Source organism: Lolium perenne, chromosome 6 (assembly GCF_019359855.2).
Source record: "Lolium perenne isolate Kyuss_39 chromosome 6, Kyuss_2.0, whole genome shotgun sequence".
Taxonomy (NCBI): domain Eukaryota; kingdom Viridiplantae; phylum Streptophyta; class Magnoliopsida; order Poales; family Poaceae; genus Lolium; species Lolium perenne.
In genome coordinates, this window is record NC_067249.2 from 125,995,248 (window position 1) to 126,067,336 (window position 72,089).

At 43.1% G+C, this 72,089-nt stretch overlaps 3 protein-coding genes across 6 annotated transcripts; 2 read left to right on the top strand and 1 right to left on the bottom strand.

Moving 5' to 3' along the window:
- Positions 1–10,234: 10,234 nt before the first annotated feature.
- LOC127329092 (uncharacterized) lies at positions 10,235–10,687 on the top strand. Its single transcript, XM_051355637.1, has one exon. It carries the CDS (start codon positions 10,235–10,237, stop codon positions 10,685–10,687), a length of 453 nt encoding a protein of 150 aa, XP_051211597.1.
- Positions 10,688–12,860: 2,173 nt separating this feature from the next.
- Positions 12,861–21,559, top strand: LOC127334614 (glucan endo-1,3-beta-glucosidase 14). Its single transcript, XM_051361113.2, has 3 exons — positions 12,861–13,172; positions 19,283–20,316; positions 21,128–21,559. The coding sequence occupies exons 1-3, from the start codon at positions 13,100–13,102 to the stop codon at positions 21,182–21,184; spliced, it is 1,164 nt and encodes a 387-aa protein (XP_051217073.1). The 5' UTR covers positions 12,861–13,099; the 3' UTR covers positions 21,185–21,559.
- A 214-nt stretch (positions 21,560–21,773) lies between these two features.
- LOC127334612 (uncharacterized protein At5g03900, chloroplastic) lies at positions 21,774–26,743 on the bottom strand. 4 transcript variants are annotated; one of them, XM_051361110.2, is made up of 13 exons: positions 26,158–26,741; positions 25,965–26,072; positions 25,789–25,889; positions 25,327–25,401; positions 25,156–25,225; positions 24,990–25,055; positions 24,781–24,873; positions 24,216–24,281; positions 23,867–24,009; positions 23,475–23,561; positions 23,331–23,394; positions 22,945–23,088; positions 21,774–22,372 (listed from the first exon to the last, which is right to left on the bottom strand). In XM_051361110.2, the coding sequence occupies exons 1-13, from the start codon at positions 26,557–26,559 to the stop codon at positions 22,232–22,234; spliced, it is 1,560 nt and encodes a 519-aa protein (XP_051217070.1). In that variant the 5' UTR covers positions 26,560–26,741; the 3' UTR covers positions 21,774–22,231. The 4 variants fall into 4 exon arrangements, with proteins under 4 accessions (XP_051217070.1, XP_071678745.1, XP_051217071.1 ...); XM_071822644.1 differs by having other exon boundaries at positions 25,327–25,425; XM_051361111.2 differs by having other exon boundaries at positions 25,327–25,398; positions 26,158–26,740.
- Between the last annotated feature and the right edge of the window lie 45,346 nt (positions 26,744–72,089).

A 72,089-nucleotide genomic window follows, 5' to 3' on the forward strand; every position in this document is an offset into this window, starting at 1 on the left:
CCAGATTCAGGTATTGTGGGGGTACTTGTAAAATTGGAATGGTATCGCATCCGAACCCAACCATCAGTTTTTGTTAAATTCACCAAGTCATTCACCAGTCATATTCACCTTCAAAATCTCTCAATAGAATGACTCATCATTCCAAGGTTTTCAAAGTCATTTCAATTCACAAGTTCCCAACTAGAGTAGTCACCTTTAATATGGAGCACTAGCCACTAGTTATGAGGGGTGCTAAGTATCTTGGAGCTTGCTAGGCTAAGTATGATTCTCTTGTACTACTCTATAATTCAACCAAGTGAATCATAAACCAAAGAGTAACTTTGATAAATAAAATCAAGTAAAGCTTGTAAAGTAAAACTTGGGATAGGTTCATAAAGTAAAATGTAATGGTGCCTTGCTCTTGTAGAGCTTTGCACTTGGCAAGAATATAAACTTGCAACCAAAATAGTTTGCATTAGTCTAGCTTGCATTGGTAATAGCTTGCCTTGGTTGGTGATGTGATCAAAGTTTTCTTGCTCTTCCCCTTGGTAGAAGACCTCTTCTTCTTGATAGTCTCCGGTACTAGCGTCTATAAACGAATACGAGGATACAATCACCAAACAACACTTAAGTAGTCTTAATTAGCCTTATTGGCTCACACAATTGATCTAGTATCACTACTTAACATTTATTCTCAAATTATGCTAGGGTTTCTTTATTTAATCTTAGGAGAAATAATTTCCTCTCATTGAAGATTGGAATTAGGGTTTCTCTTTGGTTTGGAGGAATAATTTCCTCTCATTGAATTCTTCTTAAGATTTAATTTCTCTTATGCATAATATATGACCTAGGTTGACCAAAGTCAACCTCTTCATACTTATCATTTGAGAAAAATGATTTAAATGAGGTTCCATACCTCATGCAATTTAATACTCACATGGTAGTGATTTAATGCCACCAAATAACTCAATATGAGATTATATAGACCATGGTCACTACCTCATGTTGAATTACTTGAGAACAAGATTTAAATGAGAGGAATACCTCTCATATGATTTAACACATAGTTGTAACTAATTTAGTAAAAACTACTATTGAGGTGATTTAATATTCTCAAATAACCAGGGATGATCCCATGTTGACCAAGGTCAACACTTCACACTTAGTATTTGAGAGAAGTGATTTAAATGAGGTTCATCATCTCATGTGATTTAAATAACCTTTGCAATTTAAAAACTATTATGATTTAATTTCTACAAGTGAGCAAGTATGAGCCTAAGTAAATAAAGGTCAACACATTACTTCATATCACTTGAGAAAGGATTTAAATGAGGTGCTACACCTCATAGATTTAAATTCTAAAATTTGGATATAGTTTAAATGGACTAGTATTGACTACATAGCCAATATTTTGCTTCTAGCCCATGATCATGTACAGAACCCATATCATATTTTTACATAGTAAATTAGGGTTTGTTAAATGTGAATTATTGCAATTGGATTCACTTCAAAATTCAAATTGGTTGATTTTTAATATTTATTTGAATACTGGAAAGTCTCTGTTTTGTTAATTTTGCTATTCAAAAACTAGACCAGATATGAGTTTAAATCCAGTGGCATTAGTTAGAGCATTTCGTGGGGTTTCCAAAACATTTTGAATCACAAATTTTTGATTGGTAGATTTGAAAATATTTGAATTCTAGCAAAGCATCTGTGAGCAAAATTAATTGAAACGATTTAAATTGAATTCCAGCTTTGGGCCGAGGCGGGAAAACTAACGGGCCGAATTGATTTGAAAAAGGGAAACAACAGCCCAGTAACGGCGCGGGCCTGCTGACAAGCGGTCCCACGCGTCAGCGACTTAAACTAGCCGAAGCGGTACCTGGCAACGTCGACCGTCAGATTAGAACCAGATCGCACGGCTGTGGTTCGTCTTCTTCTCCGGCGAGAGGAGGGCGTGCTGGCGACGGAGGTTGGGGGTCGGGGAGCGTCCTGGGCCGCCGGCGGTCGAGGGCGAGGTGCGAGGCATCGTTGGCGAGGACGAGGAAGCGACTGGTACCGTCGGCGAGGCTCGGGGCGGCGTGAATCGGCGGCGGCGATCTGCGGGCTCCGGCGACCCTGAGCGTCAAATTGCGGCGGCTCCGGCATTAATTGGATGAGCTAGTGGTGTGGGAAGACTCAGTGGTGAGAGGGGAGCAAGGTGGTGTGAGAGATGGGGTCGAGGGAGTGCTCCTTTTATAGGAGGGCGAGGGTTCCGTGGGTGCTGCGAAGGGGCGGCCATGGCGCGGCCGTTCTGGCGTGCCAAAGGGCGAGGCGAGGACAGCTACGGGTAGGAGACATCACGGCGATGCTCAAGGTACAGCTAGCGTGTCCAGGGCGCGATAGGATTGCTCGGGCGCGTGCGTGTTCTGTCACGGCGTGCGCGGCCAAAAGCGGAGGAGGACGGCGATGATGGTGCATGCGCGGGCTAAGGAGCTTGTCTACGGGGTAGAGGCGAGGGAGGTGGTGCTCGACGCCGGCGTAGGGATGCAGGGATGGGCTGAGACGATGGCACAGCGAGCCGCTCTGGCGCGTCCAGTACGCGGTGATCATGTTGGCTGGCATGATCTGGGCGTGCTGGGCACGGCCTGGCTCGACCAATGCTGGCGTCGCGCGAGTTCCAGCTGGGCAGGGTGATGATCAACAATGTCTGGAGCATGTACTGGACAAGTTTTGAGTGAGAGAGAGGCCAGAGAAAGGGAGAGCAAAGGTAGCCGGCTTGGGTACGGCATGGCCAAAGTGCTGCCCTCTCCACACTTTAATCGACGGGAGCAAGTACATGCACTGATGCAGGGGATGCAGGAGGTCACAATGATCACAAACCAAAAGTGGTTTAGCCCAAAATCTGCTGGGTATTGAGGTGTAACACAATTCTGGAAAGTTGCCTGCAAGGTGTTCGGAGAAATGGCCGCATGAAATTAAAGTTTAAATTTCGAAATTCTTTTTGGTGCACTTCATTCTTATATTCAAAGTGATGGAATGGTGGTGGTGGTGTCCATTTTGATGAAGGTTTGCAACATTTCAAAAAGTGGATCATCTTCTCTTTGTTTCAAAGTCTTCTCTTATCAATCCTATTCTGGTCAACCTGGTCAACTTCAGCAGAGATGGTCAACATGAAAGTTGTTGACCTTGACATGGTCTTGGATGACATGGCAGTAGTTGACCAAGTTTGGTTGAAGAAAAGTCAAAGCCAGAGGGGTAAAGAGGGGATCATGTTAAAAATCACACAAATGACCATCATCACATGTGAGATGGTTTTGAGTTAAATTTCGAATTGATTCTGGTTTCTTTGATGCATTTGGGTTTGTTTGAGTTATATAAGTATTTTAGAAACCAAAGATGGAGCTATGGTGGCCTTTGGTGAAGATTTGCAATTTTAGCCTAAGTGTATGTGAGTGAAATTGGGATTTTCTCACTATTTGGTTTCTCTTCATTTGATTTGACTTTGGTTGACTCTAATGTGATTCTTATTAGTTTAGAAACATTCTAAGACCATTGAAACCAATTCAAATGGTCTTGTTCAAAGATTTGCAAAAATGGCCATAACACATAAGAGGTGATGTGTCAAATTTTATTATTCTTGTAAATTGTTCCCCTTGCTTTACTTGGGCATGGGTTAGGGTTAATTTAGTGTTACATTAGGTTTGGAGATGGTTTCACATCATTTGGTCAAGGTTTAAAGTCATAGGTCAAAGTTTGGGTGAAATGGGTATGTGTCACATATGCCTCTATGCATATGTTGCATTTGAGTTTTAATTTAACTTGGCTTGACCTAATTGGTGGTGTGGAGTGTTGAAATGGTATATAGGAGTGATCCCACCATTCACAACATGTACTAGGGTCAAGATTCTTAAATTCACAAATTTGCTATTTTGCTCTCATATGCCTCTATGGCATTTTTAGTTTCTTTTTATTTTCTTTTGAAACCACTTGGATTTGGTTTGATAAGCCTTAGGTAAGGTGTATGAAGGTTTTCCAAACCTCTAAGCAAAGTAGAAAATCTTAGGGTAAAGATTTATAAAAATAGCCATAGGCACATATGCCTTTTTCTTATTTATTTTCCTTTTATTTTATTTTTGCTAGGGTGGTGAAAAGAGGGGTGAGGTTTAGGGTTTAAGATCACTTCAAATACTAATAACAAGCAATCATGGCAATAGCACAAGAATTAAGCAAGGTCACTATGGATCATACTTAATTTAATAAAAGTTTTTGTTAGTTCCAAAATTTGGAACTAGTGAAATTCATTTGTTTTGTTTTGAAATTTTTTTTTTGGGATGTTACATCGAAGGAGCTGGTTCGATGGATTCAGGGTCGAACGACAGCAAGCTCTAGAGGTCACAACCCTGACAAACAACGAAGAGCAGCGTCAGTATGCAGCAAAAGGAAAAGGCAAGCCAAACAAAGGGAGTATACCTCTCCTAAGACCAGGGGAACAGCCGATGATGAAGCAATCGGTTCTTGAGTTTCTGCTTGGGGCTTGGCCAAGTTGGCAACCTTGTCAGCGACATCTTTAGAGGTTGCTACATCCAGGTCTGTGGAGGGCATCAGTACTTCCTCGACTTCCCCGCTAGAAGTGTCATCAGTCTGTAAAGGGACTGGTTAGCTGATGTGAACAGCAGTGGATTAGCATGAAAAACGAGCCAGGGAGAGTAATTACATTTGAAGCCTCTTGGTTTGATGAAGGGGGTTGCGGTTCCTTTCGAGCTCTCTTGATGCATCGGCTCTTTGTGCGTACTTTGGTTGGAGCTTGGGAGGCAGCAGGTTCAGGAACTGACCTTTTCTTGGAAGCCGATGGTGGCAAATCTGGCTGGCTCTGCATGGTGATTTTCACAGAGTTGCCCGAACTCGAATTTCCTCGACCGGATTGGGTTTCCTCGCTGGAGTTGTCTTCAGTGGAGGCCTATAAAAGGAGAGTTAGTAAGCCCCAGCATATTTACATAAGCCCATGAGGGTAGACAAAATCAGTCAAGGCATGGATAAGCTTACGTGCAAACTTTCTTGAGCTGGGGTAGGGTTTTGGCGCTTCAAGGTCTTCCTAGCAGCTACTTTCCTCACTACAGTTCTCGCCTTGATTGAGGCTCGAGGGGTAGCTGGCCTGGAAGATACTTTGCGCTTGAAAGCCGATTTTGGTGAGATCGGCTGGCTCTGCATCACAACCTTTTTCAAGGGTTGTGAATTTTTGCAGAAGAGGACCACCGGAGCTGGTGGGAGGAATTTGAAGGGGGAGCCGTCATCATGCACAGGTTCTGGACCATCTTGTTGCTGCAAGGAGACAGAGCAAGGTTGTAAAAATCATTGTCAGCCACTGCAAGAAAATTTGTGAGTGGTGGTACCTGTTCTGCAGGGATGTCATATTCAGCATCAAGTTGTTTCAGCAACGGTCCCAGAGCTCTCCTGAAGGCATGGGTCTTCCACATTGGCCACCAGCTCTCAAAACCATCAGTTGATGAAGTGAAAGAGAGGTTGTGAGGGACTGGGATGGCCAGAGCATCGAAGAAGGAGTAACATCTCTGACCGGTGAGGACATCGGGCAAATCAGCTCTGCTTTCTGTCAAGTGGTGGAGGAAGAAGTGTGGAGACACCTGCCCAAGACCAAACCGCCGGGCTGCTACGACTGGCTGATAACACTGATAACCAGGTTTGATGATCCTGTTTGAGGTGCTCATGCCAACTGGAAGGAAGCAAGGACGGATCATGATGGAATACAAGTGCCGGGTGCTGGGGTCATCGGCAAAGCTGTCTAGCCTGAAGGACACTGGATTTTCAAAATTTCCAGATTCAGTGTAAGGGAAGAACAGAGGATTGTCCAGGCCTTGGAAGAAAATTTTGAACCACTCTGATGCTTCCTTGGGGGTCAGTTTACTACCTGAAAGGGTATATAAAGCTTGGCCGTAGCTAGTGCATCGGATTTGCTTCCCATTGGTATCTGGAAAAGTGCAGGTGGCCAAAGGTGGGAAGTTTGGGATGTAGTTCTGGAAATACAGCTGAGCCCATAGCTGAATAAACCACCACGGACCTCCTGTTTTGACTGTCTTTTGGGAAAACAGATTGACAGACATCAGTTGGAGATATCGATAGACCTCTCCTAGGAACAGTTTGCCGATGCCAAGCTGGGTACCTCTGGCAAGTTCATAGGCTAAGGAAAGGTAATTCTTGGTTGGGGCAAGTGAAGGGCCACAGAATATGAAGTGTTCCAACCAGAGGAAGGCCGTGTGTTCTTTTTCTGTTACAGGGCCTTTGTTTTTCATGTGGCGTCTAAGGTAGGCACCCCAGTTTGTGCACTCTGTTTTGGAGGAGAGTTTGAAGGGGACCTTTGGCAGCATAAAAGCAGAAGGGTTGGGGGATGAAATGTCTAAACCAGTGATCATGGCCACATCCAGCAAAGTTGGTGTCATGGGGCCGTGGCCAAACATGAAACAGTTCAGAGCATCAGACCAAAAGTAGCCGATGGTTTTCAGAAGGTTTTCATGTTTCTCAAGGGGAGACAGTGATAAGGATAAAGCATCGGCTATTCCTGTGGTTTCCCATTTGGCTTGGTGGGTCTTGGATACTCTACTATACCATGACACCCAATCTTCAGGAGGGTTAAGCCAGGATCGTAAGCAGTCGGCCCAAGAAGTTGGATCTAAGTTTTGGTTCACGAAGGGAATCCTATTGGCCTCGCAAGAAATCAAATGAGCAGGACTCTCAACAGAACGGGGGCCAAGACAAAGAGAATTTGGAAGAGAAGGATACGGCAACAGAATGTCTGATACCTAAAATTAATAGTGAAATAAGGCATTAATTCAGGTGTTTGCTGTTAATTCTGATACTATGCTCGGATGGTGAGGAGCAGTTAAGGATTACCTTCAGGCCAGAGACCATAGCGTTGGCGCTGTATGATTCCACCATCAGATTCGCTGCGGAGTTGAATCTGCACGATTGGGATCTGGGATTCGCGTGGCTGTGGATTGGAATCTGTTCGATGGACGATTTGGGGATCTGAGTTTGCTCTTTCAGACAAGGGTCGCAGGGTACCGTTTGAATGGGCAACTGAGTTTAGCCTTACTCGCGTTTTATGGTAAAGGACCGATGCGTTGCCATCGGCTCTTTGAGCGTTGACCTAGTTTGACAATCGGCAAAATCAACTTGAAAACATTCTTCATTGATGGAGAGGGTTTTTTACAGAGAAGAGCCGATTGCTCACAAAAGGAAGAACAAAAGAAGGATCTACTACTTAATCTACTACAACTAGTCCTATTCTAGTAGATGCTAATCTAAGGGCCGTCGCTTCCCTCGTCGTCGCCGTCGTAGCTGCCGTCGGCGCTGCTGCCGGCGAAGTCCTCGTCGCTGCTGCCGTAGCCCTCGGCAGGAGCTTCTTCTTCCTCCTCGTCGTCGTCGTCGTCCTCCGACCCGGCGCGGAAGCGCTTCGCCGGCGGGTACTCGTTGGAGGAGGTGTCATCCTCCTCTTCCTCCTCCTCGTCGGAGGAGGTGAAGTCGCCCCAAGAGAAGAGGTCGTCGTCGCTCTCCAGTTCCAATTCCCCGTCGACGAGGAACCGAAGGTCGTCCTCCCCGTCGGTCAGGGGTTCATCGTCGTCTGACCCGATGGCGGTCAGGGGCGCGTCGTCTCTCCTGACGGTGAAGTCCCAATCCCTCGCGTCCCACCACTCGGGAGCGCGGGCCTCGTACGCCGCTATCGGGTCGTACTCCGGCATCGGCTCGCTGGAGGAAGAGGACTGGAAGGAAAGGCCCGAGGAGGCTGAGGAGGAGGAAGAGGCCATTGTTGCAGAGGAAGGGTTTTTTCGATTGCTAGTGCGGGGCGAGAGGATGAAGAAGCGAACTGCTCGATGCGGTTAAATAAAGGGGATATAGTGGAGATGATTCAATGCTGCGGCGGTTTCCGAGGATGTGTTGCCAAAACTCTCAAATCGTGCAGAGAAGTTGAGAAGGCAAGGCATCATGATGAAAGGATACTGTGGCGGTTCTGCTCTGCCACGACGTGACCCGACGAAGAAAAAACAGAGTGGTTTTGGAATTATTATTGCCAAAACCAGGGGGGCATGTGTTATCGCCAGATTTTAACCAAGTCAGGAGGTGGGCCGCGATTGAGATGGGCTTAGAGGATATGCACGTAAAATATTTCTGAATCGGCCTTTTACGAGAGTTTGGGCTAGATTGCCCGTGTATCTGTATATTATGGTAGATTTAGAATTAAGAGATAGAGTTTAGTTCGTACGGAGTTAGGTTTATTCCGAAAATAGAAAGTCCACGGACTATAAATATGTACCTAGGGTTATTGAGAAAGGAGGACGATCACGTTCACAACAAACCAATCTAGGCGCAACGCCACCCCTTGTTTCGAGGGTTTCTTCCGGGTAAGCGCCATGCTGCCCAGATCGCATCTAGCGATCTGAGCAGCATCTTATTTATTCGTTGTTCGTGTTGCTCGTACTGAAGCCTTGTTGATGGCGAGTAACACCATTATCATAGATGTGTTAGGGCTAGCATCGATACTTTTCTAGTATATTTGCTTAGTTACGCTACCCCTGGATATCTAACTGCCCTTGCACCTATCTTAGGCGTAGGGGCAGCATCTTGCTTAGTCTTTATTTAGTAAATTCGATCTGTTACGGTTGTTCCTTGTTCTTCAAGGATTAGTTTGATATCCATATGGTTAGGCCTTGCAAACGGGTTGGATGATCCAGTAGTGCGTAAGGTACGGTTTGCTGATCCTAGAAGAGATGTTCCGGGAATCAACTCTATGTTGGTTTTTAGGCCTTTGCTAGGGCTGGTTTTCTGTTATCTTTCGTACCTGCCAGGCTCAACTACGTGTAAGACGTTCCGGTTATGCGGTGAAAACCCTAAATTGTCGTAGATCGTTTTAACTTAGTATTGATCAAGCAGGACCACCATGTTATTGTAGATCCAATACGAGTCATGGGTGGATCGGCTCCTTGAGCCGATTCACAGGATAACCTGAGAGCCGATCGAGGCTCGAATTTAATGTTTACGTGTCTGCCATGCAGGAAATTAATCGAAGCAATCCATCACCTTCCTGACCAGGTATAGGTCAGGTGGCACGCCCTTGCACCAGCCAGGACGTGTGCCGGAGTTTTGCGGGCCGTCGCCCGAGGGACCAGGACCCATCAGCAGTTCTGGGAGCCTCCCGGCTCTTCGTGTTGCTCGTCGCTGCTCGCCGGTGGGTTTTGGCAGGCAACACTATTATGGTTTTGTCTTTTCTTTTGCTACCTCACTAGGGATAAATTTAATGCATGTGGTATGTTCGGTCACGTGACAAGAGTGATGATCTTGTTGTTCAAAGTAGCATATTTGATATTCAAACATCATGTCAAAGTACTTATGGCTATGCTCTGTTAATTCTTAGTACAAGATTGCATGAAGTTTTCCTTTTCTTATGGAGTATAAGAGAGATGTGTTGCATCATCTCTATGTTAGGACATGATGCCAATATGAATGTGTATCTTTCACATGTTATTATTTTGCATCCAAATATCTCATTGATGAATTTCTATGTGTCCACTACAACTTAAAATAGAGAATAGTCAAGTGAACCCATGAAACCCGGTCCACTTTTTATCATAAGAAACACCATTATCTTGTTTTCTATTTGCTGCACTATTTTAATCCGAAAATGCAAAAATATTTACTTTTCTTATTTGCATCCAAAACATCCAAAACAATCAACCCCTTAACATCTTTTACTTAGTTGCTATATTTTATCTAGTTTTACTCGCTTTATTTTTACTTATGTTTTATTTCTTACACGAAACCTTGTGTTTGAGAACCACACGGTGGAGTTGGGGACAAAAGGCTTTTATTTTACTTGCATGGCTAGAAGAAGAGAGAAAAGAATACACTTTGCTCAGTTCCTCGAGAGTTCGATTTAAACCCTCGAGTCACCCTTGTGGGGAAAATACTCTGCTGTCACAACACTCTGCACTTGGAGTCCCAACGTCATCACACTGCCACCACGCCGCCACCCACTCCACCTCGCAGTAGTAGACAAGCTCTGTACAGGACATCCATGCTCGGCGTCGGGGTAGGCGAGAGCCCTTGCCCGCATCGCTCACGTCCGTGTTGGCCGCCCATCTGCTCGGAGCCCGCACCGGCCTCAATGGACAGGACCTGTTCGGTCAATTGCGTGGTATGATACCGATGAACTATTTGGCCATTTGCCACCTATATTGGTCATTTATACATTGTTGTTTCCCCGTAGATGGACCTCAGACAGTCACTGGAAATGCTCCGCAGGGAAGTCATGGACACGTCGTCGGACGAGGAGTCCGATGAGACGTCGCAACTCTTGGTTTCCGTGGCCTCCCTCATCCACAAGCACAATGGCAGGCAGATGTTGGTGTATTGGGGCTCGATGAAGGGTCGCTTGGCCAACATCAAGCGTAACCGAGTGGGTGTCCACAACCAGCTCTATAAATACTACTTCGACCTCACCGATCCGGTCTACACGAAAGTCATGTTTCGGCGCCTCTATCGGATATCAATGGACCTGTTCTTGACAAATTTGCTGGGCATCAGAGACTATGACCCCTACTTCCAATGCAGGCATGATGCCACTGGTAAGCTAGATTTCACCTCTTACCAGAAGTGTTCCTCAACTATTAGTATGCTTTCCTATGGAGTGTCTGGTGATATCTTTGACGAGTACCTTTGAACGAGTGACAGCACCTGCATTGAATCTATGTACATTTCTTTCCAAGCCGTAATTGCGGTGTTTAGAAAATTATACTTGAGATAGCCAACTATTGAGGATACAACATGACTATTATCAATCAATGAGGCAAGAGGGTTCCCGGGGATGATAGGTAGCATAACTGCATGCATTGGGAGTGGAAGAACTGTCCATTTGCATGGCAGTGCCAGTACAACTGCCATGCCGAGGAATCCATTGTCATTCTTGAGGCAGTGGCATCGCATGATTTGTGGATTTTTCGCTCTTTCTTTGGGATGGCTGGTTCCCACAATGAAACTAATGTGTTTCACTGCTCTCTGGTATTCGAACAGCTTCTACAAGGCACTGCTCCTGTGGTGAACTATGAGATCAATGGAAATGCATATGGCAAGCCATTCTATATTGTTGATGGCGTCTCTCCTGACTAGACCACACTTGTGAAGACAGTCTGCATGCCTCAGACAGAGAAAACCAAGAGGTTTGCCCAGAGACAAGAGGCTTGCAGGAAAAATGTGGAGCGGGCATTTGTTGTGTGCTCCAAACTAGGTGGGTTATTGTTCGTCACCCAACTAGCACATGATCTTTGATGACCATGCTTGAAGTGATGACTTGTTGTGTGATCATGCACAACATAGTCGTTGACACGTATTGATGACCTCAATGACCACAAATGGGAATTAAGAGTGACTTGGTTAAGCCATAGCCTAAGGTAGGAACATGGAAAGAGTTTCTGCATATGAACGTTAAAGTCTCTTACAGCCACATTTCGAGACGCCTGCAAACGGATCGGATGGATCACATATGATCATTGGCATGTCATGAAGAGAATGAGTAGTAACCAATCTCATCTCGTTTAATTTCATCATTCTTTTTTCATGCATGGAAATGCTTGTATAACTTTGTTATTTATTTGAATGTAATAAGTTTGTTAAACATCACGTTAGAACAATTGTTTTATTAACATGTCCATGTGCCAATTTAGAGACCAAACGAACGCATCGTATTTGTTTTGCATCGGATCATTGGAGATGCCTTTAGTCTCAACTAGCTGAGGGCACCATAACCTCTAACCATTCAACCACTAGTCTCGGTTCATGGCTCATTTCGAGTGCATTGTAAGGGCATAAGGGCATGCCCAATGCATAGCCCTAGGGGTGTTGCCTCACACCTTTATCTAGGTTCGGGTGGTCCAAAGTAGGTTCGGATGAGGAGGTAGCCTCTTCATCAGGAGGCAACCTCTTCAGCCATAAAGTGAAAAATGTGAGAGAGAAAGAGAAAAACCAAATCAGCTTTTGAGAGAAAGACATATTAATGGGACCATAACATGGCATGCATATGTCAAAAGTTTTATCCAAGCCTAGTTGGACAGCTGCCTCCATTGCGCATGCCCTAAGCATATACCTTCACTTGTGGTGACGCACTGACGCGATGTGACAGTATCACACACCAGTGGCCGGCTCGTCCTACCTGTCGGCAGAATGACGAGCCGAAGAGGCATTGGGCAGCACAAGATCACGCGAAATGCGTGCAAGATAGAGAAGGATCTGGGATCGGGGAGCGGGGCCCATTTTAAGTGGGTCTCAAGAGGAAAGCCTGCAGTGTGCGCACGTGCCGCCGAATCGGACGGAGGGGTGACTCGGATCGGCGTCACGCCGCCCGCCTTCCTGCCCACCGACGCCCTCGCCTCTGCCCTGTGTGCTCTTCGATCGTGTTCAGTGAGTGTAGCAATATCTTGCAGTCTGACTATTCATTTGCAGCAGGTTGATCACAATGTAAGCGTTCGGACATGGGGATTTACGCAGATCCTTCGCTTAGAGATGCAGTTATACATACCGATGCTCACCGACTCACAACGTGAATACAGGCCGGCCGTAGGTTCGCAGTACGTACGTGTTACTTTCGTAGTAGAGTCCATGCTTGACCGAGACATGACTATGTCTTATGGGACCTCCCTTGCATAGGATCGCCAATAGACCTCCGATCGAAACATGAGCCTACAAGCCAAGCAGGCGGCAACGGCAAAGCAGGAACCTGAAAGAGACGCGGGACGATCAGAGATAGTAGAGTGGCAGCCAACGCGGATGGCCATATCACTCTGCTTCCTCCCCGCTTCCTACCGGCAAGCACAAATCAAGCCAGACCACCAGCTACCTCCTTGCCTGCTAAGACTGCACCAGCCTCTCTTGCTCTGCTTAAATAGGCCATTTTCGTCAACTCTACGCCAGTCCATTTCGCGCGCGCGATCCAAGAAAAACACTAGGCAAAGGCAACAGACGTACGTACGTACAGATACAGCAGACGAGAGCTGCGAGGCTCGACGGACGACGGTGCTAATTTTGCTCTCTAACTTCTCCACCGCTCGCTTGTACGTAGGGGCCGGGTACGCGCGGTTGGATGGCGGCAGGTACACAGCCGTCGTCCAGAGCAGCTTCCGGAGTTGTCCTCCTCCTCGCCGTCCTCCTCGCAGGTGAGTTCCGCCAATCTTGATGCAAAATTTTGTACTACGTACTAGTATAACTTGAGCGCGGGACGATGGAGACCTATTGCGAGATAGGTTATGGTGGTCACTCACTCACTCATCCAGCTTCTCTTCCATGTTCTGCCATTCTTGCTTCTATGCTCTCGTCGGCAATCTTTCGCTCCGCCATTTGAGCTGCACGTCCAAGATCCTGCAGGAGCTCTATCTAATCAGGAGCCTTGAGTTCCTGGTATCTTCAGTATCGCCGCTTGAACGATTACTAACTAACCGAGTATGTTCTTGTGCTATTCAGAACGCTTACAAAAGAGCATAATTTCTTCGACACCTATTTTACCATTTCGCAAGTCGTCCGTGCCAGCTTGTGACCAGTGGTTGCGTTCGCTGGTACTATTATCTTAGGGTGTGTTCGGTTCCAGAATTTGGTGGAACGGAACCGGTCCGTTCCGTGCCTAGGACAAGTTCCTGTGTTCGGTTTGGTCGGAGGAATGGAACCGAGTAGTTCCTAGGAACGGCATATTCCTCAGATATGCGGAATGCACCCATCCGGCCAAATCGGTAGAACGGCGAGGAACGGATCGCTAACCAGCCAAACTAATCCTTCATTAGCACGCGGTAGGCGACGGGAGGCGACGGCGGCGCGCGTGCAAGTGGCGGCGGCGGCGCTCGCAGGTGGAGGCGGCGGCGGGCGCGCAGCGGTGGCGGCGGCGGTGGCGCTCGCAGCGGAGGCGGCGTCGGCGCGCGCGCAGCTGCAGCGCGCGCTCACAGCGGAGGCGACGGCGCGCGCGGAGGCGGCGGCGCTCGCAGGCGGAGGCGGCGGCGAGCAGGCGACGGCGGTGGCGTGCGCAGGAGGCAGCGGTAGCGCTCGTGCAGTTTCCGATTTGATGTTCTTTTTCCTCCATTAGCCAGTTTTGAGTCAAATTAGCCCGTTTTGAGACAAAAGACAAAGTTTAAGTATAATTATGGCTATTCCGTTCCGCTCCGAATTCCCCCAACCGAACAAAAAATGGAACCGTTCCGTTCCTCAATTTTGTCTAAACCGAACACGGGGTCGGAACCGTCCCGTGACCTCGGAATGGAACCGTTCCGTTCCATCCCCTCCGGTTCCAGAACCGAACACATCCTTAGACTACTTGGTGGTTGCATTTGCTGGAATTGTCCTAGACTATTCAGCAGGTGTGCATCTACTGAGATTAATCATATCTAGGTGTGTTGGTGGTTATGGCTGATCGTATCATACAAACCTGAGCTGAGGACACTAGCTTGATTCCCTTTATCTAAGTGCTCCACAGCCTAATTTAGACGACAAAACCGTATCAACAAATCCACTTTAAATGATACGCTAATCTTTTGATTATTCGAGAAAACATATAAAAATATATACTTATATCAGCTTTCACTCTTTCTTTACAAAAGCCTAAGCTAAGGTACCCCCATGTTGGCATTTCTTCCTCCTCCTCTCCCAATTTCCCGCATCTGATCTGCTCCCGAGCTGTACTAGTTGCTTTCTCACAAAGTTTCTCTGGAAAGCCAGGCTTTGATAATTTTTTATCCTGCAGTCTAGCTAATTCAATTTCTTATGTTAGCAATAAAGCGGTCGCCGGCAGTGCACGGTGGAATTAGAACAGTATAGAATGTTAATTGGTTCTCTAGCTGTATGTTGGTACTACACTCCCTATCGCCTTGTATGCTGCACGTTGTTATTTGCCATCTTTTTCTTGTGACAATTATGGAAAATCCAAGAAAATGCATAGAAAGAAAATGGATTTTACATCCATATCTTATGCTAGCAGTCTGCATCTAATTACATTTCTTAGCAACTTTTGCCAATAGTCCAGTAAAGTGTTCACCGGCAGTGCACGTGGAATTAGAACAGTTGGATTTTAATTAGATTTTGGTAGTGGATCTGCCACAACTTGGCCATGTGGTGCAGCGAAATGTTGCTTACATTGGATCACGCACTCCTCGATCTCTTTAAGTATGGAAGCATGTCTAGCTAGTTGTATGTTGGTACTGCCCTCCCTATCGCCTTACACTGATGGAATGATAAATTATGAGTTCGTGTTGGATACGCGTTCTTATTTGCCATGTTTTTCTTTCGACAATTATCGAATAATCAAGAAACACTACAGGAATGGACGCATACGCCGACGGCCAGCTGCCCTCGGCGTAGCCACGTCTGGCCCTCGGCGTAGGCTACGCCGACGGCAGCCCTCGGCGTATGGCGTCGGCGTTTAGGTCCCTCGGCATAGATAATATTGCCGTCGGCGTAGCCCGGCCCTCGGCGTAGCGTGCTACGCCGACGGCAAAACCGTCGGCACACAAATTTTACAAATTTGAATTTTCTTTTTTTCTAAAAAAAAGTTCAAAAAAAAAATTTGAAAAAAAATAAAAAAATTCATATGCCGACGGCAAAGCCCTCGGCATAGAGTTTTAAATTTTTTAAAAAATTAATTTTTTTACACCATTTTTTCTTTTTTTCCCTTTTTTTACTTGTTTATCTTTCACCCCTACACTTTTAACTCTAATTACACTTAATCTTAGGTCAAATTACAATCATGGCTAAACTTCCCAGCCGGTCACCCATCCTCACACTACTCCAACCTCAGCACGCTTAACTTCTTGGTTCCATTCGGATGAGCTTCCCTTAAAGAATTGACACCTTGCTGATAATAATAGCCTATCAACCCTATTAACCCTTGGACCGTGATGTCATAACTCATTATTTTTGAATTACAAGCAATTACTTAAGTAAACAATAATGAATATATAAGTAACAATGATTAAGAATATTGAATTTAAATAACAATAAAATGATTTTATTCTTTGGTCTTTTTTCTATTTAATATGGAACAATTAATATCTTTAAATCGGAAAATCGAAATTCCACAAATAATATGTCTAAATCGATCAGAAAAATGAGAGGAATCTAAATATAACATCCATATCATCATTTGAACCTAAAAATTAGAGAAATCCAAATATGACGCCCAATTTGCCATGTGGCCAAAACGGCCCCCCTCGGGAGACGCGAATTGGTCGTATCGGGCGGGCTGGTGCACCGTTCGCCAACATGCTAAACGGACAAAAATTAGCACATAAAGTGATGTGTTATAGACCTAAAAACATTTTTTGCGGAATTTATTGAGCGATGGAAAGTGCACCCCTAGTTCAAATTCGGTCAGTTTCCAGCGGATTTGGCGGGACACCGCAGGAAGCCGCAGGGATTCCCAGATAGCTAGCGCGTACATATGGAATGTGATATATGGTGCGGAGACGGTGTCCTACCACTACGCGGAGGTCTCGCGTAATACTAAAATGCGTCCCATATAGCTACTTCACAAAAAAACCGTTTTAGCACCTCGAAAATGAAAAAACCATCGCCCATGGGTCGGATTGGAAATCCGCTCCCGAGACCTTACTTCCCATCCTAGTGACCACGCACGTGTCAAATATGGCCTCGTTCGGACAAACTATGCGGTGTCACGGGCCGTTTCCTACTCATTTGCCCTTAAAGCCATAGAACTCCGGACGTGATAGCCCTTTTTGTGAAGGGTTTTCCAAAATAATTATCGTATCCTAATTCCGACTTTTGGAGTGGTTACTAGGACACATAAAATAACGCCATGCGGCTCCGCGGGATTTTCTGACTTCGTTTAAATTGCCATTTGGCCAAAACGGCCCCCCACGGAGATGCGGTAAGGCCGTACCGGGCGCGCTGGTGCACCCGTTTACCATCGCGTTAAACGGAAAACAATTCGCACATAAAGTGATATGTTATAGACCTAAAAACATTTTTCCCGGAATTTATTGAGCGATAGAAAGTGTAGCCCTAGTTCAAATCCGGTGACTTTCCAGCGGATTCGGCGGGACACCGCAGGAAGCCGTAGGGATTCCCAGATAGCTAGCGCGTACATATGGCATGTGATATATGGTGCGGAGGCGGTGTCCTACCACTACGCGGAGGTCTCGCGTAATACTAAAATGCGTCCCATATAGCTACTTCACAAAAAAAACTGTTTTGGCACCCCGAAAATGAAAAAACCATCACCCATAGGTCGGATTGGAAATCCGCTCCCGGGGCCTTGCTTCCCATCCCAGGGACCACGCACGTGCCAAATATGGCCTCGTTCCGACAAACTATGTGGTGTCACGGGCCGTTTCCTACTCATTTGCCCTAAAAGCCATAGAACTCCGGACGTGATAGCCCTGTTTGTGAAGGGTTTTCCAAAATAATTGCCGTATCCTAATTCCGACTTTTGGAGTGGTTACTAGGACACATAAAATGACACCATGCGGCTCCGCGGGATTTTCTGACTTCGTCTAAATTGCCATTTGGCCAAAACGGGCCCCCACGGAGATGCGGTATGGCTGTACCGGGCGCGTTGGTGCCTCCGTTACCATCGCTTTAACGGAAAAAAATTCGCACATAAAGTGATATGTCATAGACCTAAAAACATTTTTCCCGGAATTTATTGAGCGACGGAAAGTGTATCCCTAGTTCAAATCATGTCACTTTCCAGCGGATTCGGCGGTACACCGCAGGAAGCCGCATGGGTTCTCAGATAGCTAGAGCGTACATATGGCATGTGATATATGGTGCGGAGGCGGTGTCCTACCACTACGCGGAGGTCTCGCATAATATTAAAATGCGTCCCATGTAGCTGCTTCACAAAAAAAAAACCGTTTTGGCACCCTGAAAATGAAAAAACCATCACCCATGGGTGGGATTTGAAATCCGCTCCCGGAGCCTTGCTTCCCATCCCAGGGACCACGCACGTGCCAAATATGGTCTCGTTCCGATAAACTATGTGGTGTCACGGGCCGTTTCCTACTCATTTGCCCTAAAAGCCATAGAACTCCGGACGTGATAGCCCTGTTTGTGAAGGGTTTTCCAAAATAATTGGCGTATCCCAATTCCATATTTTGGAGTGGTTACTAGGACACATAAAATGATGTCATGCGGCTCCGCGAGATTTTTTGACTTCGTTTAAATTGCCATCTGGCTAAAACAGGAACCTGAGGACATATAAGAAAGTGATTGAATTGTTTCTATATTAACATGGTACTGTACATGATTTAAATATGCATGATTTTGACATAAACGGATAGATGAAGTTTTTATGAACATTTTGATACCTCATACGCATTTTTCTGACATCATATGAATTAGTTATGATTTTTACAAAATTTGAAAAATTTGAAAAATGGCTACGCCGAGGGTGGCCGTCGGCGTAGCCCTGTCTACGCCTAGGGCCAAAGATATGCCGAGGGCTGCCCTCGGCGTAGACCTCACTACGCCGACGGCCGCGCTACGTCGAGGGTCGGATGAAGAGGCTGGCCAGGCCAGGCCATACGCCGAGGGCCCCGACTTTTGGCCGTCGGCGTATAAAAGGCCCTCGGCGTATCGCGCCATTCCTGTAGTGAAATTGCATAAAAACAGATTACATTATAGCAGCCGATTCACTATGCAGTAGGGATGAAAATGGAGCAAAAAGTTTGCTATTTTTCCAGAAAATATGGAAACCGAGCAAAAATATGGCAGTAAGAACGGAATTTCGTGACACATAAACGGAAACGAAATTCTTTTGGCCAAAACGGCGCAACAGACATGGAAACATTTTGTTTCTGTCTAATGTGGAATTTCCACTCCAGGGTTCGATATGCCTGAGTGCCTGACCAATCGAGCAGGCCTAATATGTAAACTTGTCAAGCTGAACCTTTAAAGAGGATCACAACAGAGGACCACGTAAACCCTTCAATAGTACAAGGAAGCTTGCATGGTTTAACACTTCTATACCAGTATATTGAGCAGACGCGTTAGGGTTGGGATCAAAGTTTGTTGGTTTCTTGTGTTGCTTGCTCTTTTCTTCATGATTTAAGATGTCTCTTCGTTTCGGCAAACATGCGTTTTTTTGCTTCGTGTTCATACCATATTAGGTCCATAGCTGCTGACAATATCTATTTTCTATTTCTTTTCGGTGTTATTATACATTTGTTTCTGTTTAAAAAATATAGTATATATAAACAAATGTGACACTACCTAGTTTTCGCTCCATTTTTATCCCTACTATGCAGTAAGACCAACAATTAACTTGCAGAGCAAGTGCTGGCGGCGGAGGCCTTGTCCATCGGCGTCAACTACGGGCAGATCGCTAACAACCTCCCTTCGCCAGCACGGGTGTCCTCGCTGCTCCGCTCGCTCAAGATCAGCAAGGTGAAGCTCTACGACGCCGACCCCCGCGTCCTGCATGCGTTCCTCGGCACGGGTGTCGAGTTCGTGGTCGGTATCGGCAACGAGCACGTCCCAGCGATGGTGAGCCCCACCACGGCGCAGGCGTGGCTCCAGCAGCACGTGGCGCCGCACCTCCACGCCGGCGCGCGCATCACCTGCATCACCGTCGGCAACGAGGTGTTCAAGGGCAACGACACCGTTCTGCAGGCCAGCCTCCTCCCGGCCATGCACTCCGTGCACCAGGCGCTTGGCACGCTCGGCCTGCAGGGACGCGTGAACGTCACCACCGCGCACTCGCTGGACATCATGGGCGCCTCCTACCCGCCCTCCGCCGGCGCGTTCCACCCGGGTGCCGTCTCGCACCTGCGGCCGTTCCTCAGCTTCCTGTCCGCTACGAGGGCCCCGTTCCTCATCAACTGCTACCCGTTCTTCGCCTACAAGGACGACCCGGCGCGCGTGCCGCTGGACTACGTGCTCTTCCAGCCCAACGCTGGCGTCACCGATCCCAACACCGGGCTCAACTACGACAACATGCTCTACGCGCAGGTGGACGCCGTGTACACCGCCATCCAGGCCATGGGGCACACGGACATCCACGTCAAGGTCTCCGAGACGGGATGGCCGTCCCGGGGCGACCCCGACGAGCACGGCGCCACGCCAGAGCACGCCGGGACCTACATTGGGAACCTCCTGAGGAGGATCGAGATGAAGCAGGGCACACCGTTGAGGCCGGCGGTGCCCATCGACGTCTATGTCTTCGCGCTCTTCAACGAGAACCTCAAGCCTGGGCCTGCGTCGGAGCGCAACTACGGGCTGTTCTACCCCGACGGAAGGCCGGTTTACAACGTTGGCCTGCGCGGCTACCTCCCGCCCATGGCGGATTCACAAGGAACACGGCAGGTGCAGTTTCTTCATATACTTTTTTTTCACTTCTCCAGCATTTGTTTTTTACGGAGTGACTAATTTTAGTTAGACTGAGAACTGACTTAATTCTCATTTAGACGATATATCATGGAACTTTAGTTGCAACTCATGACTAATACGAAATTTAAAGCAATTTAACAGTTTGAATTACTTCTTTCAGTTGCAAACTATGCGGCAAGTATTAAAATCTCAGCTGCAGCCTTATATGCAACTAAGTAAATATTTAGTCGCAACTCAATTAGCATGAATCCCAATGCAATCCAAAGGTTTGGAAGAATCAGTTGACTCAGAATTAGCTTAATTTTCGGTCGACTCCTAAACCATCGGGTGGCTCTGTGATTCCTGCTAACATGGGCTGCAACTAGAATTTCTTTTTTTAGTTACACACGGGATTGTATCGAGGAAAAATTTCGAACCGTTCAATTGCTTCGTGATTCATGGTAGTTATAAGTTGCAACATAGGTTGTATATATCTCCGACCGTTCAATTGATATTTGAATGTGTGATTCATGCAAGATTAGATATGTCACTTGACTTAGAATTAACTTAATTCTTATCCAAGAATTAATCTTTATATAAGTGAAATCTGCACCATATACACATGTCTGTAGCTCCATAATATATATATTGCACGTAGCGGATGCATCATCAAACACTATACTCCTTATCCCGAAATAAACTATACTCGCACGTTCTCTCTGTGCACTATGTTTTTATTATATTATTATATATATATTATTATATATATAGACCGTGACGAGCCACCACCTGGGTTGTGCTTTCGCAGGTGATTCATCTGCTAATCCTTATCGCCATGGCGTCAGTCGCCTTCGCATTGTCATGACAGCATCCATCAGCAATCAGCTACCGTGATTGACCAGAGCTGAACTGGGTCACTGAACTGACGTATTTACGCAATACGATCCAGTACAATTTGGATGTATTCTGGTAGCGTTGGGGATTTTTTGCTTCATACTCGGATCAGTTCAGATCTAACTGAAGCTTGGGCGTCATAACTCAAGAAGCTTGGACGTCATCGACTTCAAACATAATACTTACTTTGTCCCTTCGAGGGAGAAACAGTCACACGGACAGGAAGCGTTTATGGATCGATGATAGTTAGCGAATGATCCGTATATTAAATTTCTTGGGTAAACAAATTCAATTGTATTGTTTTTGATGTTCAAGTCTGGACACATCTTTATGCGATCTTTAGTCATTCGTATGGTGCAATACACATACTATGATGCTACTACTGGTTGCTACTTTCAATCATACCTTATGTCAGAATGCTACGTCCCATCATATTGATCCTTGAAAATAAGAACAGATGAATAATATCCCCCTTCTCAAAATAACTTGCTCAGCTTTTTTTAGATAGATAAAGTTGAGCAAGTTATTTTGGGACGGAGGAAGTAACAAATGCCTACGAATACACCAAGGAACTTGACATTAACTCTCCTGAAGTCTCATTAATCTAGACTCTAGAATGCCCATGTCTCAGCCACAGTTTAATGAGCATTATCCTTTACATTTCCTACTAGCCCTCAGTCGGGAGTAATATCATCCCTGGTTCCCGTGTCATGCTCTTAATTTTGATTTCTTTGCTTCTCTCCGTTGAGCTACAGCTATCTATACAATTTTGCAGACTAATGTTACATATATGTACAGCAGCCGCAGTACCTTCATCCATAGAATTAAACCAACCGCTTCTGCAAAAATTTCACAGAATATCAGCAGGCGCCAGAAGCATCCAGTCTCTCATCTAGGCATTCTGCCCACTTGGTTGAATGGTTCAGTCAGATCTATCCTACACCCAGGAAGGATCAGCAAGCCAGACCAAAGAACCATCCATGCATGATATGAATTTCAAGTATAGCCATCATTAACATCAGTCTGACTCAATCTTCTTAAATCGCCTTTCCCACTCCTTCACTTCATATTCCTGATCCAATAGATCCTTTTCGGTTGTGTAGACAATCTCATCTGGTGTAATCACCTTCCGTTGAGCCATGTCGCGTGCACTGAGCAACTGAAAAGCCAGAAAGCACTAGCTAAATTTATGCCACTAAATAACAGAAAGGAAAAAAACAAGAGTTTAAGTTGTAAGAAATCAATAAAGGCAACCTAGAAAGCAAGTTGATGAAAAGATGACAACCAACTAAGATTAATACTGTACAAACTAATACTGAAGCATGCGACTAGAATATATGTGTAATGCTAATTATCAAGCTTGTCATATATTTTCACTTTATACCAACAACAGAGTAGCCACTATTTACTGCATCCTGTAGCTGTTGACAAGAGATGATCAAGTTGCGGAACAATTCCACTTGCTGCTGTACGTTAAGCCCATCAAAAGTGGTAGTACTCTTATTCGGATCTTATGATGCATGGGAAGTTGGGAACTAGGAGCAAATAACTGAACTCATACAAATTTCAGCCTATCAGGTTAAAGCGAAAATGCTCTGGACTATACCTGGCTTTTCTCCAAACATGTCTACGTGTGTGTAAATAGCAACAATATAAATTTTGTTGCTCAAGTTTGCTGGACTTAAATTTTCAGTTAAATCAAACAGATAGCTATACACTTTTTATTGTTACCTTTCTTCTGAGAGAAGGCTCTGGCGAAACCAGTTCCTGGGCTCTTTCTTCTCTGGCCTTGTTCCTCCTTGCAATGTCATTGTTGGTCTTACGTAGCAGCAACCATCTAAATAATGGTATTGCAAAAAAGGAGCCAGCATATATCTGCAAACAATCATGCGGTATCAGTATGGCATTAATAATATTCATCATATGATGAACACATGATTCATATATCCAACAGCTACATCAGTGACATACAGAAGTCCTAAATTTCCTTCAGAAAACAGGAAGGGAGCATGATTTCTTTCAGCTGTATGCGTTGCAAAAATGAGTAATGGAAGGATTGGTACCAAGTACCAACCCATTTATAAAGAAATAATCAGGAAGGGTAAGCACAGCTATACCTGAAGCAACGGAAATAGCTGTGCAGCAAATGAGATAAGCCCACCAGGCGTCATTGTCATTTGCCTTCACGATGAATACTAATTTAGTAGGTGAGATTTCAATACAACGAAATGATACTTCAAAGGAAGAATTATAATCCTTACTTCAATAAGTTTCCCAGAATAATGACACCAAAAAGATTGAGTCCTCCCAGACCAGCAACCATTGCCCTCTCTGATGCATTTGCTTTACTGTAAAATAACCAGGTTGCATATGAAGACAAACAGCAAGGACAAAGGACATAATTCAGATTTCAAGATAGCAAATTTAGAGCTGATGACGAATACCCTCTAATGCATCAAACAGAAACACAAAAAATATTTATCCCTGGACTCGGGACTCCACTGCAGCTCATTGTGTAATGTGAGGCATATCATTCCAAGGAAAACTTTGCAATCCAAATATGCTAGTTATACAAGTTTAGGGTGAAATAGCAACTACAGAGTAGAAGTAATTTGAAGGATAAAGCTTCAAATGAATAAAATTGAATACCAACCTGAATTCCCATGGTTTCTCTTCCATAAATCTTTCGATGCTACTGAACATTGTAGACCATTTTGTGCCAACATATTCTCTGCTCACACCTCCTTTCGATGAAGCAGTAAGTTGCAGCGATGGGAATCTATAAAGAATATTTCCCTACAGACAAAAAAAAGATTAGTTTAAAACATATTTGGATTTCAAAGTTGATCAATTCAAGCAAGTTGTGTTTAAGTTCACAGGCAGTTATGTCGAGCATGTCATGTTCAGCAATGAGGTTGAAAGTGTCAGAATTGAGAAGAGCGATATAGGGCCATGTGATTAATGGTTGTTCTCTAAGTGCAATATACAGGGAAAATGTAGACCTGCTCATCAACTTCTGGATGTCCCTGGAAGCGTAAAAGAACTGGAAGAATAAACGATTCATCATCCTGCACCCAAAGGTAGAACGGGTATGATGAGACTGAACTCAATCCCTAATTTATTTGGAAATTTTGTTACACTAGCATTATCTTGATAATCAACTACTCACTATTGCTACAAATGTAGGTCCTTTTAGAATCTGTACCAGACAAACATTTCTAGGTTTCAACATCTAAAATGAAAGGATTACTAGCATCCAAAACATCAATATTATTCTTATATGTGCCAACATATTTGCACAGAAATTGCTTGCTCATGTGTCACCTTGAAGACTGTCAATGACATAAAAGACATGCACTCCCTCCGATCCCTTTTAATCGACTCCGATTAAGTATAACTTTCTACTAAATCCAAGTCAATTAAAAGGGATTGGAGGGAGTACTATAAATCAGAGTAGTGGGTAGTTAAACTTGATATATTTACTATTCAAAGGACAAGTGAAAAACTAAATCAGATCTAACAGAAACAAATAATACTTAATAGCACTCTGGAACAGAAGTTATATGCCTTAGACTGCTCTGAAGGTGCTGATACATCAAGATATGGTGCCAGTTCTTCTGCCGTAACAACTCCACCATTTGATGATATATACTGTCCAATCTGTGAATTTATCCAAGGATACACATGAAATTTGCTACAGAAAAGTAGCAAAAAAATAGCTGGGTCATGATAAGGTCAAACAGAAGCAGCTATGTGCTCTACGAGAAATCCTTTACCATCTTCCACCTTGTATCTTCAAGCCCCTCATTAGGATTGCCATCCCCAAATACAAATGAAAACACCTGCACAGCATTGATTTAGACAATATACAGTTTCAACGCACCTACGCCTACCAGCATTACCCAGTAAAATGAGCAATCAAGCCAAACCCTATTAATTTACCGATTCTATAAAGTTCATCCCGTTCTCTTTTTCGACCCGCCGCCTCCTAGAGGAACCTGCATCCAAGTACCTGTGGAGGACACAGGAGACTGCATTGAAAATGATGTCCACACAATTGATTTATGTTGTCACGGAAAGTTATAATTTCATCAAATCCCCAACTCGACTTACCAAAATAGATCTGTTGGGAGGAACATGGTAGATCCATAGGATCTGCGGCGTCTGCCACGATTATCTTCATCACTGCTATTAGAAGAGGAAGTGGTATCACTGGATGGGAAACGGAGGATAAATGACTAAACTGCTAAAGTTCCCAAAAAAACAAAATAAAACAGTAATAATTGAATCTTTGAAACTGGGTAGAATGGCATCTACTGACTAATAATAGGTATCGTATTTTTTCAACGGAAGGGATGAGGGATCACTTTGTTGTAGACAAAGAGAGTGAAGCCCTACCAATCTACAGTGGCCACATAGATTAAGTCATTTAACGGTTTCGATATGGAGTGATTTACAGAAAATCAGTTGCAGCGATTTGAATGCTAGACAAAGAAGACAACAGTGTGCCTGAATCGCTTTAGAAGGTAGATAATCAGTTGCACACCTAAGTCGGTCTTGCAATAGCATACATACCTGGAGCTGGAGAGGATGGCAATGATGGTAGTGTACACAATCACAATGGAGGCAACTAGTGCGGTCCCAAAAGACACCCGCACCACATAGGCACCCACTTCCTGCAGAGAAGCAAAACATGACCGGAAATCATCAGCACCGGCTTCACATGAATGAATTGAGAAAGTCGGTTGCACCTTAGCTTTGTCGACGAGTGGCTCGACTCGCATTCTGAATGACTTGCCGGCGAGCTTGGCCCTGTAGTCCTTGGGGAAGACGTAGAGCACCTCTCCTTCCCCCGAAACCTAGGAGGATTTCACACTCGGATCATCGCGGGCCACAAATTGAAGCGGGTAAGTGGGGGGTGGTATGAGAGAGAGGAGCACGCACCTCGAGGAAGCCGCCGGTGTCCGCCGCGAGAGCCTGGAGCGCGCGCTCGGCCTGGTCGAGCTGCAGGCCGGCGCGGGAGGAGACGTCCCCGATGGTGACGCGGCCGCCGAAGTGGTCGAGGGCGTCCATGGCGCGGTCGCGCACGTCGGGCGGGAGGCGGTCCGTCTCCACGGCGCCGCCGGGGCGCGCGAGGCTCGGCGCGTCGACGGTGCCTGCTCGCGCCCTCACGGAGGGGCGCCATGGTGAAGGGAGGCGGGGGTGGGCGACGCGGAGGTTGTGGGGCGGCAGAGGCGGGGATAGAAGGAATGGGGCGTGGCGAGGGGGCCTGCGGTGGGCATGGGGAGGCGGGCAGAGGCGGAGGCGGAGGTGGAGGTGGAGGGATAGGGCGGCGGCGGCGGCCATGGATGGCGTGGCTGGGGTTTAGGAGGAGGAGGAGGTGGTGGTGCGCATCCTGCAGGGGAAGGGAGGAGTGGCTGTGGAAGGAAGCGAGGAAGAGGAATCGGTGATGGTGTGTGCTGCTGGTGGCCACCAGATCGGATTTCGGCGCCGCGCCAGGGTTCGACTTCGACCGGGGTTGCTGGGTGAACTCTGACTTGGTTCGTCGTTTTCAAAGAAGAAGAACACAACTTTTTTGCGACCGTTCGCCCTGGTAGACAAGGGAACGAATGGTAGCCTCAACTACACCTGGGCATTTCTCGGGCCGGGCCAGGTTTCGGGCCGGGCCCGAAAATGCCAGAACTGAAATTCCCAGGCCCGAGCCTGGCCCGGCCCGACATTCGGGCTTACAAATTAGGCCTGAACCCGGTCCGAACTGCCAAAAGCCCGATCCAGCCCAGCAAGCCCGGTCCGAACTAGGCTTAAACTGTGTTTTATGCAAGCCCGAGCCCGGCTCGACCCGACGTTCGGGCTCGAAAATCAGGCCCGAACCCGGCTCGATGTGCTAGCCCGACCCGGCCCGGCCCGGGATTTTCGGGCCGGGTCGGGTCGAGCCGTCCGGGCCGGGCTGCCCATGCCCAGCTGTAGCCTCAACTAGTCGACTGCCTTAGAGCATCTCCATCGGCGGTCCCCAAATAGACGCTGGCCGGCATGAGCGCCGGCACTGCGGTATGGGGGACGTCGGCAGAGCATTCTCTATTTGGGGATGCTGCTCCCACACCGGCGTCCCCAAACCGGCCGCCCCGATAGATTTAGAAAGTTAAATTTAAATTTTAAAAACGATGTTCATATGAAGTTCGAACGAAATTTATATAAATTTAACGCGAATTTAAACTTAAAAAACTAGAAAAAAAACATCTAGAGGCGCTGGGAGTCGAAGGCGTTGAAGTCCAGGTCGTTGTCGTCGTCGTCGTTGGATGCCCCGAAGGACCAGATGTCATCCTCGTCGGCCTCCTCCTCGTCGGCCTTCTCCTCCTTTGGCGCTGGCAGCTCCGATGGTCCGGCGAGGTCGACGAAGATGGCGCCGTGGTCCCTGGCGGACCACACCGCCGCCTGCCGCGGGTCCAGCGTGATATGTCGGTAGTCCTCGTCGACGGAGCGGCCGACCATGAACTTTAGGCCGGGGAATTTCTCCTCGTTGTCGTCACCACGGAGGGCCGCCTCTGCCTCCTTCTCCCACCATTTCTTCTTCGCCGGCGGAAGTGGTGGCGAGGCCGCGGCGTCCTCCTCCTTGACGCGGGGGCGGCGGCTGATGACCTACTAGTATAGGGGATCGCAACAGTTTTCGAGGGAAGTAAAACTCAAATTTATTGATTCGACGCAACGGGAGCCAAAGAATATTTATAAGCTTTAACAGATGAGTTGTCAATTCACCTGCACCTGAAAATAGACATGCTCGCAACAGTTTATCAGTAGTAACAATTTTATAGCAGTGGTAGTAGTGAAGTAACAATACTAGCGAAATAAAAAACAGCAGTAGCGATGATTGCAGTATACAGCAGGATTAAAATACTGTAGGCACGGGGATGGATGAACGGACGTTGCATGAATGAGAGAGTCCATATAATAGCAAGAAATAGGCATTGCAAGTAATAATGATATAAGCATCCTAGCATAATATAACCATAGGCGTGTGTTCTTATTTAGTCGTGCGTGCTCACAATGAGAAACTTGCACGACATCTTTTATCCTACCAGCCTGTTGCAACGGGGCCTCTAGGGAAACTACTGGTAATTAAGATACTCCTTTTAATAGTGTACCGGAGCAAAGCATTAACACTCTGTGAACACACGTGATCCTCACATCATAGCAATCCCCTCCGGTTATCCCAATTATCATCACTTTGGGGCCTCGGGTTTCGGACAACAATATGTGTATACAACTTGCAGATATGATCAAAAACAATAATTATTCTCATGAATCAATAACATGTTCAGATCTGAGATCATGGCACTCGGGCCCAAAGTGACAAGCATTAAGCACAACAAGTTGCAACAATGTCAAAAATATTAACAACGGATACTAGGCACTATGCCCATAACAATCTTATAGCTATTACATGACCAATCTCATCCAATCCCTACCATCCCCTACAGCCTACAGCGGGTAATTACTCACACATGGATGGGGGCATCATGGATGGTTGATGGAGAGGCATCGGTGATGGCGATGGCGATGATCTCCTACAAATCTCTGTCCCGGCAGGGTGCCAGAACGGAGTTTCTGGTCCCCGGATTGAGGTTTCTGGTGGTGGCGGAGCAGCAGAACTCTTTCTGGAAAAACGTCGAACCCCCCTCGATTTTCAGGTCAGGAGGCTTATATAGTGCGAAGGAGAGGTCGAAGAGGTTGCTGAGGCGGTCAGACCACCCCTTGGCGCGGCCAAGGCCTGGCCCGCGCCAAGGGCAGGCGTGGGCCCCTCGTGGCCCCCCTCCATCTCATCTTCTAGCTGCGGGAGTCTTCAGGTGAAATATGGGCTTTTCTATATTTTTCGGGAATTTTCCTGAAAGTTAGATTTATGCACAAAAATGAGACATCAGAGCAATTCTGCTGAAACGGCGTTAGTCCGCGTTAGTTGTATTCAAAACACACAAGATAGAGGGCAAACAACAACAAAAGTGCTCGGGAAAGTAGATACGTTTTGGACATATCAACTCCCCCCCAAGCTTAGCTTATTGCTTTTCCTCAATCAATTCAGTGACAACTGAGTGCGATAAAAGAAACTTTCATGAACATATTTGCTTCATATGATGTATATATTCTCACTACATGATCAAATGCTCAGGCAATTCATAATAAGAAGCACGCAACTAAGGATACTCAATAGTTATGCAAGTCGTGAAAGGATACCAACACAATAATAAGCAACATGAAACATAAGTATTTGCAGGATTGGAATATTCATAATATGATATGATAAAGTGATATCTCGCTTGCCCTATTTTTGGAGCAAAACATAAATTTCGAGACACCTCTGAAGTTCAAGAGAAGACTAGAAGTAAAAAATATCGAAAGATTCAAGCATCACAGTTATACCACAGTCAATCTTATTCCGGGACAAACACATTAAACTAAGAATGACAGCTATGCTTTCAAGAAAATGCTCGAAGAATGGATGGTGACTCAACATAAAAGTATAAGATTGGCCCTGCGCAGAGGGAAGTAAGATTGCTCATTTGCTAGAGCTTTTCATTTTGAATGCAATACGAGTATTGAAAATATATATTTTGAGACGTGCAACTCATGTCAACGCTAGTGATAAATAATATGGCCCATTCATAAAACTTCCTATAAGTTGCTTGCCTCATGCATAATATACTAATAGTCCTCACACCTTGTCCTAATTAGATTGGATTTACATGGATTCATACATATGTTTCAACCAAGTGTCACAATGGGTACCTGCTTGCCTCCTGTACAAAGGTCTTAGGAGATGAATCTCATTTGATTTCTCAATTTTGATAAATCTCAACTTTTTGTACATCCATACCGGGAAAACAAGAACAACAGATATTTGGACTTTTGTCCAGCTGAAACTTCCACCATGTGAACATGGCTTTATTTGGCGGCCCAATGTTCCTCTCTAACAATATGCATACTCCAATCTTTGCAACTCATGGTAAATCTATCTTACTTCAAACAAGATGAGCATGTGATGAGGACATACCATCTATTGATACAACCGGTGTATCTACAGCCACACAGATACAAGGACCAATCACTCGAGCTCGTGCCAAACAACTTAACTATCAGGTATTTTCGTTTCTCAGAACTATTCCTCACATACATGAGAATATGATGCTGACTAGATCAGATGTGTTTGTAACTCTTAGGAATAATGGACCTAGCATGGACAAGAGGGAAAAGCTTTGGAGCATGATCGTGCATGGAGATGGCAGCAAGCATATGAGGATTGAAGAGGACGCCGCAAGTGGAGATTTCATAACTTTGAAGCCCCCATAATAAGATATGAAGACATGGACGAAATATAGAGCTTCCGCTTCATAATATCGTCCATATAGTTACATGGTGCTGCGTCATTTTTAAGTTTGGGCTAGTCCCATACAACTTTCGCAGGAATTAAGTCAGCCCCTATTAGAGTCTGTATTGAAGGGGGAAATGCCTTCTAGGGTTTGGTTCGTCCACCATATGCATGGCTGGTCGAAACACCACCTTTTCCTCCTTTAAATACCCCCATAGTCGTCACGTTTAGACTCGGATTGATTAGATTAAAAGTTATCCATTGCTGCAACTCTCGTGCAATTCTTTTGAGGTCAACGTCTAGAACAAGACCGACTATTCAGAATCCCACCTTTTCAATAAAGCTTTCATCTTTCATCTGCAATATTCTGCTTGAACTTAAACACAACTTGCTTGAATTGATCTTCTACAATATTTTGATAAATTCCGCCTGACCTGAAAACCGAGGGGGGTTCGACGTTTTTCCTGAAAGAGTTCTGTTGCTCCGCCGCCACCACAAACCCCAATCCGGGGACCAGAAACTCCGTTCTGGCACCCTGCCGGGACGGGGATTTGGAGGAGATCATCCCCTACATCAAAATAACTGCCTCTGAACTTAAACACAACTTTCTTGAATTGATCAAAATAACTGCCTGTGAACTTAAACACAACTTGCTTGAATTGATCAACTTTGAAATCTCAAATATGTTTTAAAATAATCTGTTTTTGTCTATAGGGAAATATTCGTTATAGATTCCCATCGCTGCAACTTACTGCTTCATCGAAAGGAGTTGTGAGCAAAGAATATGTTGGTACAAAATGGTCTGCAATGTTCAGTAGCATTGAAAGATTTATGGAAGAGAAACCATGGGAATTCATGTTGGTATTCAATTTTAGTCATTTGAAGCTTTATCCTTCAAATTACTTCTACTCTGTAGTTTCTATTTCACCCTACACTTGTAAAACTAGCATATTTGAATGGCAAAGTTTTCCTTGGAATGATATGCCTCACATTACAAAATGAGCTGCAGTGGAGTCCAGAGTCCAGGGATAAATATTTTTTGTGTTTCTGTTTGATGCATTAGACGGTATTCGTCATCAGCTCTAAATTTGCTATCTTGAAATCTGAATTATGTCTTTTGTCCTTGCCGTTTGTCTTCATATGCAACCTGGTTATTTTATAGTAAAGCAAATGTATCAGAGAGGGCAATGGTTGCTGGTCTGGGAGGACTCAATATTTTTGGTGTCATTATTCTGGGAAACTTATTGAAGTAAGGATTATAATTTCGTCCATATAGTTACATGGTGTTGCGTCATTTTTAAGTTTGGGCTAGGGCCATACAATTTTCGCAGGAATTAAGTCAGCCCCCGTTTAGAGTCCGTATTGAAGGGGAAAGGCTTTCTAGGGTTTGGTTCAGCCACCATATGCATGGCTGGTCGAAACCCCACCTTTTCCTCCTTTAAATACCCCCATAGCCGTCACGTTTAGTCTCGGATTTTGATTAGATTAAAAGTTTCCCATTGCTGCAACTCTCGTGTAATTCTTTTGAGGCCAACATCTATAACAAGACCGACTATTCGGAATCCGATCTTTTCAATAAAGCTTCCATCTTTCATCTGCAATATTCTGATTGTATTATTAGTTCTTACTTGTTCTCGATTTCAGATAGGAATTAGAACCCTCGCTGGTCAGGCTGATCGTGCATCCGCAAGATCAGTAACTCCCGGAGATTGTCCTAGCGATTGCATTGGCGCACGAGCTTTGCACGTGTAGTAGGATCATCAAGCACGAACTCCACCAACAAATCAACGTTATCAACCTTTCATCGAAAGATCAGACACCTTTGTCCTATCAACATGCATAGTAATTCACACGATATTCAACAATGGCATATTGATGGTGTTCCCCATGATAGCATGGTTATCACACAACAAGCAACTTATAAGAACTAATAATGCATAAGACATAATACTTACCACAATAGTTTTTTAGACTACTTTTCCATGAGCCATAAATTACACAAAACAAGTAGTAATGTTTGAAAGTTTAAAGGTAGCACACAAGCAATTCACTTTGGAGTGGCGGTGAAGTACCACATATATGTATGTATGGTGGACTCAATTGACACTTTGGTTTTTAGTAGTTGGATGCACGAGTAGAGCTCATACTCAGTACAAGTGAAGGTTAGCAACAGACTGGGAAGCGACAATCAAGAAAGCAGTAATTGTCATAATCAAGCTTGCGACGGATAAAATTAACGGAAGCATAAAAGTAATACAAGAACTCCGAGTCAAGATAAATCAACGAGGCTTAAATGACTTTTGTTTTAGTCTTATGCATGCTTGAGCATGTGGCAAGTGGATTCAAATGAAACATTCAGAGGAGGATACCATAAAATGTCATACCGTTATATGAATAGTGCAATGCAAGCAAACATCTATATGACATGTTACCTACTATTAGTAAAATGGAACTAATCATGAGAGAGCATAAACTACTGTGCATCATCAAGTAGAATACACCTTACACAAACAAACTAAGCATGTTCATATAAATGAGTATATGTGCAAAAATGAAAATAAATAGAGTTCATACCAGCCTCTCACTGATATGTCTCCAACGTATCCATAATTTCTGATGTTCCATGCTTGTTTTATGACAATACTTACATGTTTTGCTTGCACTTTATAATGTTTTTATGCGTTTTCCGGAACTAACCTATTAACAAGATGTCACAGTGCCAGTTCCTGTTTTCTGCTGTTTTTGGTTCCAGAAAAGCTGTTCGGGCAATATTCTCGGAATTGGACGAAATCAACGTCAAACATCCTATTTTTCCCGGAAGCATCCAGAACACCGAAGGAGAGTCGGAGGAGAGCCAGGGGGCCACCAGGAGGGTGGGCCGCGCGGGCCAGCCCCTGGCCGCGCCTGATGCGTGTAGTTGACACGTCCGTTGGGAACCCCAAGAGGAAGGTGTGATGCGCACAGCGGCAAGTTTCCCTCAGTAAGAAACCAAGGTTTAATCGAACCAGTAGGAGTCAAGAAGCACGTTGAAGGTTGATGGCGGCGGGATGTAGTGCGGCGCAACACCAGAGATTCCGGCGCCAACGTGGAACCTGCACAACACAACCAAAGTACTTTGCCCCAACGAAACAGTGAGGTTGTCAATCTCACCGGCTTGCTGTAACAAAGGATTAACCGTATTGTGTGGAAGATGATTGTTTGCGAAAACAGTAGAACAAAGATTGCAAGAGATTGTATTTCAAGATAGAGAATTGGACCGGGGTCCACAGTTCACTAGAGGTGTCTCTCCCATAAGATAAACAGCATGTTGGGTGAACAAATTACAGTTGGGCAATTGACAAATAGAGAGGGCATGACCATGCACATACATATTATGATGAGTACTGTGAGATTTAATTGGGCATTACGACAAAGTACATAGACCGCTATCCAACATGCATCTATGCCTAAAAAGTCCACCTTCAGGTTATCATCCGAACCCCCTCCAGTATTAAGTTGCTAACAATAGACAATTGCATTAAGTATTGCGCGTAATGTAATCAGTAACTACATCCTCGAACATAGCACCAGTGTTTTATCCCTAGTGGCAACAAAGACATCCATACTCATAGACATTTTTGTCACTTCCCCAGATTCACGGAGACATGAACCCACTATCGAGCATAAATACTCCCTCTTGGAGTTACAAGCATCTACTTGGCCAGAGCATCTACTAGTAACGGAGAGCATGCAAGATCATAAACAACACATAGACATAACTTTGATAATCAACATAACATAGTATTCTCTATTCATCGGATCCCAACAAACGCAACATATAGAATTACAGATAGATGATCTTGATCATGTTAGGCAGCTCACAAGACCCGACAATTAAGCACAATGGGGAGAAGACAACCATCTAGCTACTGCTATGGACCCATAGTCCAGGGGTAGACTACTCACTCATCACTCCGGAGGCGACCATGGCGGCGTAGAGTCCTCCGGAAGATGAATCCCCTCTCCGGCAGGGTGCCGGAGGCGATCTCCTGAATCCCCCGAGATGGGATTGGCGGCGGCGGCGTCTCTGGAAGGTTTTCCGTATCGTGGCTCTCGGTCGGGGGTTTCGCGACGGAGGCTATTTGTAGGCGGAAGGGCAGGTCGGGGGCCACACGAGGGCCCACACTATAGGTCGGCGTGGCCGTGGCTTGGGCCGCGCCGCCTATAGTCCGGCCACCTCGTGGCCCCACTTCGTCTCCTCTTCGGTCTTGGAAGCTTCGTGGCAAAATAGGACCACAGGCGTTGATTTCGTCCAATTCCGAGAATATTTCCTTACTAGGATTTACGAAACCAAAAACAGTAAAAAACAGCAATCGGCACTTCGGCATCTTGTTAATAGGTTAGTTCCAGAAAATGCACGAATATGACATAAAGTGTGCATAAAACATGTAGATATCATCAATAATGTGGCATGGAACACAAGAAATTATCGATACGTCGGAGACGTATCAGCATCCCCAAGCTTAGTTCTGCTCGTCCCGAGCAGGTAAAACGATAACAAAGATAATTTCTGGAGTGACATGCCATCATAACCTTGATCATACTATTTGTAAAGCATATGTAGTGAATGCAGCGATCAAAACAATGTATATGACATGAGTAAACAAGTGAATCATATAGCAAAGACTTTTCATGAATAGTACTTCAAGACAAGCATCAATAAGTCTTGCATAAGAGTTAACTCATAAAGCAATAATTCAAAGTAAAAGTATTGAAGCAACATAAAGGAAGATTAAGTTTCAGCGGTTGCTTTCAACTTATAACATGTATATCCCATGGATAGTTGTCAATGCAAAGTAATATAACAAGTGCAATATGCAAGTATGTAGGAATCAATGCACAGTTCACACAAGTGTTTGCTTCTTGAGGTGGAGAGAAATAGGTAAACTGACTCAACATAAAAGTAAAAGAATGGTCCTCCATAGAGGAAAAGCATCGATTGCTATATTTGTGCTAGAGCTTTGATTTTGAAAACATGAAACAATTTTGTCAACGGTAGTAATAAAGCATATGAGTTATGTAAATTATATCTTACAAGTTGCAAGCCTCATGCATAGTATACTAATAGTGCCCGCACCTTGTCCTAATTAGCTTGGACTACCGGATCATCGCAATACACACGTTTTAACCAAGTGTCACAATGGGGTACCTCCATGCCTCCTGTACAAAGGTCTAAGGAGAAAGCTCGCATTTTGGATTTCTCGCTTTTGATTATTCTCAACTTAGACATCCATACCGGGAAAACATGGACAACAGATAATGGACTCCTCTTTAATGCATAAGCATGTGGCAACAATTATTATTCTCATATGAGATTGAGGATATATGTCCAAAACTGAAACTTCCACCATGAATCATGGCTTTAGTTAGCGGCCCAATGTTCTTCTCTAACAATATGTATGCTCCAACCATTAAGGTGGTAGATCTCTCTTACTTCAGACAAGACGGACATGCATAGCAACTCACATGATATTCAACAAAGAATAGTTGATGGCATCCCCAGAAACATGGTTATCGCACAACAAGCAACTTAATAAGAGATAAAGTGCATAAGTACATATTCAATACCACAATAGTTTTTAAGCTATTTGTCCCATGAGCTATATATTGTAAAGGTGGAGAATGGAAATTTAAAGGTAGCACTCAAGCAATTTACTTTGGAATGGCGGAGAAATACCATGTAGTAGGTAGGTATGGTGGACACAAATGGCATAGTGGTTGGCTCAAGGATTTTGGATGCATGAGAAGTATTCCCTCTCGATACAAGGTTTAGGCTAGCAAGGCTATTTGAAACAAACACAAGGATGAACCGGTGCAGCAAAACTCACATAAAAGACATATTGTAAACATTATAAGAATCTACACCGTCTTCCTTGTTGTTCAAAACTCAATACTAGATATTATCTAGACTTTAGAGAGACCAAATATGCAAACCAAATTTTAGCATGCTCTATGTATTTCTTCATTAATGGGTGCAAAGTATATGATGCAAGAGCTTAAACATGAGCACAACAATTGCCAAGTATCACATTATCCAAGACATTATAGCAATTTACTACATGTATCATTTTCCAATTCCAACCATATAACAATTTAACGAAGAAGAAACTTCGCCATGAATATTATGAGTAGAGCCTAAGGACATACTTGTCCATATGCTACAGCGGAGCGTGTCTCTCTCCCACAAAGTGAATGCTAGGATCCATTTTATTCAAACAAAACAAAAACAAAAACAAACCGACGCTCCAAGCAAAGCACATAAGATGTGATGGAATAAAAATATAGTTTCAGGGGAGGAACCTGATAATGTTGTCGATGAAGAAGGGGATGCCTTGGGCATCCCCAAGCTTAGATGCTTGAGTCTTCTTAGAATATGCAGGGGTGAACCACCGGGGCATCCCCAAGCTTAGAGCTTTCACTCTCCTTGATCATATTGCATCATACTCCTCTCTTGATCCTTGAAAACTTCCTCCACACCAAACTTAGAATAACTCATTAGAGGGTTAGTGCACAATCAAAATATACATGTTCAGAGGTGACATAATCATTCTTAACACTTCTGGACATTGCACAAAGCTACTGAAAGTCAATGGAATCGAAATATCCATCGAACATAACAAAACTGGCAATGCGAAATAAAAGGCAGAATCTGTCAAAACAGAACAGTTCGTATTGACGAATTTTATTGGGGCACCAGACTTGCTCAAATGAAAATTCTAAAATTGAATGAAAGTTGCGTACATATCTGAGGATTACTCACGTAAATTGGCATAATTTTCTGAGTTACCTACAGAGAAAACAGCCCAGATTCGTGACATCAAAGAAATCTGTTTCTGCGCAGTAATCCAAATCTAGTATGAACTTTACTATCGACGACTTTATTTGGCACAAAAAAACACTAAACTAAGATAAGGAGAGGTTGCTACAGTAGTAAACAACTTCCAAGACACAAAATAAAAACAAAGATACTGTAGTAAAAACATGGGTTGTCTCCCATAAGCGCTTTTCTTTAACGCCTTTCAGCTAGGCGCAGAAAGTGTGTATCAAGTATTATCAAGAGACGAAGTATCAACATCATAATTTGTTCTAATAATAGAATCAAAAGGTAACTTCATTCTCTTTCTAGGGAAGTGTTCCATACCTTTCTTGAGAGGAAATTGATATTTAATATTACCCTCCTTCATATCAATGATAGCACCAACGGTTCGAAGAAAAGGTCTTCCCAATATAATGGGACAAGATGCATTGCATTCAATATCCAAGACAACAAAATCAACGGGGACAAGGTTATTGCTAACGGTAATGTGAACATTATCAACTTTCCCCAAAGATTTCTTTGTAGAATGATCAGCAAGATTAACATCCAAATAACAATTTTTCAGCGGTGGCAAGTCAAGCATATTATAAATTTTCTTAGGCATAACGGAAATACTTGCACCAAGATCACATAAAGCATTACAATCAAAATCTTTAATCTTCATCTTAATGATGGGCTCCCAACCATCCTCTAGCTTTCTAGGAATAGAGGCTTCGCGCTCTAGTTTCTCTTCTCTAGCTTTTATGAGAGCATTTGTAATATGTTTTGTGAAAGCCAAATTTTTAGCACTAGCGTTAGGACTTTTAGCAAGTTTTTGCAAGAACTTTATAACTTCAGAGATGTGGCAATCATCAAAATCTAAATCATTATGAGCTACAGCAATGGGATCATCATCCCCAAGGTTGGAAATTTTTTTAGCAGTTTTATCACAAGCAATTTCAGCAGTTTTAGCAATTTCAGGCAGTTTTGTACGCTTTGCACTAGGAGTAGAAACATTGCCAACACCAATTATTTTACCATTAATAGTAGGAGGTGCAGTAACATGTGAAGAATCAACATTACTTGTGGTGGTAATAGTCCAAACTTTAGCTACATTTTTCTCTTTAGCTAGTTTTTCATTTTCTTCTCTATCCCACCTAGCACGCAATTCAGCCATTAATCTTATATTCTCATTAATTCTAACTTGGATGGAATTTGCTGTAGTAACAATTTTATTTTCAATATCCCTATTAGGCATAACTTTCGATTTCAAAAGATCAACATCAGAGGCAAGACTATCAACCTTAGAAGCGAGAATATCAATTTTATTGAGTTTTTCCTCAACAGATTTGTTAAAGACAGTTTGTGTACTAATAAATTCTTTAAGCATAGCTTCAAGTCCAGGGGGTGTGTTCCTATTATTATTGTAAGAATTCCCATAAGAATTAGCATAACCGTTACCATTATTATAAGGATATGGCCTATAGTTATTACTAGAATTGTTTCGATAAGCATTGTTGTTGAAATTATTATTTTTAATGAAGTTTACATCAACATGTTCTTCTTGGGCAACCAATGAAGCTAACGGAACATTATTAGGATCAACATTAGTCCTATCATTCACAAGCATAGACATAATAGCATCAATCTTATCATTCAAGGAAGAGGATTCTTCGACAGAATTTACCTTCTTACCTTGTGGAGCTCTTTCCGTGTGCCATTCAGAGTAATTGATCATCATATTATCAAGAAGCTTTGTTGCTTCACCAAGAGTGATGGACATAAAGGTACCTCCAACAGCTGAATCCAATAGGTTCCGCGAAGAAAAATTCAGTCCTGCATAAAAGGTTTGGATGATCATCCAAGTAGCCAGTCCATGGGTTGGGCAATTTTTAACCAGATATTTCATTCTTTCCCATGCTTGTGCAACATGTTCAGTATCTAATTGTTTAAAATTCATTATGCTACTCCTCAAAGATATAATTTTAGCAGGGGGATAATATCTACCAATAAAAGCATCCTTGCATTTAGTCCATGAATCAATACTATTCTTAGGCAGAGATAGCAACCAATCTTTAGCTCTTCCTCTTAATGAGAAAGGGAACAATTTTAATTTTATAATGTCACCATCTACATCTTTATATTTTTGCATTTCACATAGTTCAACAAAATTATTAAGATGGGCAGCAGCATCATCAGAACTAACACCAGAAAATTGCTCTCGCATAACAAGATTCAGTAAAGCAGGTTATCATCCGAACCCCCTCCAGTATTAAGTTGCTAACAACAGACAATTGCATTAAGTATTGCGCGTAATGTAATCAGTAACTACATCCTCGAACATAGCACCAATGTTTTATCCCTAGTGGCAACAGCACATCCATAATCTTAGAGATTTCTGTCACTTCCCGCATTCACGGAGACATGAACCCACTATCGAGCATAAATACTCCCTCTTGGAGTTACAAGCATCTACTTGGCCAGAGCATCTACTAGTAACGGAGAGCATGCAAGATCATAAACAACACATAGACATAACTTTGATAATCAACATAACATAGTATTCTCTATTCATCGGATCCCAACAAACGCAACATATAGAATTACAGATAGATGATCTTGATCATGTTAGGCAGCTCACAAGACCCGACAATTAAGCACAATGGGGAGAAGACAACCATCTAGCTACTGCTATGGACCCATAGTCCAGGGGTAGACTACTCACTCATCACTCCGGAGGCGACCATGGCGGCGTAGAGTCCTCCGGGAGATGAATCCCCTCTCCGGCAGGGTGCCGGAGGCGATCTCCTGAATCCCCCGAGATGGGATTGGCGGCGGCGGCGTCTCTGGAAGGTTTTCCGTATCGTGGCTCTCGGTACTGGGGGTTTCGCGACGGAGGCTATTTGTAGGCGGAAGGGCAGGTCAGGGGGCCACACGAGGGGCCCACACTATAGGTCGGCGCGGCCAGGGCTTGGGCCGCGCCGCCCTATAGTCTGGCCACCTCGTGGCCCCACTTCGTCTCCTCTTCGGTCTTCTGGAAGCTTCGTGGCAAAATAGGACCCTGGGCGTTGATTTCGTCCAATTCCGAGAATATTTCCTTACTAGGATTTCTGAAACCAAAAACAGCAGAAACAAAGAATCGGCACTTCGGCATCTTGTTAATAGGTTAGTTCCAGAAAATGCATGAATATGACATAAAGTGTGCATAAAACATGTAGATATCATCAATAATGTGGCATGGAACACAAGAAATTATCGATACGTCGGAGACGTATCAGCGCCCCCCTATGGGGAGGCCACCCTGTCGACCCTCCTGTGCCGCCTCTTCGCCTATATAACCCCTTTCGACCTAAAAACACAGTACCAATTGATGAAACTCCAGAAAGACTCCAGGGGCGCCGCCGCCATCGCGAAACTCCAATTCGGGGGACAGAACTCTCTGTTCCGGCACCCTGCCGGGATGGGGAAGTGCCCCCGGAAGCCATCTCCATCGACGCCACCGCCTCCATCATGCTCCGTGAGTAGTTCCCCCATGGACTACGGGTTCTAGCAGTAGCTAGTTGGTATACTCTCCTCCATGTACTTCAATACAATGATCTCATGAGCTGCCTTACATGATTGAGATTCATCTGATGTAATCGGTGTTGTGTTTGTTGGGATCCAATGGATGATACATTATGATTAGTCTATCTATAAAGTTTGTGAAGTTATTGTTGTTGCAATCTTGTTATGCTTAATGCTTGTCACTAGGGCCCGAGTGGCATGATCTTAGATTTAAGCTCTATACTTATTGCTTAGATTGTATCTACAAGTTGTATGCACATGTCGCTGTCCGAAACCAATGGCCCCGAAGTGACAAGAATCGGGACAACCGGAGGGGATGGCGGTGATGTGAGGGACACATGTTTTCACGGAGTGTTAATGCTTTGCTCCGGTGCTCTATTAAAAGGAGTACCTTAATATCCAGTAGATTCCCTTGAGGCCCGGCTGCCACCGGCTGGTAGGACAAAAGATGTTGTGCAAGTTTCTCATTGCGAGCACGTACGACTATATACGGAAAACATGCCTACATGATTAATGAATTGATGTTCTTTCTTAATGCTATATCAATCCTATCAATTGCCCAACTGTAATTTGTTCACCCAACACTTGTCACTTATTGGAGAGTTACCACTAGTGTAGATCGCTGGGAACCCCGGTCCATCTCTCATCATTATATACTCGTTCTATATGTCATTGGAAGTAGTATCAACTATTTTCTGGTGCCATTGCTCCTGTGTTACTGCTGCTGTGTTACTATTACTATTGCTCTCATATTACTGCTACTTTCACATCACCCCTGTTACTAGTGCTTTTCCAGGTGCAGCTGAATTGACAACTCAGTTGTTAAGGCTTATAAGTATTCTTTACCTCCTCTTGTGTCGAATCAATAAATTTGGGTTTTACTTCCCTCGAAGACTGCCGCGGTCCCCTATACTTGTGGGTTATCAAGACTGTTTTCTGGCGCCGTTGCCGGGGAGGCATAGCTCTACTCATAAGTTCACCTGGGGAGTACACTCTACCTCTCTCTCTGTTTTTATTTTCTTTTATTTTGTTTCGCTTAGTTTACTTTTGTCTAGTTTATTTGTGCTTAGTTTATTTCTGTCTAGTATTATTTTGCTTAGTTTACTTTTGTCTAGTTTCTTTTTGTCTTGTTTTACTTTTCTCATATACCCAAAAATCCATAAAAATTTGAAAAACCTAAAAATTAAAAACTGCTGTTATGGGAGAACCAACAACCTACTTGGAGCTTATAGAATGTTATAATAATTATAGAGAATCAAGAACTGGTAAAGTAATGAGTGTTGTGATAGAAAAATTGAAAACAATTGCTAAAATCTTGCTTAAACGCCATGATATAAACTGTTGCTCTCAACAGGACACTAAACATCTTAAATTTCAATGTGGCTTTAGTGAGGAATTTTTAATTAAGAGCTATAATCGGAATTGCTATATTCATTATGGGTTCGAAGAGGTAGAACAATTTGTCATATTTATGGGAGCCTCCGAGATAGAATCCTTCATGGCTAAAAATTATGAAACTTGTGTTGTTTGTAAGGACCTTAAAGATTATGTCTCTTCTATCCTTAATTTTTTCAATGAAAGTTACAGTGATAATCCTTATATCATTGATTATAAAAAGAGACTCATTAATGCACAAGAATGCACTCACAATTTGCAGGAACCTGTGGAAGAAGAAACTGATGAACCTGAAAGCTCATTGGATGAAAAAGAAGAGGAGAGTAATGAACAAAAGGAGGAAGAATGGATTAGCTACCCATGCCAACCTTCTAATGAGAGTAACTCTTCATCTCTTACACTATTTGATTGTCCTCCATGCTTACCGAAAGAGGTTGAATGTTATGTTCCTGTGGATTCTCTTGAAATAGTCCCTATGAGTAAAACTTGTGAAAATAATTATGCTACTGTTATCTATGATAATCCATGCTACTTTGATAAATCTTATGATAATGCTTTGTTTGTGCCTGATGTCGAAATGCATGGTACTAAAGAATTTTGCTTAGCAAATGTTTATGATAAATCTTTAGATGATGGTTCTATGTTACTTGATAATATTAATTGTACTACTAATGAAAATGGGATTGGAGAGTTCTTGACTTTATCTATGAGTCCCATATCTCTTGAGATTGATCAATCATCTTGTCATATTATTGATAAAAGTGAGTTTGAAAGTTTTAATTCCACTATTTTTGAGCTTGATAAAAATTGTGTGTTTGGAAATCATGAAAAGTATGCTGCATGTGATAGTTATATTGTTGAGTTTATTCATGAAGCTACTGAAAATTATTATGAGAGAGGAAAATATGGTTGTAGAAATTTGCATGGTACTAAAACACCTCTCTATGTGCTTAAAATTTTGAAGTTACTCTTGTTTTATCTTCTTATGCTTGTCACTTTGTTCTTCATGAATTTATTTGTGTACAAGACTCCTATGCATAGGAAGTGGGTGAGACTTAAATGTGTTTTGAATTTGCTTTTTGATGCTCTCTTTTGCCTCAATTCTTATTTCTTATGCGAACATCATTAAAACTGCTGAGCCCATCTTAATGGCTGTAAAGAAAGAACTTCTTGGGAGATAACCCATGTGTTATTTTGCTACAGTACTTTGTTTTATATTTGTGTCTTGGAAGTTGTTTACTACTGTAGCAACCTCTCCTTATCTTAGTTTTGTGTTTTGTTGTGCCAAGTGAAGCCTCTAATCGAAGGTTGATACTAGATTTGGATTTCTGCGCAGAAACAGATTTCTATCTGTCACGAATCTGGGCTGTTTTCTCTGTAGGTAACTCAGAAAAATATGCCAATTTACTTGCGTGTTCCTCAGATATGTACGCAATTTTCATTAGTTTTGAGTTTTCTGATTTGAGCAACGGAAGTATTTATTAAAAATTCGTCTTTACTGGTTGTTCTGTTTTGGCAGATTTTGTCTCTGTTTTTTGCATTGTCTCTTGTGGACTTTAAGCAAGGCTTTCTAGACGTGGAGAGCTGTAGCTAATGTTTTATTGAGTTCTTGCAATGTGTCACTACAGGACTAAAAGTGGATTCAAGTTTTTTGAGTACTAACCCCTCTAATGAAGTTTATGAGAAGTTTGGTGTGAAGGAAGTTTTCAAGGGTCAAGAGAGGAGGATGATATATGATCAAGAAGAGTGAAAAGTCTAAGCTTGGGGATGCCCCCGTGGTTCATCCCTGCATATTTTAAGAAGACTCAAGCGTCTAAGCTTGGGGATGCCCAAGGCATCCCCTTCTTCATCAACTTATCAGGTTTCTTCTATTGAAACTATATTTTTATTCGGTCACATCATATGTGCTTTACTTGGAGTGTCTGTGTGTTTATTTTCGTTTTGTTTGTGTTTGAATAAATTCGGATCCTAGCAATCCTTGTTTGGGAGAGAGACACGCTCCGCTTTTTCATATGAACACTTGTTCTTCGTTTTACTTTTAATGTTCAATGATAAAAGTTGGAAGCTACAATACTTATGGTTATTTGGTTGGAAACAGAAAATGCCTCATAATGTCTTGGATAATTTGATACTTGGCAATTGTTTTGAGCTCTCAAGTAGATCATGATTAAGTTTTTTCATGTAGTTTAAACCTATTAGTGGAGAACTACTGTAGAGCTTGTTAAAATTGGTTTGCATGATTGGTCTCTCTTAAGGTCTAGATATTTTCTGGTAAAAGTGTTTGAGCAACAAGGAAGACGGTGTAGAGTATTATAATGCTTGCAATATGTTCTTATGTAAGTTTTGTTGTACCGGTTCATACTTGTGTTTGCTTCAAACAACCTTGCTAGCCCAAAGCCTTGTACTGAGAGGGAATGCTTCTCGTGCATCCGAAACCTTGAGCCAAAAACTATGCCATTTGTGTCCACCATACCTACCTACTACATGGTATTTCTCCGCCATTCCAAAGTAAATTGCTTGAGTGCTACCTTTAAACAATTCAAAATGCTTCTCAATTTGTATCAATGTTTTATAGCTCATGAGGAAGTATGTGGTGTTTATCTTTCAATCTTGTTGGGCAACTTTCACCAATGGACTAGTGGCTTCATCCGCTTATCCAATAATTTTGCAAAAAGAGCTGGCAATGGGATTCCCAGTCCCAAATTAATTAACAAAAATAGACACTCCTCCATGGTATGTGATTGTTGGACGGCACCCGAAGGATTCGGTTAGCCATGGCTTGAGAAAGCAAAGGTGGGGAGGAGTGTCATCATAATAAAACTAAAATAAAAAGGCACTCCTTCATGGTATGAGATTGTTGGCAGGCACCCGAGGATTCGGTTAGCCATGGTTTGTGAAAGAAAGGTTGGAAGGAGTGCCACACAAAAATAAAATAAAATGGGAGCCGCTCTTTGAAGGTTTGTCTGGCAAGGGGGTTAGAGTGCCCACTACCATTCGTTGACAACAACAAGCACCTCTCAAAATTTTACTTTTTATGCTCTCTTTATGTTTTCAAAACCAAAGCTCTAGCACAAATATAGCAATCAATGCTTCCCTCTGTGAAGGGCCTTTCTTTTACTTTATGTTGAGTCAGTTTACCTACTTCCTTCCATCTTAGAAGCAAACACTTGTGTCAACTGTGCATTGATTCTTACATACTTGCATATTTGCATTCATCATATTACTCTATGTTGACAATATCCATGAGATATACATGTTGAAAGTTGAAATAAACCGCTGAAACTTAAATCTTCCTTTGTGTTGCTTCGATGCCTTTACTTTGAATTTATTGCTTTATGAGTTAACTCTTGTGCAAGACTTTTGATGCTTGTCTTGAAAGTACTCTTCATGAAAAGTTTTGCTATATGTTATCTATTTGTTAGCAACTATAGATCATCGCCTTGAGTCACTTCATTCATTTCATATGCTTTGTAATAGTATGATCAAGGTTATGTAAGTAGCATGTCACTACAGAAATTATTCTTTTTATCGTTTATTCGCTTCGGGACGAGCAGGAACTAAGCTTGGGGATGCTGATACGTCTCCAACGTATCCATAATTTCTGATGTTCCATGCTTGTTTTATGACAATACTTACATGTTTTGCTTGCACTTTATAATGTTTTTATGCGTTTTCCGGAACTAACCTATTAACAAGATGCCACAGTGCGAGTTCCTGTTTTCTGCTGTTTTTGGTTCCAGAAAGGCTGTTCGGGCAATATTCTCGGAATTGGACGAAATCAACGCCAAACATCCTATTTTTCCCGGAAGCATCCAGAACACCGAAGGAGAGTCGGAGGAGAGCCAGGGGGCCACCAGGAGGGTGGGCCGTGCAAGCCAGCCCCTGGCCGCGCCCCCCTATGGGGAGGCCACCCTGTCGACCCTCCTGCGCCGCCTCTTCGCCTATATAACCCCTTTCGACCTAAAAACACAGTACCAATTGACGAAACTCCAGAAAGACTCCAGGGGCGCCGCCGCCATCGCGAAACTCCAATTCGGGGGACAGAACTCTCTGTTCCGGCACCATGCCGGGACGGGGAAGTGCCCCCGGAAGCCATCTCCATCGACGCCACCGCCTCCATCATGCTCCGTGAGTAGTTCCCCCATGGACTACGGGTTCTAGCAGTAGCTAGTTGGTATACTCTCCTCCATGTACTTCAATACAATGATCTCATGAGCTGCCTTACATGATTGAGATTCATCTGATGTAATCGGTGTTGTGTTTGTTGGGATCCGATGGATGATACATTATGATTAGTCTATCTATAAAGTTTGTGAAGTTATTGTTGCTGCAATCTTGTTATGCTTAATGCTTGTCACTAGGGCCCGAGTGGCATGATCTTAGATTTAAGCTCTATACTTATTGCTTAGATTGTATCTACAAGTTGTATGCACATGTCGCTGTCCGGAACCAATGGCCCCGAAGTGACAAGAATCGGGACAACCGGAGGGGATGGCGGTGATGTGAGGGACACATGTTTTCACGGAGTGTTAATGCTTTGCTCCGGTGCTCTATTAAAAGGAGTACCTTAATATCCAGTAGATTCCCTTGAGGCCCGGCTGCCACCGGCTGGTAGGACAAAAGATGTTGTGCAAGTTTCTCATTGCGAGCACGTACGACTATATACGGAAAGCATGCCTACATGATTAATGAATTGATGTTCTTTCTTAATGCTATATCAATCCTATCAATTGCCCAACTGTAATTTGTTCACCCAACACTTGTCACTTATTGGAGAGTTACCACTAGTGTAGATCGCTGGGAACCCCGGTCCATCTCTCATCATTATATACTCGTTCTATATGTCATTGGAAGTAGTATCAACTATTTTCTGGTGCCATTGCTCCTGTGTTACTGCTGCTGTGTTACTATTACTATTGCTCTCATATTACTGCTACTTTCACATCACCCCTGTTACTAGTGCTTTTCCAGGTGCATCTGAATTGACAACTCAGTTGTTAAGGCTTATAAGTATTCTTTACCTCCCCTTGTGTCGAATCAATAAATTTGGGTTTTACTTCCCTCGAAGACTGCCGCGATCCCCTATACTTGTGGGTTATCACTCACCACAACTCGAATTGTCGTGATCGTCATTATTGCTCTTCACTTGTGTGACTTGAATGGTATGAAATGATAATCAAGCTCCACTGAAGTCACGGAAGACCGTTGAACCCTGACTTTACAAAACCAAAGAAGAACAACAAATATTTTTGGGTTTTTGATTTTTAATCAACACACAAAGCAAAAAAAAATTGGATTTTCGAATAGCAAACCATAAAGGGAAAATGAAGCAAACTGAAGAAACAAATGAAGAGAAGCAACAGAAATATTTTTTGCCTTTTTGATTTTTGAAAAGTAGAAACAAAAGCAAGAATAACAAAAAGAAAGAAAACTAACATAGACACACAAACGCAACAAGTGCCAGAAATCTATCAACTAAGAACAGCAGGCAAAGATCGATTTTTCTAAAAATGTTCTGTAGCTCATCTCGTAAAGTGCTTCACTAAAGAAAGTTAGATAACAATCTGGGGCTTATGCTAAAAAAAATTGGCTATTTATACGAATTTTTATGGTGACAACACAAAATCTGTTTTTAGACAGCAACTCCCCAAATTCTTACCTCCTTCCCATTAGAGGCTATCCTTGGTATAAAAATGAAATAAATAGGCTAAAGAGAGGTTATTATAGTAGTAACAAATCCTAATATTCAAATAGAGAGAAATTATAGAAATAAACTAACAAGAACAAAAAAAAAGTGAAACATGGATATACAAAGTTCCGACGAAATATGATATGTAGATGAGCGAGATGTCGGTATACCTCCCCCTAGCTTAGGCGTTTGGCCTAAGTGGAGATCAACCCCATGGTGACCAAGCATCGAAAGAAATGTTGCCCCCGTAATACGACGAAGAGGCACCTTCGTCCTAGTATGAACTCGAGGACGGCTCGGTGTAGTGCGCAGTGTAGTCCTTAGGGGTCGCCTCCTCCTCCTGCTGCTGCTGGCCATGGATCCAAGTAGTCAAAGTTGATCGTCCAACTCCTCCTTTGAGCGAGACCACGGCTTCCTTGAACACTAAACAAAATAGGTCGTTGCAGGGAAACCTCCCTTTCTTCCCCATCAATAAATAACATTCTATACACTAAATTCTCTGCACAAGAGTTAGTAGTAACAAATTGATAGTGTTTCATAGTAGCAAGATCAAGTTTTTGTGGTTCCAACAATGCATCATTTGGATCAATAGTAAGATCCAAGGCAGCTACAACACGTGCAACAACAATTCCACCATAAATGGGTCCTAGCAGACAAGCGATGAGAAATAAGAGCCCCAAGATTATACTTAGTGCTATCATCGAGTGCAATTGCTAGAAAAGCCAAGTGATAATGGGAAATGTTACTAGTATTTTCCCTACCAAGAATACTAGTGGCAAGGTAATAGGTAAAATATCTAATAGTTGGGAGTTGGATGTTTCTTATCTTGTCACGCTGGGCCTTGCGGTCATCATCATTCGTCACCTCCCGGTAAAGCTCCAACAAGTCAGCGGGGTTGTCCTTAATCTTCCTCGCTGTCCCTGTAGTAGGAATACCTAGGATTGCACAAAATTTTGATAAAGGCAAAGTGATAGACTTGTCATAGATTTTAAATGCAACACTCGGCTTGTACTTAGTGTTGCTCAAGTGGAAACTCTCCACAAATGTTTTAGTGAGCGAAGCATATTGTTTCACTCTCATCATTCATGTAATCGGCTAAGCCAACCCTGTCAGCAAGGTATAAGAAATCATCACGAATCCCTGCATCTATCATGAAGTCAGTGCAAGGAAAAGTGGATGGATGTGTTGGAGATATGCCCGAGAGGAAATAATAAAGTAGTTATTGTTATATCTTAGTGTTCATGATAAATGTTTACATCCCATGCTATAATTGTATTAACCGGAAACATTAATACATGTGTGTTGTGTAAACAACCAGAGTCCCTAGTAAGCCTCTTGTGTGACTAGCTTGTTGATTAATAGATGATCATGGTTTCCTGATCATGAACATTGGATGTTATTAATAACAAGATCATATCATTAGGTGAATGATGTGATGGACTGATAACCCACAAGTATAGGGGATCGCAGCAGTCTTCGCGGGAAGTAAATCCCAATTTATTGATTCGACACAAGGGGAGACAAAGAATACTTGGAGGCCTTAACAGCGGAGTTGTCAATTCAGCTGCACCTGGAAACAGACTTGCTCGCAAGAGTTTATCAGTAGTAACAGTTTTATAGCGATAGTGAGAGTGAAATAACAGCAGCAGAGTAACAAAGACAGCAGTAGTGATTTTAGTAAACAGCAGGATTAAAATACTGTAGGCACGGGGACGGATGACGGGCGTTGCATGGATGAGAGAAACTCATGTAACAATCATAGCAGGGCATTTGCAGATAATAATAAAACGGTGTCCAAGTACAAAGCAATCAATAGGCATGTGTTCCAATTATAGTCGTACGTGCTCGCAATGAGAAACTTGCACAACATCTTTTGTCCTACCAGCCGGTGGCAGCCGGGCCTCAAGGGAAACTACTGGATATTAAGGTACTCCTTTTAATAGAGTACCGGAGCAAAGCATTAACACTCCGTGAACACATGTGATCCTCACATCACTACCATCCCCTCCGGTTGTCCCGATTCTTGTCACTTCGGGGCCATTGGTTCCGGACAGCGACATGTGTATACAACTTGTAGGTAAGACCATAAACAATGAATATCATGATGAAACAATAACATGTTCAAATCTGAGATCATGGCACTCGGGCCCTAGTGACAAGCATTAAGCATAACAAGTTGCAACAATATCATCAAAGTACCAATTACGGACACTAGGCACTATGCCCTAACAATCTTATGCTATTACATGACCAATCTCATCCAATCCCTATGTCAACACCCGGATTTTTAAGTCCGGATGCCTATTATGTCATACATCGCAATCCCAGGAAATTGTTGTTGCGAGGCATAATAGTTAAGTATCACAGTCATCATTCATTACAAACCATAAGGTCTTACAAATTGGAATCACATGATCCATATTACACAAATAGTTGACCTAATGATCAACGAACAAACACAAGTTCATAGCGGAAGCGTAAGATACAAGGACTCTCTAGTCCACAGGCCAACGCTTGACGTTAGAAGCTCCTAGTTGTGGTAGACGTCCTGCTGAGTGTGGTACAGCATGAAATCGAGATGCTCCACATGGTGCTTCAGCTCCGGGTGGGATGGCATGTCCATGGGCTCTCCAGCAGAGTTACGCCTCGCGAGGTGGGAAAAGCGAGGGTCCTTGAGTGCCTCCCCGCTCATCCCGCACAGGCGTGCGAGTCCTTCCTGAAGGGCGCGGGCAAGTCCGTCCAGCCAGTTGCTTTCCATGAAGGAGAAGAGGATCCTCTCAGACGTGGGAGGCTCCATCTTGCCCCTCAAGTCAGCGGTGATGATCCACTGCAGCTCGCCTCCTGGCTGGTCCGTGATCTGAGCTCCGTGGAACTCTGGGTGCGGGCGACCCAGGTGGTCGGAAAGGGCGTTGAGGTCGTGCTCAAAGATCAAGCTTCCCCCATTCCCAAGCTGGTAAAACTTCGTGTTCACGGGCTCCATCTGAAAGTGAAGTGAAGGATTAAGTTAGAGAAGTGAACAAGTGTGGCAAAATTTTAGTTATATTTCTAAGGAAGAGCATGACTTCTTGTTTTCCAAAGAACTCAAAGAGAAGACAAAGACTTAAATTTTTCAGAAATACTTCATTCCTTTTTGAAACTAAATTTTCAGAACGTCCATTTCTAACTAGGGTCTCCTAAGGTCAAACAATGGCTCTGATACCAACTGTTAACCCGGGAACTGCACAGGGCTTGGCCGTACAATTCACCTCAATTCACATCATTTCTCAACAACGGAGGCAGCCTCAAGCATAACCCCTATGACGTGTGTTCAGAGGGAACCCATACTAAGACACATAAATTTCCAGCTAAGCCTTACCCATAATCAGGTATTGTGGGGGTACTTAATATTGGTAAGGTATCGCATCCAACTCAATCATCAGTTTTACTCATTTTCCCCAAGTCAAGATCATGTCATATTCACCTTCAAAATCTTTCAATGGAAATGACTCATCATTCCAAGGTTTTCACCATCATCATTTCATAAACACATGTTCCCATCTAGAGTAGTCAGTTTTAGTTTAGCACTAGCAACTATGTATGAGGGGTGCTAAGTACTTGCTTTGCTCCTAGGCTAAGTTTGATACTCTTGTACTAACTCAAAACTAACCAGGTAAATCATAAATCAAAAGTACTTTGATAAAACAAAGGTAAATAAAGCTTGTAAAGTAAAACTGGGAGATAGGATCATAAGCATAAAGTAAATGGGGTAATGCCTTGCTCATGGTGAGCTTTGCACTTTGCAAGAGTATTATCTTGCCTTGGTTGGGGAATTGGTCAAAGTGGTCTTCTTCTCCTTGGAAGTAGACCTCCTCCTCCTCCTCCTGGTACTCCTCGGCACTAGCGTCTAAAATACGAATACGGGGTACACAATCATCATACCAAACTAATTTACTAAACTAGGCACACTCATGAGCTACACACTTTAAACTAGCATTATACACTAATAATGAGTTGGTGGGTTTGTTCTTCTTATCATTTAAGAAAAATAATTTCCTCTCATACTAATCTTAAATGTTACTTTGAATTATTCAGGGAAATAATTTCCTCTCATTATCTTATTAAGTTTTAATTTCTCTTATGCATAATATGTGACCTAGGTTGACCCAAGTCAACCTCTTCACACTTATCATTTTGAGAAAATGATTTAAATGAGGTGAGCACCTCATACTATTTAGTTTTATCATAGCAAAGATTTAATATGACCAACAATTCCTATGAGACCTAATTGACCAGAGTCTCTACTTCATTTGGAATTGGTGGTGACAAGATTTAAATGAGAGAAACTCTCTCATAAGATTTCTTAATAGTTTTGGACAATATCTTTGACTAGGAATAGCCATAAAGTCATTTAAATCAACTAAGCCATGATCATTCAAAGTAGGCATGGCATATTTTTGTAGAAACAATTAGTATAAGTGAAATGTGAATTATTGGAGGTGGAATTAACTGAAAAGCTTTTATGGTTGATTTTTAAGAATTATTATAAGGCAGAAAAGTCCCTGCCTTGTTTATTTTGTCACTTTAATTCTATAATAGATCTAGGGTTCTATCCAGTGGCATTGTGTAGATAATTTCCTAAGGTTTCCAACAATATAAAGTTTGTAAAATTTGGCCGAGTAGATTTGTCCCTATTGAATTTTAAACTTGGCATCAGATTGCAAAATAACTCTAAACTGGATTTTGGAATTTGAACTAGTTGGGCTGGCGGGAACTGTTAACGGGCTGCGTAGAGAGAGAAGGGATTGGGCCAGCCCAGTATCGCTACGGGCTAGCTGACAGCGTGGGGGCCACGCGTCCGTGGGGCTTAGCCAGCGAAGCGGTACGCGCAACGCGAGCCGTGCGATTAGAAGGGGATTGCACGGTCGAGGGAGGCCTTCGTCTCCGGCGAGAGGGGACTCACTGGCGACGGCGGTAGGGGGTCGGCGAGCTCGTCGGAGCTCCGGCGGTCGTCGGCGATGTGCGCAGCAACGTTGGAGTGGATGAGGAAGCGCCTGGAAGCAGCGGCGTCTCCAACGGTGGCCTCCTGCTCCGGCGAACTCCGTGTACTGGCGGCGGCGGCGATCTTGCAATTGGAGCAGTGGGGTGGCTAATCGATTCAATTGAGAGGTTGAGGAGAGCTGTGGTGAGGAGGGGAAGCGAGTGGCGTGCTCGGATTGAGAGGAGGAGTCCTCCTTTTATAGTTGCGGGAGGTGGCTGTGGCGCTCGGCTAGGGTCGCCGGCGTCGTCGTCGGTCCAGGGCTGCGAAGAGGCAAGGGATGGGCTGGTCTGGTTGCTGGTGTCCTGGCGAGGCTGACACGCGTGATCGTGGCGCATCCGAGGCTCTGCAGCGATGGTGCGCTTGACGGGAGTGCTCAGGCCATGGCGGACAGTCGTCATCGTGGTCGTCACGCCTGACGTTCCCGCGGGCTAGTGGGCGTGTCCAGGCGATCCAGGGTGGTGTCGCGCGTCGACTGGCGCTGAGAGCGAAGGCGGAGGTGACGCGAGGCGGTGGGCGTCGTCACGCTCTGGCGCGTCCAGGGCTGGCACCATGCGCGCTCTGGCGCGTGCATGGGCATGCCTGGGCGTGTCTGGGCACGATGGTTTCTAGCCGTTGTGGTAAAAAAAATTGATGAGGCAGGGTCTGGTCGTGATCAGGGGAGGGAGAGGAAGGTGATGGACATGGTGGTGCAGTCCAGAGGTGGCCAGAGGTGAGAGTGGCATGGTGGTGGCATGCCATGCCACGGCATGGCAAGGTTTTGGTGATGTGATCAAACAATGCTTAGTGCAAGTGGTGCTACTGGTGCTGAGGGGTGAGAGGGGGTGCCAGGGCATCTGAGGAGGGCCAGAGCTTGGACTTGGTCCTCTCCAAAACCAGCATGGGCTCAAATTGATTCCATGCCTGCAAGGTGTTTGAGCAAATGGCCGCAAGAAAATAATTTTTGAATTTTGAAAATCTTTTTGGTGGGTTGTAAACATATTTCAAGAGGAGTAGAATGGTGGTGGTTTGGTTCAATTTGGAGTTGTTTTGCAAAATCCCAAAATGCATATGATCTTACATATGTGAGTTTGTTCCAACTTTGCTTGATTCTCATTTGAATTTGATAAGGAATTTGGGGTGGTGGTTTTGGGCAAAGTTGAAGTGCTTGATGTTGTCTTGGATGAGGTGCAAAGAGTTGACAAAGTGTAGAAGTGAAAAGTTAAAAACCAGGGGCTCAAAGTGGGCATCAGGTTAAAAATGGCACATATGACCATAATCATATGTGAGCTCAATTTTGATTAAATTTTGATTTGAATTGAGTTTGTTTGATTCCAAAGGTGTTAATAAGTGTTTAGTATCCATTTACAACTAATGGTGCAAACCAAAATGGCCTAGATCAAAGATTTGTAAAAATGGCATAGGCCATATGTGAGTGTGAAGTTGATTTTTAGAATTTCTTTTCTATTTCATTTTTATTTGACTTTGGATGATCAAGTGATCACTGCTAGGGTTTTAGAATGAGAGTAACACATAAACAAGTATCATGGCAAAAGCACACTCAAATAAATTAATAAGGTGAGCTAATATGCATAGTCCTATATGATGAGAAAAAGTTTTTGTTGGCTCTGATTTTTGGAATCTTGAATTCTCTCTCTCTTGTTCCTTTTATTGAAACTTGGGATGTTACACCCTACCATCCCCTTCGTCCTACAGCGGGGGAATTACTCACACATGGATGGGGGAAACATGGCTGGTTGATGGAGAGGCATTGGCGGTGATGATGGCGATGATCTCCTCCAATTCCCCATCCCGGCGGAGTGCCAGAACGGAGACTTCTGGCTCCCGCGACGGAGTTTTGCGATGTGGCGGCGTTCTGGAGGCTTTCTGGCGACTTCGACTTCTCTCCGTGCGTTTTTAGGTCGAAGGCCATATATAGTCCGAAGGAGGGCGTCAGAGGCCGGCCGAGGGGGCCACACCATAGGGCCGCGCGGGCCCCCCCTAGGCCACGCCGCCTTATGGTGTGGGGCCCTCGGGCCTCCACCTTACTTGTCCTTCTGGCTCCGTCAGTATTCTGGGAAAATAGGGCCTTCTGCATAAATTCCGAGGATTTTCCCGAAAGTTGGATTTCTGCACAAAAACGAGACACCAGAACAGTTCTGCTGAAAACAGCGTTAGTCCGTGTTAGTTGTATCCAAAATACACAAATTAGAGTCAAAACAATAGCAAAAGTGTTCGGGAAAGTAGATACATTTTGGACGTATCAACTCCCCCCAAGCTTAGCTTATTGCTTGTCCTCAAGCAATTCAGTTAACAACTGAGCGATAAAAGAACTTTCACGAACACATTTGTTCATATGATGTATATATTCTCATGCTATGGCTAATACTTAAACCGTTCATAATGAGATACATGCAAATAAGATCATCTAGCAGCTATGTCAATCATGGATAGGTACCAACAATTAATAATAAGCATCATGAATCATGTATATAAGCAGGATTGCAATGTTCATAAGAGAGTATGATAAAGTGGTATCTCGCTTGCCCGTATTTGATCGGCAAAACATAAATGCCCAGGCACCTCTGGAGTTCATAGAAAGACTAGAAGTAGTGATTGTCAAAGATAAAAGCATCAAAGTTATACCACAATCAATCATATTTTGAGACAAGCATATTATACTAAGAATGACAGTTGTGCTCTCAAGATAGTGCTCAAAGAAATAATGGAGACACAACATAAAAGTAAAAGATTGACCCTTCGCAGAGGGAAGCAGGGATTAACATGCGCTAGAGCTTTTCATTTTTGAAATCAGGAGTAAAATTATTTTGAGAGGTGTTTGTCGTTGTCAACGAATGGTAATGGGTACACTAACTACCTCGCCAACCGGACTTTCAAGAGCGGCTCCCATGAATTATTTGCATATTTATGTGGCACTCCTTCCAACCTTTCTTACACAAACCATGGCTAACCGAATCCTCGAGTGCCTGCCAACAATCTCATACCATGAAGGAGTGCCTTTTTATTTTAGTTTTATTATGATGATGACACTCCCCCCAACCTTTGCTTACACAAGCCATGGCTAACCGAATACTTCGGGTGCCGTCCAACAATCACATACCATGGAGGAGTGTCTATTTAAGTTAATTAATTTGGGACTGGGAATCCCGTTGCCAGCTCTTTTTGCAAAATTATTGGATAAGCGGATGTGCCACTAGTCCATATGAGAGTCCGTCAAAAGTAAATGACAAGGTTGAAAGCTAAACACCACATACTTCCTCATGAGCTATGAAACATAAACACAAATTGAGAAGCATTTTGAAGGTTTTAAAGGTAGCGCATGAGAATTTACTTGGAATGGTTTAAAATGCCATGCATAGGTATTTATGGTGGACACTTTGGAACAACTTGGTTTTCAGGTGTTTGGAAGCACGAGCAGCGTTCCCGCTCAGTACAAGTGAAGGCTAGCAAAAGACTAGGGAGCGACAAATCAAGAGAGCAAGAATCGTCATAATCATGCTTGCGGCAAAATAAATTAACGGAGGCATAAAAGTGATACAAGAACTCTGAAGCAATATAAATCATCGAGGCTTAATTGACTTTGGTTCAGTCATATGCATGCGTGAGCATGTGCCAAGTCGATATAAATGAATTATTCAGAGGAGGATACCACAATGCCATACTTAGTTATGAATAAAACAATGCAAGCAAACATCCATGACATGCTACTCATATTAATAAATTGGAACTAAACATGAGAGATCATAAACTACTAGACTTTCTCAAATAACATATACCTCACATGAACCAACTAAGCATGCTCACATGGATGAGTATATGTACAAAAATGAAAACAAATAGAGTTCATACCAGCCTCTCACCACAATCCAATTGTCGTAGATCGTCATTATTGCCTTTCACTTGTGTAACTTGGATAATATGAAATGAAAACCACACTCCAGCCACCGAAGACCATTGAACTCATAATGAACTTTACAAACCAAAGAAGAACATCAAATATTTTTGGTGTTTTCGAATTAGAAACAAGAACAAAAGGAAACAAGCAAACAAAGCAAAATCTTTTTGGGTTTTCTTATAGCAAGCTAGCAATAGCAAATAAAGCGAAACAAATGCAAGAAACCAAAGCAAACAAATGATGAAGAGAAACAACAGAAATATTTTTGGTCTTTTTGTGTTTTGGGAAGGAAACAAAGCAAAAACAAGAAATAGCAAACTAGAAGACTCACAAAAACACAAAGCAGCAGAAATTCGTCAAACTTGACAGCAGTACAGTACCCGATTTTTAATAAATTCTTCCACTGCTCAAATCGAAAAGTGTTCAACTAATGAAAGTTAGATAACAACCTGGGGAACATGCACAAAAATTGGCTTCGCAAAATACTGTTCTGGCTATGTTTGAGAATTTTTACAGTAACAGTCCAGAATCTGTTTTCAGGCAGCACTTCCCCAAATATCATCTTCCTCTCATTAGAAAACCACTCAAACAAACAAAACAAGTATATACAAGTATCCAGCAATCATAATATGCAAAGAATGAGTGATGCCGGTATACCTCCCCCAAGCTTAGGCTTTTGGCCTAAGTGGAGTTCAATCCCATCGAGACCATGAGGTAGTATCTCCGTAGTACGACGAAGATGGATCATATTCCGGGTATGTGCTAGAAGAAGCACCCGGATACGTGACGGTGTAGTCGTAGGAGGGCTCGGCGTCCTCGGAGTCATGCTGCTGGTGGAAGTCTTGTATCTTCATATGTTCATCCACCCCCTCCTTAGTGCGCGACCATGATTGCCTGTCAATACTGAACAAACCTGGCTGGGGAAGAGGGATTTCCTTCTCATCCCCGTCAGCAAACAACATTCTATAGACCATATTATCTAAAGTAGAATCAGCGGTAACAAAATGATGACTCTTCATAGCAGCAATATCGAGTCTCCTAGGGGTTAATGGCACATCATTAGGATCAAGAGGAAGTCTTAAATGTGTTAAAACGTGCAGTGCAATAGTTCCTCCAAAAATAGGCCCCCTATTAGACAGGCGGCGAGCAATAAGAGAACCAAGATGATAAGATGTCCGACCAGTAAGTGCAATATTCAAGAAAGCAAGATGGTAACTAGAAATATTGCTAGTGTTCTCATAACCAAGAATGCTAGTAGCAATGTAATATGCAAAATACTTAATGGCGGGGAGTTGAATGTTCCTTATCTTGCCACGCTGAATGGTGCAACAATCATCATCGGTGATCCCTCGATAGAGCTCCAATAGGTCCCGGGGGTTGTCATCAATCCTCCTTGCTGTACCTACAGGGGCAATATCCAATGCACGACAAAAATCTTCCAATTCCATAGTAACAGGATTACCATAGATCTTGAATGCAACTGTCGGCTCATATTGCGTGTTGTTGAACTTGAAGCTCTCGACGAAAATTTTGGTGAGCATGTAGTATTGCTCCCTTTCGTCTCCCACGTAGGTGGTTAAGCCCGCCCTAATGACAAGGGTGAAGAAATCATCCAATATCCCTGCATTTCTCAGAAAATCATAGCATGGAAAAGACGAAGCATTAGGAGCCCCGTTGTCCTCTTCGGGCGCGAAGCTAGGCGCGATGATATCCTCATTGTATGATCGCCTAAGTCGGGTGGCGGTCCTAGAAGGCCTCCCGGTGCTAGTTGTTCCTCTCTTGAACAATTCTCCAAAGTTGAACTTCTTCATCTTTCTTTTCTGAAATTTTTCAACAAACAATATAAAATTTGATTTGGTGACATATAATCAAGGGGAACTACTATAGGAACTTGCTAGAGTACTAATCATGCATCAAAACTAGTTTATACAACTTAGAACAAGCATGCAAGCTCACTAAACATGTTACCTACAGCAGCAAAATATTCAAGATATACTCAACCAAACAAAATTCTATTTGGATAGGCGGAGGAGTCACATACCGGAGAGCAAATGTGCCAAATTTCAGACAGAAATCTGGGCTGAGCAAAGAGATCGAAAAATCCTGAGCTCTTGAGCAAAAATGCGAGTGAGAGAAAGCTGGTTCGAGTTTTTTCGGGACAGAGAAGATGCTGGGAGAAAGAGATGAAGTAGTGGGGCAAGGAGGGGCCCACACCACAGGGTGGCGCGCCCCCCTCCTTGGCCGCGCCAAATAGTGGTGTGGCACGCTGGGGTGCCCCACAGGTCATCCTCTGGTGCTCCCAGGTGCCTCTTCGAAAAATAGGACCAACGGTATAATTTTTGTGAATTTTTGAAAACTTTGAAAAATGCACATTTCTGGGTATTAAGTTTATTATTACTGGCCAGGAAATTTTTTGAAAACTCTAATTAAGTAAGGAACTTTGCAAATCAAAAGTGCTACAGCAAGTAAGACAAGTGGAGTGAGAAAGAGATGTTGTTTACCGCCTCTATGCATATAAAAAGTATTCGTTAACAAGGTTGATCAAGTCTTGCCACCGAATAATTTTTACATAGCATAAGAAGAAATAAACCTCAAATCAATCATGTTACCTTGAATTGTATTGATATGGATCCAATCATAAGATTTTGATAACCTTCTTTAGGCTCATATATAGGACAATCAATAGTTCCAACTTTGATAGTTCTCACATTAGAATTAGTATTGACTCCACATACTTTATCAATCCTCTTGGGGAAATAGATGGTATGCTCCTTATCATCAACGTTGAAAGTAACCTTCCCTTTATTGCAATCAATAACAGCCCCTGCGGTGTTAAGAAAAGGTCTCCCAAGAATAATAGACATATTATCATCTTCAGGCATTTCCAACACAACAAAATCAGTTAATATCAAGCAGTTAGTAGTAACTTGAACAGGAACATCCTCACATATACCAACAGGAATAGCAGTAGATTTATCAGCCATTTGCAAAGATATATCAGTAGGTATCAACTTATCTAAGTAAAGTCTCTTATAAAGAGAAAAAGGCATAACACTAACACCGGCTCCCAAGTCACATAGAGCAGTTTTAACATAATTATTCTTAATAGAACAAGGAATAGTAGGTATACCTGGGTCGCCCAATTTCTTCGGAACCTTGCCATTGAAAGAGTAATTAGCAAGCATAGTGGAAATTTCCTCATTGGGGATTTTCCTTTTGTTAGTAACAATATCTTTCATATACTTTGAATAAGGAGGCAATTTAATAGCATCAGTCAAAGGGATTTGCAAGAATAAAGGTTTCATCCAATCGCAAAATTTATTATAGTGTTCTTCTTCCTTTGATTTTAGTTTCTTAGCAGGAAAAGGCATTTGCTTTTGCACCCAAGGTTCTCTTTCATTACCATGTTTCTTAGCAATAAAATCTTCTTTAGTATACTTTTTATTTTTATCATGCTTTTCAGGTTCATCTTCTACCTCTTCTTTATCAGAAGCATCATTCTTATTATTATCATTATCATTATCATGTTCATTACCACTTTCAGTTTCAGCATCGGAAATAGAAATACTATTAGGATCATTAACAGGTTCAGAGGATTCTACAACATTTTTATGTTTCTTTTTCTTTTTCTTCTTAGAAGGAGCACTAGGTTCAATGCGTTGAGAATCTTGTTCAATTATTTTGGGGTGCCCTTCAGGATATAGAGGATCCTGGGTAGAGACACCACCTCTAGTTGTTACTTCATAAGCATGTTTCTCTTTAGAATTATTATTTTGCAAGTCATTTTGCACTTTAGTGAGTTGATCAATTTGAGTTTGAATCATTTGAAAATGTTTAACAAGCACCTTAACATCATTGGAGGTTCTCTCCACAATATCATGCAAATTGCTAATAGCTTGAGAATTTTCCATTAGATGATTTTCTACTCTCATATTACAATTTTCTTGCTTAACTATATAATTATCAAACTCATCTAAGCATTGCGCAGGAGGTTTTGAATACGGAATATCTTCCCTAGTAAAGCGTTGAAGGGAGTTTACCTCAATCATGGGTGAAGGGGGAATTATCTCACATATATCCTCTATGGGAGGTAGATTCTTCACATCTTCGGATTTAATACCTTTCTCCTTGAGAGACTTCTTAGCTTCCCGCATATCATCATCATTCAATTCAATTAAACCCCTCTTCTTCAATATTGGCGTTGGAGTTGGTTCAGGTGTTTCCCAATCATCATGATTCCGGCTTATTCTAGCCAATAAATCTTCAGCTTCGTCTGGAGTTCTTTTCCTAAAAACACAACCAGCACAACTATCCAAATATGCTCTAGATTCAATGGTTAGTCCGCTATAAAATATATCAAGTAGATCATTCTTTTCTAAATCATGTCCAGGTCTAGCTCTGATAAGAGAACAAAATCTTGCCCATGCCGCAGGCAATTTCTCTTCATCTCCCTGATCAAATCTGTAAATTCTCTGTAAAGCAGCATGTTGAGCACTAGCAGGAAAGTATTTTCGAAAGAAAACATCACGCAAATCAGTTGGACTTTTAATAGAACCAGGAGGCAAATTATTATACCAAGTTTTAGCATCATCCTTTAATGAGAAAGGAATTTTTTTAATGACAAAGTAAGTACGCATCTTGATATCATCAGAAAACAAGCTACTCATAGAAGAAAGTTCATTCATGTGTTCTACAACACTTTCTTTTTCAGTACCACAAAAGGGTGCTTTCTCTACAATAGCTATATGAGATAGATCAAGAGAAAAATCATAATCTTTATCCTTAATGCATATAGGAGATGTGGCAAATTTAGGATCAGGAGATAGCTTATGTTTAACAGTATATTGTGCGAGAAACTTTTTAATGTTTCTTGCATCAGTAATAGAATTGCATTTATCAATAAAATCATCATTAAGCTCCACATAATCTTCATCAGGATCATCACTAGAATAATCAAGTTCAGGTGAACTAACAGGTGTGGTGGCATTTTCATTAGGAGTTTCAGCATTTTCAATTTGTCTAGACCTAGCAATTGTAGCATCTAGAAAGGATCCCAATGAACCACTATCATCAAGCACAGCAGAAACATTATCAATATTATGAGAGTTTTCAGATTCAGCAGACGTACCAGCTTGTGGCGGTGAAACAAGTTGACTTATCACAGATGGTGAATCAAGAGTAGCAGAGGTACTCAGAGTTGTACCTTTTCTTGTAGTGGATGGTAATATGGCGACTTTAGAATCGCGAGCTTTACCCATGATGGAGAATTTGCAGCGAACAATATCAATCCAAGTGAACTTCCAAATAAAGCTATGCTCCCCGGCAACGGCGCCAGAAAACGGTCTTGATAACCCACAAGTATAGGGGATCGCAGCAGTCTTCGCGGGAAGTAAATCCCAATTTATTGATTCGACACAAGGGGAGACAAAGAATATTTGGAGGCCTTAACAAATGAGTTGTCAATTCAGCTGCACCTGGAAACAGACTTGCTCGCAAGAGTTTATCAGTAGTAACAGTTTTATAGCAGTAGCAGTAGTGAAATAACAGCAGCAGAGTAACAAAGACAGCAGTAGTGATTTTAGTAAACAGCAGGATTAAAATACTGTAGGCACGGGGACGGATGACGGGCGTTGCATGGATGAGAGAAACTCATGTAACAATCATAGCAGGGCATTTGCAGATAATAATAAAACGGTGTCCAAGTACAAAGCAATCAATAGGCATGTGTTCCAATTATAGTCGTACGTGCTCGCAATGAGAAACTTGCACAACATCTTTTGTCCTACCAGCCGGTGGCAGCCGGGCCTCAAGGGAAACTACTGGATATTAAGGTACTCCTTTTAATAGAGTACCGGAGAAAAGCATTAACACTCCGTGAACACATGTGATCCTCACATCACTACCATCCCCTCCGGTTGTTCCGATTCTTGTCACTTCGGGGCCATTGGTTCCGGACAGCGACATGTGTATACAACTTGCAGGTAAGACCATAAACAATGAATATCATGATGAAACAATAACATGTTCAGATCTGAGATCATGGCACTCGGGCCCTAGTGACAAGCATTAAGCATAACAAGTTGCAACAATATCATCAAAGTACCAATTACGGACACTAGGCACTATGCCCTAACAATCTTATGCTATTACATGACCAATCTCATCCAATCCCTACCATCCCCTTCGGCCTACAGCGGGGGAATTACTCACACATGGATGGGGGAAACATGGCTGGTTGATGGAGAGGCGTTGGCGGTGATGATGGCGATGATCTCCTCCAATTCCCCGTCCCGGCGGAGTGCCAGAACGGAGACTTCTGGCTCCCGCGACGGAGTTTTGCGATGTGGCGGCGTTCTGGAGGCTTTCTGGCGACTTCGACTTCTCTCCGTGCATTTTTAGGTCGAAGGCCATATATAGTCCGAAGGAGGGCATCGGAGGCCGGCCGAGGGGGCCACACCATAGGGCCGCGCGGGCCCCCCCTAGGCCGCGCCGCCTTATGGTGTGGGGCCCTCGGGCCTCCACCTTACTTGTCCTTCTGGCTCCGTCAGTATTCTGGGAAAATAGGGCCTTCTGCATAAATTCCGAGGATTTTCCCGAAAGTTGGATTTCTGCACAAAAACGAGACACCAGAACAGTTCTGCTGAAAACAGCGTTAGTCCGTGTTAGTTGTATCCAAAATACACAAATTAGAGTCAAAACAATAGCAAAAGTGTTCGGGAAAGTAGATACGTTTTGGACGTATCATGGACACACACCCATAGTAAGCATAGCACAAGATCAAATCATTAAGTTCAACTTGCTATAAGCTTTCGATACATAGTAACCTAGTCCTTCGACCATGAGATTATTTAAATCACTTACACCGGATGGGTACTTTGATTATATCAAACGCCACTGCATAAATGGGTGGTTATAAAGATGGGATTGAGTATTCGGAAAGTATGAGTTGAGGCATATGGATCAAGAGTGGGATTTGTCCATCCTGATGACGGATAGATATGCTCTGGGCCCTCTCAGTGGAATTTCATCAAATTAGCTTGCAAGCATGTGACAAGGTCACAAGAGATGACATACCACAGTACGAGTAAAGAGTACTTGTCGGTAACGAGGTTGAACTAGCTATAGAGATACCGATGATCAAACCTCAGATAAGTAAAGTATCGCACGGCAAAGGGAATCGGTATCGTATGTTAATGGTTCATTCAATCACTAAGTTATTGTTGAATATGTGGGAGCCATTATGGATCTCCAGGTCCCGCTATTGGTTATTGATCGGAGAGGAGTCTCGATCATGTCTGCATAGTTCACAAACCGTAGGGTGACACACTCAAGGTTCGATGTTGTATAGTAGATATGGAATATGAGATGGAGACCGAATGTTGTTCGGAGGATGGGATCCAAGACATCACGAGGAGGTCCAGAATAGTCCGGAGAATAAGATTCATATATGGGAAGTCATTTTCGGGGTTACCGGAAAAGTTCAGGATTTTTCGGTATTGTACCGGAGGTTCTAGAAGGTTCCGGAGGGTACCATAGTGGGGCCCTGATGTCTACTCACGCTTCTTTTCCTGTAGACAGTGTTGGGCCTCCAAGAGCAGAGGTTTGTAGAATAGCAACAAGTTTTCCCTTAAGTGGATCACCCAAGGTTTATCGAACTCAGGGAGGAAGAGGTCCAAGATATCCCTCTCAAGCAACCCTGCAACCACAAAGCAAGAAGTCTCTTGTGTCCCCAACACACCTAATACACTTGTCAGATGTATAGGTGCACTAGTTCGGCGAAGAGATAGTGAAATACAGGTGGTATGAATGAATATAAGCAGTAGTAACGGCACCAGAAAATAGCTTGATGCTACAACTGGCGTGCGGTTGATGGTGGAAATATTGCAGGCAGTACAGATGCAGTAAAACCGTAAACAAGCAGCGATTTCAGTATTTGGGAATAAGGCCTAGGGATTATACTTTCACTAGTGGACACTCTCAACATTGATCACATAACAGAATAGATAAATGCTATACTCTACACTCTCTTGTTGGATGATGAACACCACTAATTGTGTAGGATTACATGAACCCTCAATGCCGGAGTTAACAAGCTCCACAATATTCGATATTCATATTTAAATAACCTTAGAGTGCATGATAGATCAACATAATTATACCGAGTACTAACATAGCATGCACACCATCACCGATAGACTATGAAAGGGGAATAAATTGCATCAATACCATCATAGTAATAGCTAACTTCATAATCTACAAGAGATCACAATCATATCTTATACCAAGTACTACATGAGCACACACTGTCAACATTACATCATGGAGGAGGAATAGACTACTTTAATAACATCACTAGAGTAGCACATAGATGAATAGTGATACAAAGCTCATATGAATCTCAATCATGTAAGGAAGCTCATGAGATCATTGTATTGAAGTACATAGGGAGAGAGATTAACCACATAGCTACCGGTACAGCCCTTAGCCTCGATGGAGAACTACTCCCTCCTCATGGGAGACAGCAGCGTTGATGAAGATGGCGGTGGAGATGGCAGCGGTGTCGATGGAGAAGCCTTCCGGGGGTACTTCCCCGTCCCGGCGGCGTGCCGGAACAAAGACTCATGTCCCCCAGATCTTGGCTTCGCGATGGCGGCGGCTCTGGAAGGTTTCTCGTACCGTGGCTTTTCCGTATCGAAGATTTAGGTCAGGGACCTTTATATAGGCGAAGAGGCGGAGTCGGAGGGGGTACGGAGCCGCCACACAATAGGGCGGCGCGGCCAAGGCCTGGGCCGCGCCAGCCACATGTGTGGGCCCCCTGTGGCCCTCCTCTGGTGGCTCTCGGGTGTTCTAGAAGCTTCATGCAATTCTAAGATGCTCGGCGTTGATTTCGTCCAATTCCGAGAATATTTCCTTACTAGGATTTCTGAAACCAAAAACAGCAGAAAACAGGAACTGGCACTTCGGCATCTCGTCAATAGGTTAGTTCCGGAAAACGCATAATAATGACATAAAGTGTGAACAAAACATGTAGGTATTGTCATAAAACAAGCATGGAACATAAGAAATTATCGATACGTCGGAGACGTATCAGCATCCCCAAGCTTAGTTCCTGCTCGTCCTCGAGTAGGTAAATGATAACAAAGATAATTTCTTAAGTGACATGCTATCATAATCTTGATCAATACTATTGTAAGCATATGTAATGAATGAAGCGATTCAAAGCAATGGTAAGATAATGACTAAACAACTGAATCATATAGCAAAGACTTTTCATGAATAGTACTTTCAAGACAAGCATCAATAAGTCTTGCATAAGAGTTAACTCATAAAGCAATAAATTCAAAGTAAAGGCATTGAAGCAACACAAAGGAAGATTAAGTTTCAGCGGTTGCTTTAAACTTGTAACATGTATATCTCATGGATAGTTGTCAACATAGAGTAATATGATGAATGCAAATATGCAAGTACGTAAGAATCAATGCACAGTTAACACAAGTGTTTGCTTCTTGAGGTGGGAGGAAATAGGTAAACTGACTCAACATAAAAGTAAAAGAATGGCCCTTCGCAGAGGGAAGCATTGATTGCTATATTTGTGCTAGAGCTTTTATTTTGAAAACAAGAAACAATTTTGTCAACGGTAGTAATAAAGCATATGTATTATGTAAATTATATCCTACAAGTTGCAAGCCTCATGCATAGTATACTAATAGTGCCTGCACCTTGTCCTAATTAGCTCGGATTACTTGGATTATCACCGCAATACATATGTTTTAACCAAGTGTCACAAAGGGGTACCTATGCCGCCTGTACAAAGGTCTAAGGAGAAAGCTCGCATTGGATTTCTCACTTTTGATTATTCTCAACTTAGACATCCATACCAGGATAACATAGACAACAGATAATGGACTCCTCTTTAATGCATAAGCATTCAACAACAATTGATTTTCTCATATGAGATTCAGGATATTTGTCCAAAACTAAAACTTCCACCATGGATCATGGCTTTAGTTAGCGGCCCAATGTTCTTCTCTAACAATATGCATGCTCAAACCATTCAACTCATGGTAAATCGCCCTTACTTCAGACAAGACGAACATGCATAGCAACTCACATGATATTCAACAAAGGGTAGTTGATGGCGTCCCCAGGAACATGGTTATCGCTCAACAAGCAACTTATAAGAAATAAAATGCATAAGTACATATTCAATACCACAATAGTTTTTAGGCTATTTGTCCCATGAGCTATATATTGCAAAGACAAAGAATGGAAATTTAAAGGTAGCACTCAAGAAATTTACTTTGGAATGGCGGAGAAATACCATGTAGTAGGTAGGTATGGTGGACACAAATGGCATAGTGTTTGGCTCAAGGATTTGGATGCACGAGAAGTATTCCCTCTCAATACAAGGCTTAGGCTAGCAATGCTATTTGAAACAAACACAAGTATGAACCGGTACAGCAAAACTCACATAAAAGACATATTGCAAGCATTATAAGACTCTACACCGTCTTCCTTGTTGTTCGACCCTTACTAGAAAATATCTAGACCTTAGAGAGACCAATCATGCAAACCAAATTTTAGCAAGCTCTATGTATTTATTCACTAATAGGTGCAAAGTATATGATGCAAGAGCTTAAACATGATCTATATGAGCACAACAATTGCCAAGTATCACATTATTCAAGACATCATACCAATTACCACATGTAGCATTTACTGTTTCCAACCATATAACAATGAACGAAGCAGTTTCAACCTTCGCCATGAACATTAGAAGCTAAGAACACATGTGTTCATATGAACCAGCGGAGCGTGTCTCTCTCCCACACAAGCATGAATTTATTCAAACCAAACAAAAATGAAAACAAAAGCACACAGACGCTCCAAGTAAAGTACATAAGATGTGACCGAATAAAAATATAGTTTCAAGAGAAGGAACCTGATAATTTGTTGATGAAGAAGGGGATGCCTTGGGCATCCCCAAGCTTAGATGCTTGAGTCTTCTTGAAATATGCAGGGATGAAACACCGGGGCATCCCCAAGCTTAGAGCTTTCACTCTTCTTGATCATATTGTATCATCCTCCTCTCTTGACCCTTGAAAACTTCCTCCACACCAAACTCGAAACAAACTCATTAGAGGGTTAGTGCATAATCAAAATTCACATGTTCAGAGGTGACACAATCATTCTTAACACTTCTGGACATTGCACAAAGCTACTGGAAGTCAATGGAACAAAGAAATCCATCCAACATAGCAAAAGAGGCAATGCGAAATAAAAGGCAGAATCTGTCAAAACAGAACAGTCCGTAAAAACGAATTTTATAGAGGCACCAGACTTGCTCAAATGAAAATGCTCAAATTGAATGAAAGTTGCGTACATATCTGAGGATCACTCACGTAAATTGGCAGAATTTTCTGAGTAATCTACAGAGAATTTAAGCCAGATTCGTGACAGCAAGAAATTTGTTTCTGCGCAGTAATCCAAATCTAGTATCAACCTTGCTATCAAAGACTTTACTTGGCACAACAATGTAACAAAATTAAGATAAGGAGAGGTTGCTACAGTAGTAACAACTTCCAAGACACAAATATAAAACAAAAGTACTGTAGCAAAATAAACACATGGGTTATCTCCCAAGAAGTGCTTTCTTTATAGCCATTAAGATGGGCTCAGCAATTTTAATGATGCACTCGCAAGAAATAGTAGTGGAAGCAAAAGAGAGCATCAAAAAGCAAATTAAAAACACATTTAAGTCTAACATGCTTCCTATGCATAGGAATCTTGTAAATAAACAAGTTCATGAAGAGCAAAGTAACAAGCATAGGAAGATAGAACAAGTGTAGCTTCAAAAATTTCAGCACATAGAGAGGTGTTTTAGTAACATGAAAATTTCTACAACCATATTTTCCTCTCTCATAATAACTTTCAGTAGCATCATGAGCAAACTCAACAATATAACTATCACATAAAGTATTCTTATCATGAGTCTCATGCATAAAATAATTACTACTCCCAACATAAGCATAATCAATTTTATTAGTTGTAGTGGGAGCAATTTCAACAAAGTGGCTATCATTATTCTTCTCATCATCAAATATAGGAGGCATATCGTAATCATAATCAAATTTATCCTCCATAACAGGCGGCACCAAAAGACTACTATCATTATAATCATCATAAATAGGAGGCAAAGTATCATCAAAGAAAATTTTCTCCTCAATGCTTGGGGGACTAAAAAGATCATGCTCATCGAAGCCAGCTTCCCCAAGCTTAGAATTTTCCATATCATTAGCAACAATAGTGTTCAAAGTATTCATACTAATATGTTCCATGGGTTTTTTAATTTTGGAATCAAACCATCCACGTCTTAACCCAGGAAAAAGAATAAAAAGCTCCATGTTGCTTTCCATTATGCCAAACTAGTGTAAAACAAGAAACAAAAAGATGCAATTGCAGGATCTAAAGGAAATAGCTTCGAGTACTTACAACGGCGCCGGAAAATAGCTTAGTAGCCAAGATCCAGAGTGTGAGTACCTTTTACCTTTCCTCCCCGGCAACGGCGCCAGAAAATATGCTTGCTGTCTACTCACGCTTCTTTTCCTGTAGACAGTGTTGGGCCTCCAAGAGCAGAGGTTTGTAGAACAGCAGCAAGTTTTCCCTTAAGTGGATCACCCAAGGTTTATCGAACTCAGGGAGGAAGAGGTCAAAGATATCCCTCTCAAGGAACCCTGCAACCACAAAGCAAGAAGTCTCTTGTGTCCCCAACACACCTAATACACTTGTCAGATGTATAGGTGCACTAGTTCGGCGAAGAGATAGTGAAATACAGGTGGTATGAATGAATATAAGCAGTAGTAACGGCACCAGAAAATAGCTTGATGCTACAACTGGCGTGCGGTTGATGGTGGAAATATTGCAGGCAGTACAGATGCAGTAAAACAGTAAACAAGCAGCGATTTCAGTATTTGGGAATAAGGCCTAGGGATTATACTTTCACTAGTGGACACTCTCAACATTGATCACATAACAGAATAGATAAATGCTATACTCTACACTCTCTTGTTGGATGATGAACACCACTAATTGTGTAGGATTACACGAACCCTCAATGCCGGAGTTAACAAGCTCCACAATATTCGATATTCATATTTAAATAACCTTAGAGTGCATGATAGATCAACACAATTATACCGAGTACTAACATAGCATGCACACCGTCACCGACAGACTATGAAAGGGGGAATAAATTGCATCAATACCATCATAGTAATAGTTAACTTCATAATCTACAAGAGATCACAATCATAGCTTATACCAAGTACTACATGATGCACACACTGTCAACATTACATCATGGAGGATGAATAGACTACTTTAATAACATCACTAGAGTAGCACATAGATGAATAGTGATACAAAGCTCATATAAATCTCAATCATGTAAGGCAGCTCATGAGATCATTGTATTGAAGTACATAGGGAGAGAGATTAACCACATAGCTACCGGTACAGCCCTTAGCCTCGATGGAGAACTACTCCCTCCTCATGGGAGACATCAGCGTTGATGAAGATGGCGGTGGAGATGGCAGCGGTGTCGATGGAGAAGCCTTCCGGGGGCACTTCCCCGTCCCGGCGGCGTGCCGGAACAGAGACTCCTGTCCCCCAGATCTTGGCTTCGCGATGGCGGCGGCTCTGGAAGGTTTCTCGTACCGTGGCTTTTCTGTATCGAAGATTTATGTCAGGGACCTTTATATAGGCGAAGAGGCGGAGTCAGAGGGGGTACGGAGCCGCCACACAATAGGGCGGCGCGGCCAAGGCCTGGGCCGCACCAGCCACATGTGTGGCCCCCCCTGTGGCCCTCCTCTGGTGGCTCTCGGGTGTTCTGGAAGCTTCATGCAATTCTAAGATGCTGGGCGTTGATTTTGTCCAATTCCGAGAATATTTCCTTACTAGGATTTATGAAACCAAAAACAGCAGAAAACAGGAACTGGCACTTCGGCATCTCGTCAATAGGTTAGTTCCGGAAAACGCATAATAATGACATAAAGTGTGAACAAAACATGTAGGTATTGTCATAAAACAAGCATGGAACATAAGAAATTATCGATACGTCGGAGACGTATCAGGCCCACCTATCCCGGACGACCAACATGGACCGGAGGGGTCGCATAGGCCCACATGGGCCAGACACACCAGCCCCCCAAGGCCCATGTGGCTGGATCAAGTGGATAAGATCAAATCCCTTGAAAATAGGTACTTAACTTGGGGGGAGTTTCCCCCTTATTTTGGCCGACCCTAGGGCTTGGAAGAGGGGCCAAGGCATCCCCCCACGCCTATATAAGAGGGAGGGGAGGGTTGGGGCGCAGCACATGATTCCCCAAACCCTAGCTGCCCCTCTCTCCGTCCTCCTTCTTCCTACGCAGGCTTGGCGAAGCCCTGCAGGAATTTCTCCTCCACCACCACGCCGTCGTGCTGCTGGGATTTCGAGGGGATCTACCACCTTCGTTTCCCGCTGGAACGGGGAGAGGAAGGACGTCATCTACACCGTACGTGCGACCAAGTATGGACGTGATGCCGGATTGCAGCACTGGAAGGATCGTCTACATCAACCATGAGATCTGATCTCGTTAAGGCTTTGGATCTACGAGGGTTAGTTTCTCATCTATCTCATTGATCTGATCTCATAGATTAGATCTTGGCTTTTCCATAGATTGGATCTTGGATTTATTAGTTTTTCGATAGAATTTTTTGTTTTCCATGCATCGAACCCAACAGTGGTATCAGAGCCGTGTCTATGCATAGATCTGTTGCATGAGTAGAACACAATGAGTTTGGGCGTTGATGCTTTTGTTGTCTTTTGTTATGTGTACTTTGCATCTTGCGGGATGGTGGGATGAAGCGGCCCGGGCTAACTTTACATGACCGCGTTCATGAGACTTGCTCCACACTTGACATGCAACTTGTATTGCATAAGTGGCTTTGCGGGTGTCTGTCTCTCTCACCATACTTAAGATTCAATTTACTATTTCAATCGACAACACTAGTGTCACCGTTGTGGTTCTTGTTCCTAGGTAGATTGGATCTTACTCGAAAGCCCCAAACCACGTAAAACATGCAAAC

What these genes read in the sequence shown, in the direction of transcription:
- LOC127329092 (XM_051355637.1), top strand. Translation starts at nt 10,235, where the DNA reads ATGGACCTCAGACAGTCACTGGAAATGCTCCGCAGGGAAGTCATGGAC.
- LOC127334612 (XM_071822644.1), bottom strand. Translation starts at nt 26,559, where the DNA reads ATGGCCGCCGCCGCCGCCCTATCCCTCCACCTCCACCTCCGCCTCCGC. An exon ending in ACACCGGCGGCTTCCTCGAG is followed by an intron (nt 26,073 to 26,157) that starts GTGCGTGCTCCT and finishes AAATCCTCCTAG; the next exon opens with GTTTCGGGGGAAGGAGAGGT. An exon ending in GAGAAACCATGGGAATTCAG is followed by an intron (nt 23,562 to 23,866) that starts GTTGGTATTCAA and finishes GTTATTTTACAG; the next exon opens with TAAAGCAAATGCATCAGAGA.
- LOC127334614 (XM_051361113.2), top strand. Translation starts at nt 13,100, where the DNA reads ATGGCGGCAGGTACACAGCCGTCGTCCAGAGCAGCTTCCGGAGTTGTC. An exon ending in CCTCGCCGTCCTCCTCGCAG is followed by an intron (nt 13,173 to 19,282) that starts GTGAGTTCCGCC and finishes ATTAACTTGCAG; the next exon opens with AGCAAGTGCTGGCGGCGGAG. An exon ending in ATTCACAAGGAACACGGCAG is followed by an intron (nt 20,317 to 21,127) that starts GTGCAGTTTCTT and finishes GTGCTTTCGCAG; the next exon opens with GTGATTCATCTGCTAATCCT.